Raw genomic sequence first — 72,089 nt, 5'->3', positions numbered from 1 at the left:
TCCTTTTGTTGCTTGTCTAAAAGCCACTAAATAAAAGATGAAAATAAATTGAATAAACAAATAAAATGTTATACCAACTTCTTTTCTTACCCATCTATGTGCAGAATCTACTATCTCAAATTATATCTTAGAAATTTTTGTAGTTTCTTTACTCTTCACATATATATCTATAGTAGTATACCTCAAGCTATCCCTTATAGATCTTATACATTTTTCCATTGCAAGAGTTACTTATTTTTATATGTCACTCAGAGTTTTATCCATTCTTCTAGAAATGTATTATTCCTGTGCACTTGAGCATCATAAGAAAATAAATTCTACTCTTGGTAATAGTAGCCTGGTCATTGAGTCACAAAATGTTATTATTTCGACAATTTTTCAATAGTGATTAGGTTCTGTGAGGGTGAAATTTGAAGATATATGAAGCATATACTATTTTTCTTCCCCTCAAATTACTTTTCCCTTGTCAGAGAAGTGACCAGTGAAGTGTACTACTGGTACAGAGTCCATGTATATACAACTTGCATTTAAACATTGGTCAGAAAGGCATACTGTAAAATATTGCTTTGATTTAAACTTTATTTGAATGTTCTAGCCTCTACAACAAATTTTTTAGCCCACCCTCTCTTGGTAGGATCTATGAACTGCTCATTTGAGGGCTGGACTGACACTTTTCAAAGAGCTGAGTAGGCTGTTGAGTTCTACAAATAAGAGTATGATAGGAAAAATTCAGATTATCAAGTTCAATAATTTGATTTTAAACATTTAAGTGAGATATTTACTTTTTTTCAATCATGTTTCACCAAAAGAAAGTATAAATCCTTATTTGTCTTAGAATAAATGATCAGTAATTGAAGATTATCTTCTTTTGGTCTAATAAAATACCTTTTTCAGAATTCATACACTAACACCCGGAGCTAGGATTTTAAAAATTTTTTTTGAATAAATAATACCACAAATTTAAAGTATAATTTAATTCTACTTTAAATACATGCATAACAGTCACTTACATGTTGTATTTTCAGGTTATTCCTTTCTTTGAGTCTTGGTTTACCCTTCAACAAACACTTGTTAAGTGATTAATATTAGTTAGAGAATTCTCTGTGAAATTGTGATATGAGGAAAACTTGCTTATTAAGAAATTTAACATTTTCGTTTATAAGTTGAACTTTAATAGAACAACATGGATTCTATTAATGACTGTGTGTATGTGTGTGAGAGACAGAATGAGAGAGGGGAAAGGAAGAGGGAAAGAAAGAGAAAGGTTGATAAGGATACAAGAAAACACTGTATAAGAAAGAGCTAAAAGAGTGTAAAAGACAAACTTGGCCTACTTATTTTCCCAAACTCTGCCTGGAGGTAGACTTTTCCCACTAACCCCTGCAATCTATTTACTAAAAGCCCAGTGTCCCTGACTCACCTCTGTGAGTCAGAGAAGCCTGTCATTATCCCACATGTGGGAGATGGTACGTTGACAATTTGCCCATCTAGATTCTCATTCCCTGGGAGTTTTCCTCAGAGCTATGTCACAGGGTAAATGATCTGGTGAAAATCTGTCCTCATTTGTTTATAGAAAGAACTCATTTAATTGTTGAAATAAATACTTAGTATTTCCACTCTAGCTCTGGACACCTCCTGCTTCCACTAGGATTAGGATCCTTTGGGACCAGAAGGGCTTTCACTATCCCCTAAAAAGAGGCTACAATGATCTAAAACAGCTCTGGGACCAACCTCATACAGAGATACCTCAGACTCTGTTCTTATGTGCTTCTCCCCTTACACAAACACTAACCAGTTTTTATTTGAAGTCAAAATCGGAAAGGTAATACCACTAAAAATTCTGTTTTAAAATTCAACTTTTAATTTTTGCTTCCTCCTGTCACATAGTAGGCAACTATTAAATAATTTTTGATAAATATAAAAATCTAGCCAGGCATTAGGAAACATAGCAGAAAGCAGAGGAGAAAGATGTACCGTTTAGTATGAGAATAAATAGCACTATAGCATATATATAAATTGCATCTCAAAAGCCTCCTAAAATCATATCTGGCTTTTCTTGTAATATAATAATCAGTATCCCTAAATGTTGAGACTTTTACTCTTTTTTAAAAAATGGTATGAATATAACTATGCTTTAGGGGTATTATTTTAAAAGATAAAGAGAATATATTAAAAATTATTTGATCTAAGCTCAGGCATGGTAGTATATGCCTGTGTTCCCAGCTCCTCAGGAGGCAGAGAGAGGAGGATCTGAAGGCTCCAACTTAGAGAGATCCTATCCAAAAATGTGCCAGAAAAATCCTGTAATCCTACTAGCATAAGAAAGTTAGGTCAGAAAGTCATCATCCAAGATAAACTTTGGAAAAATGTTGAACTCTATGTGAAAAATAAACCAAAGCAAATAATGATGGGAGCTAAGTTTCTATTGATAAAACACTTAACAAGACTTACTAGGTAGGTGTAAAGCTAAATAGAATCTTACGTATTACCAAAAAGTTTTCTGGTCAAATAGTTAAAAAAAAAACACCTTTTTTATAGCATATGTTATTCTCTAAAAGAAAAAAAAGTCAAAAATAAATTTTTAGGGGATAAGATAATGAATCATTAAACAAGTATTTTTTATTTCCACAGCCTTTTCCTCTGTGCTTTCCCAAGTTTCAGAAGTCATAAAATTCTGCATCTAAGGATGAGTACAAGGTTTTGCATACATCTCTCTTAGTTATACAACTTGACTTCCACAAAGTTATGTCATACTGCTGACATAGCTTAAGCTAAAATCCTTCTTAATAGAACTTTTGAAAGAACTAACAATTACATGAAAAAATTTGCTTGCTCTGAGAGCATTTTGGCCACAAGAGTAAACTACATTGCCCTTTTAACATCACTGTTTGTACTTATTGTACTAATCTGGCAGTGAAGATCCCTAATGTGAGAGGGGAGGACAAGAGAATTGAGAAAGGATCCAAATATGGCTTCATCATGAATCTCAACTTTAAAGTATCAACTTCATTTCTAATGGCTTTTTTGAGACATAGATGAACTGTGGTTTGATGTGCCACTTTGGAATCTAAGTTCCAGTTCAGATGGCTGACTGAATCAATTCTTCATGAAGTGTATTAATGAGGTATCATTTCCCTGGACACAGCCTGTGTTTTTCCAATTTACCTTATTATGTGCTATGGAAGTAACATTGATGAAGGTTTTAAATATTTACTGAGAAGGATTTGATTTTACACTAATAATAAATCTTGGAAAATAAAAACAGAGATATTAGTGAATTTGACAGCTCAGTTGATGAGATTTTTTAATTGATGCTTCATAATAAGACAAATAAATAGCTCATTTAGGATGAATACTTTACATATCACCTGCTTTTATTAAAACTAAATAATAGTGCAGCTAAACAATATTAAGTACAAAATATTCTCTGGGCCGGGAATGTGGCTTAGTGATAAAGTGATTGCCTAGCATGCATGAGGCCCTGGGTTCGAGTCTTAAGTACCACATACACAGAAAAATCTGGAAGTGATGCTGTGGCTCAAGTGGTGGAACACTAGTCTTGAACAAAAAGAAACTCAGGGACAGTGCTCAGGCACTGAGTTCCAGCCTTAAGACTTGAAAAAAATGTTTTCCCATTTGAAATAGAGGTGGTTGTTAATATTTCTTCAAATATATAACTAAAAGATGTCCATCTCATTAGTATTGGCTTGGCCAATAGTTCGGGGAATAATTGATTATAGAGTCAAGAATTTCTAATGGTCCCTAGATTCTTCAATTTATCTTCTATTTCATATATTATTTATTTTACTTACTCAGAGTAGAATTTTTTGTGTAATTTTTTAGTCAGACATGACTGAAAAACAGTCATTTTTAAAGCACTAATGTGGGATGGAAGGCCAAAAGTGATAATATTCATCTTCCCATTAATAGGGACATATGTGCTTTATTGTGATATATGAGATACACAGTCATCTGAAGGATGCAAATAACTAGTTGTGACAGCAGAGGCTCCAGAGTATGTTAGAGAGTAGAGAAAGTGAGCTACAGAAAACACATTGGGAATTCTGACACTAACAATATAGAGACATCATCCTTTTATGACAGCACACACAGAGAAGACTGGGGAATATATTATAATGATGAAAATAGATTTAACTTCATTTTAGCCTTGAAAATTACTTTTGAACTTTGAGTATGAGACAATTTTAAAGCTGTTTAAGCATTAAATTTAAATTAATGCTGAAATACAGAAAATTTTAATGTATGAACTGCACAGTAATAACAAGTGGTTTTCATTCAAAGGAATATATTTGTATCTTATGTTGCTTTTACAATATATAGTTCAGACCTAGGTCAAGGCTTTACTCTTTGTTACTTTCTTCTAGGTATGATTGAGGAGACTTTTTATTATTTTATCTATTTAATCACCCTCAGATCTCAGAATAATCTGGTTATCAGAGTTCCAGGTATATTATAGATTAGGAAAAATTATGATTAAAATTCTTAGCTAGAAATGAAGCCTTCACATGAATGATTTATCTCCCTTCCTGAGGCTCAAAACAAAAAATTTCAGCTCAGCTGTGTATACAAGAATATTTTAATATGAAAAATTACAAATTCTACAGAAGTCTAAAGGTAAAAAGTCCATTAGTCAGTGTCATCAAATATCAATTGTTGACCAGTCTATTTTTTCTCTGTGCTTGTGCTATTTACTTTTCTTGTCACTGTGACAAAATACCTGACATAAACAACTTAAGAGGGCAAAGATTTATTTTTGCTCATGATTTCACAGAGCTCAGTCCATGATGGAAGGGAGGGCATGGTATAGCAGAGCAGCCAAAAACATGATAGCCAGGAAGCAAAGTAAAAGGAAATTCAAGAAGAGGTTCCCAAAGGACACACCTTCCCATTTGCTATTTCCTGTAAGTAAGCTAAACTTCCTACCTTTGATAACTTCCCCAAAATAAGGAATTAATCTATTCACTAGGCCAGAGCCTCATTAGCAGTTGTCTTACTTTTTTAAGTCAAATCAAAGTCTTCCTGTCTTTATAATCAATTTCAGTATATAGAGATTGCTAAACTATGATACCTGCAAGTATTAAAGTCATGGACAGCATCATTTTCACAAATCCCAAAAATGACAATAATGACTTAATACCCAGAAATATCCAGTCAGTTCACATTTTCTTTTCTTATAAATATCCTTTTGTTTTCTTAAATATTATTTGTCCAAATAATGATCCAAAGTATTTTGGATTCAAGATAATGATCAAAATTTGTTTGAAAGGGAAAAAGGTCTCCTTTTAAGGAATTAACTTAAGAGAACACCATTTGTCATTATTTTAATGCAATTATTTGTTGTTGCATCCAAAGCATTTACATGATAGGATTTCTACTGTTTTGAGTGTGTTGGTTTACAGCTTTTTCAGGTTTCATCATTTATGATTCTTTGAGTCCTGTATTTCCTGTCAATTGGAAAAGAAATTTATAGGATTAGCCAGATCTCGCTTTTATTATTTTGGTAAATCTTTGTAGGAGATGCTGATTAATTCCCTGGAGTTATAGCCATGTGATTGTATTATTGTGGAGACAATAATGATCAATACTGAGATAAATTAATTTATTCAAGTATGCCTAATTCTTCATTTATAAGCTAAAACATTGTCCTCATCAAGTATTTCCTTGCCCTGAGTTACAGTTCACAAAGTAATGGCAAGAAATATGTTTCTTTTATTTATCTAGTTAAATACCAAAAGATAAATGAAACACAAAAGATATATATATATATATATATATATATATATATATATATATATATTTATATATTTTTGGGTCTGGTCGTGGGGCCTGAACTCTGGGCCTGGGCACTGTCCCTCAGCTCTTCAGCTCAAGGCTAGCGCTCTACCACTTGAGCCACAGTGCCACTTCTGTTTGTTTTTTCCTTTTGCTTATGTGGTGCAGGGGAATTGAACCCAGGGCTTCATGCATGGGAGGCAAGTGCTCTACCACTGAGCCACCTTCCCAGCCCCACAAAAGATATATTAATATCATCCAAAAACGATAGATTAGATGTTCTACTTCTTTTATTTATTTAATTTTTTTCATTGAGATTCTGTTCTTCCTTGAATTCATGGGTTTTATTCAACTTAACTTTCTGAGTATTTGGAAACATCACATCAGTCTTTGATAGTTTTCCAAGCTTTCTGTAATAACAAAATGTAGCAGGAATATCTTGTTCATTGATTGTTCTGGATCTGAAATAAGCCAATTCTCCAAGGAAACAGTCTTCCTATGTTTATTCAAACTTGCATTCTTTCTACTTCACCTTTCATTAAAACATATTTTTAAACAAATTACTGGATTCTTCTATCATTTCAAATATTTCTATTCTTGTTTTTACATTTCTGAGTTTCTCAGTTCTGTCCTGTGCCTTTAACTCACTTCTACCATTGTCTAAATATTTTTTACTGGTATTTTATTTTATTTTATTTTTATTTTTTGGGTCCAGTCGTGGGGCCTGAACTCTGGGCCTGGGCGCTGTCCCTTAGCTCTTCAGCTCAAGGCTAGCACTCTACTACTTGAGCCACAGCCACTTCCGGCTTTTTTCTTTTTGCTTATGTGGTGCTGAGGAATCGAACCCAGGGCCTCAGGCATGCAAGGCAAGCGCTCTACCACTGAGCCACTTTCCCAGCCCCTTTACTGGTATTTTAAATACCAGTAAAAGATAAAAGACTTTTGGTGTGTTCAGGAATTGTTGGTATCTTCTCTTTTTAGTTCCTCCTCTCTTCCCATTCACTTTCTATGTGATTTGACAGTAATATTTTTCTTTCGCTGATCTTATCCTCTTTTTTTTTTTTTTTTTTGGTTGGTCTTGAGGCTTGGGCACTGTCCCTGCACTTTTCAGCTCAAGGAGAGCGCTCTACCGCTTGAGCCACAGCGCCACCTTCGGTTTTCTACTTTCCTTCCCGGTCTGGCTTTGAATCGTGATCCTCAGCTATCAGCCTCCTGAGTAGCTAGGATTACAGGCATGAGCCACCGGTTCCCGGCTATCATCTAGCTCCCCTTTTAGAATAGAAGGTAAATTTTTCTAAATATTTTTCTAGTATTCCTCTCTTCTATTATTTTCATGATGGGATAATATAGCTTTAAAATTATGAAATATACCTATATTTCCCTCTCTTTTACATTTATTGGATCCTATGATTTTGTTTCCCTATCCTGATTATATATTGGGTTTGTGAAAGGGAGGTTTAGGTTCATAAGTATCAAGGTTTCACCGATTGTAGACTACATTAGCAACTACAGACAGTCTTGTATGGATTGTGTTTACTTGCTATGCATAAGCTTCCACTTTGCTTGGAACAAGCAAATCAAAAACTTCTGCTGAATTGACTCCTTAATTGAGACCAGGAATTAACTGAAAAGTGGAAAAAAAAAAACAACAACAGGCAACCCACCCACCATTTTGCATCTGGTCCTTTGATCTGAGCCATTCACTCCTGTAGATGTCTAGCAACCCAGGAAGGATGGACAGAGGACAAAGACTTCTTTCTAAACATCAATGACTTCTATGAAACAAAGCCCTACTTAAGCAATTCTGAGACAAAGAGCTATTGGACCACCTTGACTGCCACCTGTGACCACCAGAAAACACCTGTGTTTGAAGTTGTTCAATGATTATGCATATCTCCCCTGAGAAACATTCTTCCAACTGTTTAAGCCAATGTCTATTCAGGGAAAATGGGATGAAATATTGTCTCTTTCCATGGTGTGCCTGCACTGTATAATGAATCTTGTTTTTCTGTCTTTCATCATCTCTTTATTGGATATGCTGGGCAAAAAGTTACACATGACCAATGGAACAGAGAGTTTAGGCCTGGAACCTAAAAACTCCGGTAACTTGTAAATGCCCTCAGTGCACTCTAGATGGCAATCAGGATTCCCTGGCTCTGGTTCAATTTAATTTCTTCTCCGAACTTTCTGGTAAGCCATCTACATGTTTTGCTGGGTTGGTAGTTCCTCCTATAGGTTGCTGTTCAGAGCCTTATTGTTGTTAATGTCTGTGCATTTCTTTTTGTTGTCCTAGATTAATTTTTTAGGGAAAGAAAGTCTATTTTGTGGGGTAGGGTAGATGTAGGAGGTTCAGAAAAAGAAAAAATATTTTTCTCAACCATTTTCCCAGAATGTTCTGCTGCTCATATTTAAAATGGTATAATAAGAATTGTTGTTATAACATCATTTCATTTAATCTCTATGTGTGTGTGTGTGTGTGTGTGTGTGTGTGTGTGTGTGTGTGTGTGTGTGTGTGTGTGTGTCATGCTCCTGAAAATTGAATCCAGGGCCTGGGCACTCCTGGAGCTTTCTTTTGGTTCAAGACTAGTGCTCTACATCTTGAGTCACAGCTCCAAATTTGACTTTTTAGTGGTGAATTGGAAAACATAGTCTTGTGGACTTTTCTGCTCAGGATGGCTTCAAACTGTGCTCCTTCAGATCTCAGCTTCTTGAATAGCTAGAATTACAGGTGTGAGCCACTGGCGCTCAGCCAATCTGTCCCTTTTTTTTAGCAAACTGCCACAGCCCCACTTGAGTATAATCACAGGATGGAGAAATGTCTAGTTTAGGTGAGTTTTTGATACTACCTTTCTCATGGGGAGAATTTCGAAACAAGTACATATATATTTATAAAATACTTATATTTTTATACCTATATCTTTCAAGTCTTGTGATAGATAGATAGATAGATAGATAGATAGATAGATAGAAAGATAGATAGATAGATAGATAGATAGAGGCTGTGTCTTTTCATATTTTTAGAAAATGTAAGATACAGAAAAAAGTCATATGAGATGAATGTTATAAAATTGAAGGTAGTTATTAACTGCAGTGTTATAAAATATTCCCAAACTTGATTGTCTAAGGCAACAATCACTTTACTTCAGAGTTAGTACTTTGGGCTAGAGTGAGCTGGCTTGGTTGCTTTCACAAGAGGTCACTTATGAGGCTGAAAGCATCTATCTAGTCAATTAGGGCTGGGAATTCCCATATATCTGGCCCTTGGGACTGAAATTGATTACTGTAGGTGTTTGCACTTAGCTGGTTCAGGCTTCTTCATGATGTTAGAGCTGAATAAGGATCAGCCTTGATGCTTAAGCCACAGCAGTTGACCAGCCATTGAGCCAAAAACAGTCACATAACCAAAACTAGGTTGATCTGAGAGGAAACTATACAGAGGTTAGGGTATAAGGAGACATAATTTATTTCTGGCCAATATTCTAACAATCTGCTGAAATAATTCTACAAAGAAATATACCTGCTGGGCAGCTGACGAAAAATAGAAGCATAGAGGAGGGTTGACATGGGGACAAGAAGCAATAAACAAGGACTACCAAATACTGTTGCTTCTGATGGTTTTGGCAAAGCTACTGTAAGTAAAGTGGTTATGCAACTACGTTCTGACACTCTAGAAAAGTATATAACTGAGCTTAGAGATATTCTTCTTCTTCCATCTTTTTTTCTTTATATGTTCTGTTGACTCACCCTGTGTATACTTGACAAAATTTTTCTCCATAGGAAATACTTTGTAAAATCCCTTCATCCTAGCAATATGAAATCTAATGTACCCAGTATAAATAAGGAGTATGAAGAATCACATTTAGTCAAAGTTTAATTAATAACCTCTCTCTTCCAAAAGTAGATTCCTACTGATCCCTAAAGGGTTATTATTTTCTTCAATAACAAGAGCCACCCAAAGCCATTTCATGCCAGTGAAATGTGTGCATAGCGGTCCATGGCTGACTGACCTTAGGTTCTTCTTCACATTATCCTGGGTGAATGAGATGGATGGAAAGGCCCTGGTAGTTTGGCCCACCAATACTGTTTCTGATGGAGGTTAACCATGCTGGCAGCTTTAAAGCTTGCACAGCAAATTGCTGACATCTGGAGTTTCCTATCATGTTTACCAGATATTCCAATGTCATTTCAGTGTTTACACAGTACAAAAAATACTGATAGTAAAATTAGAAATGTATTTCTAATCCAAAATAGTATTATGCAAAATGCTTTAAATGAACAATCTCATTAACTTTCAGAGTTAAAAAGCTCTTTGTTTAAAAAGCTTTTGGTTGTTTTAGCAAGAGTGGTCACTGGTAACATCAATGTTATTTTGTTAATTTCATGATTAGGAAAAAGTTCATTTCTTTGTTTCACATTGCTTCCTTTTGTTAATATGCTAGAAATGTTACAGTATTATATTTCTGAATTTGAACAATTATTATAGTTCTACCATCTTAACACACATCTATTATAGTACTCTTCTTATCTGCAATGTCACTTTTCACGTTTGTAATTGCTTACAGTCTTGTGGTCTGAAAATATTAAACAGAAAAGTCTTACTTTAAAAAAATTTATCTTGCACTCATTATCTTGCCCACGTAATTGTAACCTCTCTGTATGATATTTTAAAAAATTCATATGTTTTAAATTGTACACTCTTGTGACCAGTGTGATGTAAGTTTACACAATCCTGTTCCATCCTATTCAGGATATGTCGCCTCTGCACAGCTGTATCCACACTTTATGCACTATCCCATATTACATTTTATTAGTCTTCTTGATAACAGATCAATGGCCATAATATTGTAGTGCATATGGTCAACTAGTCCTTACATCAGAGCCTAATTATGCTACCAGGCCTGCATAATCACTTCACTTAATCTCACCAAATAGATATTGTAACAGCTTACTTCATTACCACCAGAAGAAGAATGTGTACAGTACAATAAGATACTTTGAAAGAGAGAAAACCACATTTGTATTGTAACAGTAGTTGTATCTTCTTATTATTAGTATTTTTTTACTAAACCCAATTTATGCTTTAAACTGCATTATAGGTATATTTGTATAACAGAAAAATACATGTAGGGTTTAGTAGTATCTAGTGGTTTTAGATATTCACAGGCTCTTAAAATATGTGCCTTGTGGATAAGGAGGCCTCTGTACTGCTATAGCTGCAATTTGGGATAAAGAATACCAAAACTAAAAAGTCAACCTGCTAAAGATTTCAGCATAAAGTGATAGCATTTATGTAATTAACCCATAAATAATGAATATTGTTTATCAGCTGTTTGATAAGAACTTGGACAAATTTTTTTAAAGAATATATTATTCAGTCATATTAGTTATTTAGGGATTGTATATTCCTTAGTAACTATGGATTTTCTTCATCTTGAACAGGGAAAACTTTCTATATTTTTTCTTTTCTATTTTCAATTTTGTCTTATTAAAGATTTATGAAACTCATATTATGCAATATAAGGCAAAGAATGAATGCAGGAATCGTGAGAAGATACTATTTTATAATATTCACAAAAGAAAATATTCTGATTCCCATTGCCTTCCCACTTCCACTTTATGCAACAATTGAAAATTCTGACATCTCTGCATCCACTAATTGGATGAAGCACTGCATTGGTGTTCTCAGGAAGCATTGATGGTCACTCCAGAAACTGTGGTAAAAGCTTTTGCAGTCAATTCACAGAAAGAAAAACAAAGACACTAGATATAATATGCTTACTCTATTTTTCTTAATTGGCATTTATTCCCTGTAAGGGGTTGATTTCTGCTTTGACAGGGAGTAATCTCACTCTATATCCTCCCAATCATAAAACTAGGGTTAAAGCACCTTAGCTTTTCATCATTCTGGGAAAACATATGAAATATAAAGTTCCTTTATAATTAATTGCCTCTGTTTAGAAAGCCTGAAGCCCATTAGTTTAGCTAGTTAATGCACAATGTTAATGAGGATATTTTGCTTCCTTTCTTACCCCAGCATGAATCTCAGTCCATAGTGTGCACTGCTTCACACATTATAACCAGGTGAAAAGGTGTAAGTTCATCACCATTGTGCTAGAAAAAAATATATAAAATATATAATAAATTATATAAAAATACATATTTTACTTATATTTATAGCTATATAATTTGTACAGTATGTATATAAAATATTAATAATATATAATTAATATAATATTTATGCAATATAATTATGTTTATGTATTTATATAAATATAAATTACATAATTTATATAATATATTAATATTTGGATCTATAGTTATATGTATTTATATTTCTATATTTTCTCTCTTCAGCTTTGACATTGATTAGAGACGCTCTGGGAAAGGACCTCTTCCTTTTGTAGAAATAGAATAAAATTCAAATTTTACATTTTCCATTTCAACTACCAGAAAATTAATTTCATTCTGAATATTACCAATTTTATTGGTCTTCTAATGACAGAAAGTGTTTTAAAATAAGGAATTGCCAGGTGACAGTGGTTCATGCCTGTAATCCTAGCTACTCAAGACAAGAGGAAGAGATCTGAAGATGTGATTTGGGCAACAAATCTAGAGACTCTTACTTCCAATTAACCCGCAAAAAGCTGGAAAAAGAACTGTACCTCGAACATCAGCCTTGAGCAATAAAGCTAATAACATCCACAGCCTAAGTTCAAGCTCCAGTACTGGAAAAATAAAAATAAAATAATAGAAGAGTAAGAAATAAATAATAAAATATAATAAAAATGATAAAATAATAAAAATTAAAAAGAATAAAAATAAAAGTCTTTTGTTCTAGTGCTGAAACAGAACCCAAACTCTTGTTTGCACTGCTCCTTGCACCTACACATCTCCAGATCTACCACAGAGTTTCTCCTCCAACCAAGAGATTTATTTATTTGTTTGTTTGTTTGTTTGTTTGTTTGTTTGGTAGCCATGGGGCTTGAACTCAGGGCCTGGTCATTGTCCTTGTGCTCTTTTACTCAAGGATAGCCCAGCACTCTGCCATTTTGAGCCACAGGGCCACTTCCAGTTTTTTTTTTTTGTTGTTGTTGTGAAAATACTGTACGGAGGGGTTGCAATTACATGGGCAAGATGATGAGTACATTTCTTATCAAGCATTGTTGCCTCCTCCTTTGTTTTCTAGTGGTTAATTGAAGAGTCTCAAGGGACATTTCAGCTTAGACTGGCTTTGAACCGTGTTCCTGAGATCTCAGCTTCCTGAGTAGGTAGGATTGTAGATGTGAAACACTGGTGTCCGGCACAAGACAAAAGATTTTTAAGACAATGTTTCAGAAAAATTCTAGAACCAAGATTGGGTCTCAATTTTGGGAAATTGCTATATTCCTCTGAGGTCCCAAGATCAGCTACTTCAAATTTTATGATAAGATATTAAACTTTTCTTTCTGTTCAATCTATTGTAGAAACAATTATTACTTTTTGGTGCCAAAAATTACTACATGGTGGCTATTTGCTGAAGACGCCCTTTGTTTGAAGTCTAGACACTTCGCTCCTGTGATACAAACTTCTGTTTCAGAAATCTGCACACAGATTTACTCTAAATGAATATAACTACTCAACTGTATGTAACAATTTACTTTAAAGTATGTTAAAAACACTTTTGGAATAATTCTCAATGGCTTCAATTTCTGATTGATGTCTCTAGTACTGACCAAAAACCCTGAATATAAAATAATTTATATTACCAACCTCAGCATCTTAGTGATTTCCTAAAGTATTTCTTCAAAAAAGAAGCTTATCCTTTGTTGGAGAAAATTTCAGTTCATGAAATAAATCTCATTAAAACGAGGTCTGCTTCTAATGCCTATTGAATAATGTAGATCAGTATCATTTCTTATTTGTTTCTACAGACCATACAGGACATATGATATGAGAGGGAGACTTAGGAAGGTTCTCAACTCAGTGGCCTTCTGTTATGTTGCTGTGTTACTTTGAGGAATTTTAATACTCTCTTTTAAGCAATTATATTAAAAATATGTTGCCATTCTCCTATTAATTATTAAATAACTAAAGCTGTACTTGGTTTATGTTCTTACTCTGATTTTTACTTCTTGCTCTATCTGAATTCTGGTGCTGCAGCGTCTATTAGTTAGAACTAATCCTGATTGCAATATTGATCATTTAATCACTAAAATATTCATATTAACATTAGCAATGACTAATATTTTTTATTCTTATTCTTTTAGAATTTTAACAAAGGATCACAGTGTATTTGGTAGGAAGGGTAGGGTGAAAAGAAACAGCAGAAGAAGCATGTTTTTAAGAAGATCTAGTATAGTTTAATCACATGAAGGAAAATTTACCCAAATATTGTTAGGAAAGTAAAACACAGAAGCAAATAAATTACTCAGTCATAATATTCCTTAGTAATGTAGAATTTACAGGAATACCTCCTCACTAATAAAAAATGAGTTATTTTTCCTAAAGCAAAATGATTTATTATAAGTTTAGGGCCTTCTTTAAAATTCTAGCATTTCTGTGTCCCTATTAAGAACCCCACATAAAGAATGAGACAATTTTAAAGATCAAAGTAGGAGTGGATTCCAGCTTTGTTTCTGTTGTGTCTTGAGCTAGATATTTAGTGAACAAGAATGAATACACCTTTGTTTACAGAATCTTTTTTTGTTTACAGAATCTTTTAACATGCATTAGGTAATTTGTAGTTGCAATTTCTAATTTATAGAACTGCATATTGAGAAAAGAGAGAAAACAAATGCTCATTGAGTATCTTTTTACGCACTGTTAAATTATTATTTGAATCAACTTTCTTGTATGTTTTAGTATTTTCTTCTTGTTCTCTTTACTTGTGCCTGCTTTCCCATCTGACATGTCCATGGTCTCAAAAGTAATTACTTCTTGAAGAAAGTTTTCATGGATGCTAAGTGCTACGTAATGGAAGCCATAAGCAAAGAGTCTGCTAGCATTTAGAGTGGTATAATACATATGCCAGGTTGAATCAAGTGGGAGAGAAGGTTAATCATTATTTTAAATTGTCAGTGTTGCTGGAGGTGGATTAATATGCTTTTTGAATCCCTTATGTGCTGTAAAGCTCCTTGATCACAATCACTATGTTCATGGTTTAGATTTTGAATTAAAAGTGTCTCCTGTGGTCAGCTAGGCCAGCTCCCTTAATCTCTCTGGCCATATTAGATGATTGATTTTTTCATTTCAATACATAATCTATTTTAAAGACAGTGTTGACTAATCCAGACTCTAGTATGGGCACCCAGAAAATGAAAGAATCCTTTTTCTTTTGATTATTCCTTACTCTTTTCACTGTGAATATGGTACTCCCCTACATGATGTCGAAATAGTAAGAAGGATGTTTTTGTATGCTCAGGGAGCATACAGTACTCTCAATCTTGCTCACTGGCAGAGCAAGCTTTAACCAGATACCAAAGAACAAAATGTGAAATTGGCATCAGCACACTCACTGCACAGGAAATCTCTATTTGAATTTGACAACCACAACAGTGTACAATTTAAAGTTCTTGTCATCTGGTTTTCTTTGGAAATGAAAGCTTTGAGAGGCTTGTTTGGAAGTCTGGACTTAGATGGTGCATCTTGACAAGATTTATTGAGAGTATCATCAATCAGCAAATATTGGCCAAAGTGTGCTATGATACAGGTGCCATGAAGTAAAACCAGAGACATCGCAGATAGTGGTCCTGGCTCATTCACTGTATTTTCAATGAGAGCTTTATCATAGTTAAATAAGTGAAACCAGAGCTCATATAAAAGAAAGGCATTATTTTGAGTTTGTGGCATAGTTCCGATGGATGATCCCTCTCTTTTCAAATTATTTTGTTTTGAATAGTAATTTTTCCATGGAACATAATTTTCTTTACTAAATAGATGGTTATGATAATTCTACTCTCTTCTGAATTCTAGTAAGGAAACTAGCATGTGGGGCACGGTTAGACTCTACAGGTAAGAAATGAATAAGACTGAAAATGAATATCGAATTCAGAAAACCCAATTCTGAATAGCTTAAATAAAAATAGAGAGTACTTAAAAAATCAGTTTCAAAAGTTTGAACTTAGTTCAATAAGGAATGGAGAACTCATGTAAGTTTTCTAATAAGTGGGTAATTTGTTTTAAATAGCATGACTAGCAGTTGTCTAATACATACAAGTAAAATCATGAAGTCTACTGGGAACATTAATGAGTGGGATACTGTCTTTGGTGTTTTGAGAGCATACTAGAAGATTTTTATAGAAGATAACTTGAGTTGTGACTTAAAAATAAGGTCCACAAAATAATTAAATTAGAAGGCACTGGTTTTTCTTTAGCCCATACATGCTGAGCACCTACTGTGTGACATGTACTTTGTTCAAGTGTTGTGGATGCCAGGACAAATAAAGCCTAGAGAAATGCTAATGACTGGGAGAGTTACATAAATGCTCCTTTATAATCCAATATGGATGTCATTTAATATATGATAAAAAATTTATACTACAAAACAGAACAGGAAGCAAAGACCTCTGCTGCTTAGGTATATGGATCAGAGATCATCAATAAGGAAGAATTCTTTGAGTTATAATTTGGATGTAAGCAAGAATTTTTCAGTGGAAGGGCAGCATTCTATATAGAAAAGATGTCCTGGGATTAAGAAAAAAATACAGCAAAAGATTGCAAAGACTTTTTCTTTATTTTCACTATAGTGTGAAGTTCATGTCACTGAATGGTGAAAAACAAGGTATAAAAAAAGCTTGAAGGAAAGGGTAAGATATTATATACTTCCTATAAAATAAATGTTTATTTTTTAACAAAATGGTTTACTTACAAATATTTTAAAGTAGAGACTGATGAGTCAGGTATAAAAGAATACTGAACATAAGTTAGTCTTTAATCAATGGTTTATTAGTTTCTTTTTTTTTTTTTTGTCGGTCGTGGGGCTTGAACTCTGGGCCTGGGCGTTGTCCCTCAGCTCTTCAACTCAAGGCAAGCGCTCTACCACTTGAGCTATAGCGCCACTGGTTTATTAGTTTCTGTATTTCATATTCTTAGTTAGATTACATTAAATTATTTAACATGATTCTCTAAGTAAGGCCATCCATTGAAAATTTGTGGTTTTTTATTTAATTTTAGGATGTTGTGACATAAACTTTTCTACGTAAAATGCAAAATCCAGTTATTGTGAAGTTTGGGTCCCTGTAGTGTCAGCACAAATTCAGTCCTTGATGTGATTGGCCTAATATAGTAAAGTGTTTCATAATTTTGAGAACTAGAATATTTGTTCTCTTATGGTCATTATTCTTGTAGATAGATCATGGATTAATTCTAGTACCTTTGCATAAAATCATTTAAGTAGTTTTTTTTAACTATCACAGATTGGATTGAACAGATACTCAGAGATACTCAAGTTGTGTATATTGAAAGAGGTAGGTTATTATAGGATTCAGTTACATTTAGAAACCACAATCACACAATAGTCTGTGATTTATAAGGACTATGGATAACCATAGAGAACTGGGAGAAGATTATTCATAATTCAGATCCATCAGGTGGATAAAACTTTGTAAGTTCAGAATATGATTCAGAGTTAGTATTGGAGTTATTTTATTCATCTTATCATTTATTCCTGTATTTATTGATTCTTTTGTTTATTCACCAAAGAAAATAGTTTCTGAAAGTGCAATTTGTCCCAGGCTGGGTACAAATTATGATGATGTGGAAATCTCTTTCTTAAACTTCTTAGAATATTAGAAATTGAAAGCCTTTGGTTTTCTAAATATCTATCTCTATTGTCTTTATACTTTTCAAAGTTCTTTAACTATTAAACTCATAGTTTGTGAATTCAGATCATGTAAGTTCCAGAATAAGAATGGATCCCTGAACCTTTTACAACTTCCATTCTAAAAAAATTCCCTTGTTATGTTTCTGTAAAACCTAACAAGCTCCATTACATATGACACTTACAGCTATCTTCTATGTTTTTGTTTTTCTGTAGTAGACAGTGAACTTATTTTTTTTAGTTTTCTTACCACTGTATGTTTATGGGCTACCAGCTGTGTTATAAGTACTGTGTTATAAGTACTGTTATAAGAAAGTAAGATATAGATCTCTGTGAAGAGACTGACAATAAGATTAACTAACAGTAGATATAATCATCAGAAAGACTTCAGAGATTTTCATATTTCCTTATTATCCAATGTGGACAAATATACAACTGGCAGTGTATATAATATAGACAGATGGATAGTGGAAGTGAACTTTGAACATAATCTTCATTGCTTGTTTGGTTTTTTATTTGACAGATATTTTTGGTGTTCATACGACATGCAGGCAGAGATTTCCAGTAGACAGCAATATAAAAGACTCAATAAAGCATAAAAGATTTGAGATTTAAGTTGTGATTTTTTATTTAAGTGGTCCCCTATAAAGGGCAGGCAAAAGTTTACAAGAAACACTCTTGGGGGTGGAGAAAAACAGATTAAGGTATATTTGAATGAGAAGATTTTTTAAGTTTAATTTTTTGATAGAGAAAATTAGCTCAACATCTAATGTTGTAGAAAGTTGATATACACCAAACACTATTATTAAATTAGTCAAAGAGCTGGGGGATGGTGGCTTACGCCTGTAATCCTAGCTACCCAGGATGCTGAGACATAAAGATCATAGTTCAAAACCGGTCCAGGCAGAAAACTCTGAATTATCTCTAATAAACTATTCAGAAAAATCCAGAAGTGTAATCTAATAGCAGATAGTATCACTTACAGAGTCTGTGGTCAGGAAATATGATAGGTATTTTTCCCCCTGGTTGTGGGGCCTGAACTCTGGGCCTGGGTACTGTCCCTCAGCAATTCAGCTCAAGGCTCATGTTCTACTATTTGAGCCACAATGCCACTTCCCACTTTTTCTGCTTATGTGGTGCTGAGGAATCAAACCCAGGGGCTCATGCATACAAGGCAAGCACTCTACTACTGAGCCACCTTCCCAGTCACAATAAGTACTTTTCTACATTGCTCATCTTTCATAGCAAATAAACAAGTGTTCTTTAAGTTGGGCCAGTGACAAATGAGCAAATGATGTACCCATTATTACTGAGCTGTGTTCATTGAGAACTAGTGCCCCTCACTCATAGCTCTTGTTCCCTAATTCCAGATACACTAGAAGCTATTTTCTCCAAATAGCCTGGCTCCAAAGTGGATCAAGACAATTTGATTTGTAAGGAATTTTATGTAGTAGTGAAATAACTTATAATTATTTTCTATGCTGAATAAATACTCTTTTCTGAGGAGTACTTGAAGAGAATGAGTGGTAAAACAGAAAAGAGAGGGATGAAGAGATAGAAAAAGATTGAGAAGATAAAATATTGGGAAAAACATAACTAAATATCATACACATAAATTAGAGAGAGTAAAAGAAAGTAAGAGATGAGAAGACTGTCCATATAAAATATGAAGAGTTAAAAGGCATTTAGAGAAATAAATGGGGGAAAAGAATAATCAGAAAATTATGTGAGTAAAAGCAGAAATAAAAAATCCATAATATATATATATAAAGATAATTTTAATTTTTATCCAAATAAATATAAATGTGTTTAGTTTTCTCTATAAAATTGGGAAACATATTTAACAGCTAATTTTATCAACAGAATAGAACCATTTCAGTAGAGATGTGAGAGTAAGGATGTGGTAATGATACAATATGAAGTAAACGAACTTTTTAAAAAATGTTGCTTAAAAGTGTAAAAAGGATTTTAATAGAATATATAAAATGTCATTTTATATATTTTAACATATAAAATGTTGAAGATAGAGGAAGATGGCGGCAGAGCAGCTGGAGCTAACAGAGCTCTCACAAAGAAACCATCAGTGTAGAGAGTCACACCAACTGTGTCATCATAGTACAGCGAGTTTGGCCAGAGAGGGAAAATTCAGACAGCTTGTTTAAAGAGACAGATTCGAGCACTTGCCAGTGGAGGTGATGGTGGTGGTGGTAGTGGCGGCAGCTGACGCTGCTGCCATATCAACAGACAGAGACTAGGACAAAGACACCAGAGATGGAATGAGAGTGGCTTCTACTCACTCCCAGCACGAATTCACAAGTAGTGGAAATTTTCATCCTGATGATCACAGAAGGATGAAACCACAGATGACCCAAAAACCAAGGGAAAGGTGTGAGTATCCCACAAGACATTCTCATTCCTTTTCACAGAACAGTGTTTGGAAGGTAACCCCTCCCCCACCACCAGAGAAAAACACCGTCTTTGATGCTGGCAAAGACCAAGACCGGGCCAGAGCAGCTAGCACATAACTCAGGCCTTAGAAGCAGACACTGATGACCCATTTTTGAATGGTCAAAGGAACCTGACCAGTGGGGCTCAGCTCCACCCAAGGGAAAGTTGCCTTCCTAAGCAGAGGAACCTCTGTCCAGGGCAGGGTGACTTTCTTCACTGTTTTCTTCACTGCTGCAGGGGCGGAGGTGGGGGGGGCTATCTTTGGCTCTGTTTACCCAGTGAAGAAAGTCCCCCGCTCCCCCTCCCTCCAGCACAAGTAGCTCTCCGAGCTGCAGAAGCTTAAAAGAAAAAAAAAAAAACAATTCAAATCTAGATATGGCATAAACCCTGAGAGTGGCTCCAGTGTCTCAGGAGCTAGTGGCTCAGGAAAAAGGTACTGAATGCTGACAGGCCACCCCCACTCATATTCAAGCTCCATCACAGAAACTCCAAGCTAGTGGAGGCAGACATCTTCCTCTTGTTTAACACACACAGCAGATTGCCTTTCCACTGAACTAGTCTGGAGGAGGGTCATAAAGTCCCCATGCATGTAAGGCAGAGCTTTATTCTGCCTGCTCAAACTGATTTAAGAAACCAACTAAGCCACAGGAAAATCAAACACCACAAGCAAATCAGAGACTCCACCAAGAGACTGGATATGGACACGGGGAAGGCCTAAGATCCTCAAATAAATCAAAGAATTCTTTCTTCTGCTTAATTAAAAAAAATCTGACTTTTTCATTTTTTTCCCTTTATTTTCCCTTAATTTTTTTTCCTTTTCCCTTTTGCACCTTTTTCTTTTTTTGCTCTGCTTAATTGCCACTCTGTTCATCCCCAGATACATAACCATCATTGATTATTAGACCTTATCCTTCATTGTGTGCAAAATAATTCAGATATTAATTACTTAATTTGCAATTGCTCAGCCTTAGTTCCTTTCTTTGTAGTATTATTTCTTTATACTTAAATAATTTTTTGTTTTTCATTTAAAAATTTTTTATTTATTTTTCCCTTTTCTTTTTGTTAGTTCTCCTTTCTTTCTCTCTTTTTTCTCTCTCTGAATTAAGGTCTTGTTCCTTTCTCTCCCTACATTGCTCTAATATCATTTTCTCCCCACAATTCTCCCTATGCCTATTAATTTCTGGTCCTCTGACTCCTTCTTTGATTTTCTTAGTGCATTGATCCCTGATTGTTTGTTGGTAAACTAGATTGTGTCTGTACTCATTTTGACTGTGTAAAAAATCTGTGCAACTATAGGGCTCTGGGGTGATGCTTGCCTTAAAATAGTGTTCTAGCTCAGGATTGGTTTTGCTTTCATACCCAAATGTGCAGAACAAGCCATAGAAACACAAGGAAAATGGTAAGTCAAGCAACCTTATCTCCTGCTCATGATAAACAAATAACAGCATAGTTAATGACTACTCCAGAGGAGAATCCTCAAAATGTTCTACAAACATGCTGAGTGAAACATGCTGAGTGAAAAGATTGAAAGCCTGCAAATGACTCTGTATGACCATGATAGGGCAATGCATGAGTGTGATGATGCTAAGATTAATAGAGAAATTGTGTGAGAGTGATGATACTAATAAAAAAATTTTGTGGGAATGATGAGAATAATCAAAGATTAATAGAGGGATTCATGGAATTCACAAACACAAAACTGAGGGAATCCACAGAGGCCTTAAAGCTGTTGGGGAGAAAAGATCAATCTTCTATAAAGGAAAACCAATAGGAATAACTACAGATCTCTCAACAGAAAGCATGAAAGTAATAAAGCCTGGAATAATGTATGCCATACCCTAAACACAAACAACTACCAACCAAGAATACTGTACCCAACTAAACTCTCTTTTATAACGAAGGGACAAATAAAAATCTTCTGCAGGAAAGAAAAATAAAAACAACATATCTCCACCTAATCAGCCCTACAAAACATACTTAAAGATGTCCTACACATAGAACACTAACAAATGCATGATAAAGACCAAGAAACTGCCCTCAAACAGATAATCAGATAGTCATTAGTAAGAACCCAGTAGGCACAGCCCCTAAGAAGGTGGATAACATGTGTAGGAACTACCAAACAATTCTCAATCCTAATTCTCAATATTAAAGGACTTAACTCTCCAATTAAGTGGCATAAATTGTCTAGTTGGATGAAAAAAGCAAGATTCTTCCGTCTGTGCCTTCAAGAGACACACCTTGCCTAATATATATATATATATATATATATATATATATATATATATATATATATATATATATATATATATTCTGAAAGTAAAAGGCTGGAACAAAATCAACCAAGCAAATGCCCCCCATAAACAGGAGGGAGTTGCAATCCTAAGATGAGATAAAATAGACTTCAAATTAAATTTAGCAAGAAGAGATAAAGAAGGACATTACATCCTAATAAAGGGATCTCTCCTACAGGAAGATACAACAATTCAAAATATGTATTCAGCAAATACTGAAGCACCAAAATTTATCCAAGAACCACTACTTTCCCTAAAATCACACATAGATCTAAAGACATTAATTATTGAGGACTTTAACACACCACTCTCTCACTGGATAGATCAACACAGCAAAAAAATCAACAGAGAAATTGCATAGGCCAACTAGACTTAACAGACATCTAGAAGATATTTCACCCAGAAGCATGAGAGCACATTTTCTTCTCAGAGGCAAATGGAACATTTCCCAAAATAGTTAGGTCACAAACCAAATCTGTCCAAATTCAGAATCACTGAAATTATGTCCTGCATTCTCTCAGACCACAAGGGAATAAAATTACAACACAACACCAAAAGCCATCAAAGGAAATCCTGTAACACATAGAGGTGGAACAACACACTGTTGAACCACAAGTGGGTCATGGAAGAAATTAGAAAGGAAATTCAAATGTTCATGATATTTAACAAAAATGAACATACAAATTACCAGCTTTTCTGGGACAAAGCAAAAGCAGTACTGAGAGGCAAATTTATAGCTCTGAGTTCCTACAGTAACAAATTTAACAATTTAATGGTGTATCTGAAGCTTCTTGAAAACAATAAACCAAACCCCAATCCAATAGATGGAAACAAACAATTAAAGTTAAATCAGAATTAAATGAATTAGAGTCCAATAAAACCATAGAAAGAAACAACAAAACAAAGACTTGGTCTTCAAATCTTATCAGAAAAAAAATAGAACAAATTCAAATAAACTCAGGGATGATAATGGAAACATCAGCACAGACAAGAGTCAGAACATGAATCTGGAAGAAATGGACAAATTTCTAGCAAATATTGACATGCTGAAAGTAAACCAAGATGAGTAAAACCAACTTATCAGACCTATATCAAGCATCAAAATAGAAACAATAATAAGAGATCCATCCAAGAAAAGCCTAGGACCAGATAGGTTCACAGCTGAATTCTACAAGGTTTTAAAAGCAGAACTCACAGCAATACTCCTCCAACTCTTCAATGAAATTGAAAGTGAAAGTTCACTACCAAACTCTTTCTATGATAACCCTCATCCCAAAACCAGGCAGGTACTCATGAAAGAAAGAACTACAGATCCATTTCTTTGATGACCATCAATGAAAAACTTCTCAACAAAATTCTGGCCAATTGACTTCAACAATTCTTAAAATAATCATACACTCTGATCAAACAGTATTCATTTCAGGAATGCAAAGCTGGACCAATATATGCAAATCAATGTAATTCATTACATCAACAAGAACAAGGATAAGAACCATATGATTATGTCTCTAAACTCAGAAAAAGCATTTAACAAGGTCAAAAACCCCTTTATGATGAAAGCTCTGGAGAAATTAGGAATCCATGGAACATTCCTCATTATAATATTGGTGTGTATGATCCTTATATGTCAGTCTGCAGCAGAAAAAAACCCAAATGGATCAAGAACCTCAAGGTAAAAGCTGACAACCTAAAAACATTATAGGGAGGAATAGGAGAAACTCTAGTGCTCCTTAGCATAGGCTGATTTTTTTCTTTTTGTTTTCTTTTTCTTTTTTGTCAGTCTTGGGGCTTGAACTCTGGGCGTTGGTGCTGTCCCTCAGCTCTTCAGCTTCCTCAGCCTAGTGCCCTACTACTTGATCAACAGCACTACTTCCAGTTTTCTGGTATTTTATTAGAGATAAGAGTCTGACAGACTTTCCTGCCAGGGCTGGCTTTGAACGGTGATCCTCAGATTTCAGCCTCTTGAGTAGCTAGGATTACAGGCAGGAGCCACTGGTGCCTGGCTTGAAGTTTTCTTAATAAAGACCCAGAAAAACAACAAATCAAAGAAAGGTTGGACAAATGGGATCACATTAAACTGCAGAGCTTCTGCATGGCCAAGGGCATAGCTAGCAAGATCAATAGAAAGCCCATGGATTGAGAGAAGATATTCTCTAGCCATATAACAGACAAGGGTCTCATATCTAAAATATACTTAAACTCAAAAAATTAAAACTCCCAAAACCAAATAGTTAAAGAAACAACTGCCCATTAATAAGTGGGCTGAAGAGAGACTTCTCTGAAGAGGAAATAAGAATGGCCAATAAACACATGAAGAAATGCTCAACTTCTCTGAACATAAAAGAAATGTAAATCAAAACAACGTTGAGATTCCCCCTCACCCCAGATGGAATGGCTATAATTGAGAAATCCAATAATAACAGATGCTGGAGGGATGTGGTCAAACGGGAACCCTACTGCATTGTTGGTGGGAGTGTAAACTTGTTCAACCACTCTGGAAAGCAGTGTGGAGATTCCTCAAAAGACTACACATAGAGCTCCCCTATGACCCAGCAATTCCACTTTTCGGCATTTTCCCAAATGTCCACAAATCCACATTAAAGCTACCAGCCCATATAAGTTTATCACAGAAATATTTACCATAACTAAGAGAAGGAACCAACCGAGATGCCCCTCAGTAGATGAGTGGGCCAAGAATATGTGATATATATATATATATATATATATATATATATATATATATATATATATGTATATATGAATTCTATGCTTCCATCAGAAAGTATAATGCTGTCTCATTTGTAAGGAAATGGAAAGACTTGGAAGAAATCACAGTAAGTGAAGTCAGCCAGACTCAAAAAATATAGGTCCCATAATTTCCCTTTTTTGCAATAGCTAGTGTACATGTAGGATAATCTTATCACATAAGCAGAAAAGCTGAAAAGCTATGTACATATGATGATGTAAGATGATGCTAAGTGAAATGTACTCCAATATATGGACACAAGAGGTCTTTCTTTCTTTGTTGTTGTTGTTTTAAAAGTACTATGTGATTTCTTTTTGTTTCTTTTGTCTGTCCTTCCCCCTATGGTATTTTTCCTGTTGTCACTGTATGTGATTTTGTTACGCTGCATTTAATATACACATTTATCTAATTAGGGGAGGGGGATAAGAAAATGCTGAAACAAGGACACAGGATGATCCATTACAACGATGATACTCACAATATACTATGTTGGAAATGACCTTTACAACTTTAGGGGAGGGTTGGGGGTAGTGGGGAAGGAAAGGAATAGTGGGGAAAAAACAAAGGAGGGGGTAACAATGTTTGACAAGAAATGTACTCATTATTTTACTCATGTAAACCCTCTGTACAGCATCTTTACAATAAAATTTTAAACAAAAGAAAAAGAAAGAATAAAAAAAAGTTAAATTAAGTTAATTTGGACAATTTGTAGATCAAGTGAAATTGATAGTGATAATCTGAAAACCTTAAGAATTATTATGAGCAGAATTGATAATTAAGGTCAAATGAGGGTTGGGACCTAATTAGACAGACTGAAAGAAATTGTTTATGTCTGAAGAAAAAGATAGTTATTTCTGGACACACATACTCTAATCCCAGCACATGAGAGGCTGATTTGGGAGCATCTCAAGTCAGTGTCACCATCTGCTACATAGGCAGATTTTATCATAAAATATAGAGGAGACTTTTAAAGACCTCTTTTTTCATGCACATAGAAGAAAGGTCATGAGTGATTACAGTGATTATGGCACCTTGATCTCAGATTTCTAGCCTCTGTCTTTATGACAAATGGTTTACTTGTTCAGTCTATGATATTTTGTCCAGGTAATTCATGGCCATTAAACACATAGAGGAGAAATAAAAGACTAAAAGTTAGAGACAATATATTGAACGAAAATGTACCAATACTTGTGGTATTTGCAGGTTAAGACATTTTGTCAGAGAATTGCACAAATGAGGCAATGGTTCTATGGCCTTGTAAACCTGACCTGATTAAGTAGATGTAATGTATAGGAGAAATATGGTAGAATTTTCTCTCACTGACATAGTACCATTACTCGTAACCACTAAAAAGTACATCACAATGTAGTCTTCAAAACAGCCATAAGGGAGGATTGAAACATGTTCTTAGCACTAATTAGGTGGCTATAGGTAAATATAGAGATTTCAAAGTCTATCTAAACATCACATTTGCTCATATAACCATACATTTTGTGTGTGTGTGTGTGTGTGTGTGTGTGTGTGTGTGTGTGTGTGTGTGTGTGTGTTCATGCGTGCACACAAATGTTCACTGTCTTAAGTAGATTTCAGGTTCCTCATTTAGTGTTTACTTCTGAGACAGTTTTGAAAAATATGTTAAAATAAATAATTTCAACTATTTAATGTCATCCTAAAATTTTGCACTCATAGTTTTGATTTTTTTACTTTCCATTAAAATTGAAAGTGTGAGGTGAAAACTTGGTTAATTCCTATGCCTGTCCATAGCCATATTTATACTTGTACTTCAATATACTTTGCCTGAAATAGTCTCACAATTAAATGAAGACTTTTTTAAATTTTATTTTATACCATGAAGATTTTTGTTTCTCACATTCCTGAGGTCATTACCAAGTGAGGGAATAATCTGAAATACGTTACCCATAACTTTCCCAATGTTAGATTTACTTTAGAATAAACTCAACATTTTAGGAAACTTTATAGAGTTATCCTGCATCTAGAGACTTCATCAGATCCTCACATTTTCAACCATACTTTATTCTAGAGAAAGGTACATTAAAAAAAAAAATCCTTCTCTCAAAAGCAAGGCTTCTTTTCTTTTTGAGTATTTTTTCTACTTGCCGGTTTGATGCCCGAAGGCTGACCCACCGAAGGTCCCCATTATGAACATCTGTATTCTACTAGGTGGTTTGTGCTTTCATTTCATACTTAACAGACGTGCCTTACTGCTTTCATGTAGCTTCTTCTTTTTCATTCCTGTTCTAAGATCGCCCTGCTTTGCTCCTTTGCTTTCTCCCGAAGGCTCCCTTCACCATTTCTTGTGGCCCCGTTAGTACACACGGCAGTGCTGAAGGCTTAGTCGAAAGGTGAGGGATGCTCGTGATGGATGTGTCCTTCAGAGAATTTCTTTCCAAGTAAATACTTCTTTCCTTTTGGAAAGTAGTCCTTCTTTTCTCTTCAGATCTTAAAAAAAAAAAAAAAAAAAGAAAAAGAAAAAGAAAAGAAATTCCATGAGGCCTGTCATTTAAACCTGCTCCTGGGACAGATTAAAACTATGAAAGCACCAGGAAGAAAATTTGAAACACAGGGTAATGTGAAGAAAGACACAAAGCAAGGGGCAGGAAAACTCCAAGGGGGGTTAAACAGTCAGTAAAACACCGATGATTGCTTCGTTCTTAGCATATCTTTTGATTTCAAAATTCAAACTGTATCTCTCACCTAATAATGCATTTTGAAAAGAAATTGAACGTACTTGTTCTGGCTAAGCCAGGCTGACGTGGGAGTAGGTGCCACTACAGTTTCATTGTGATTTCAACTACATTGCTAAGGGAAGTCAGACAGAAAAAAGTAGTACTCTGTGTGTAATAAGAAAACATATTATTGGATTCCAATAAAAATTTTGCAAGTTATAAGAGAAGATTTTTAAAAGATTATTCCTATTTTAGGGTTTTCCACATATTATATGACCTTGAATGATCTACAAAATAGAAAAATTAAATAGAATATGAAAAATATTACCTATTAAGAAAAAGTAATTGTTGAGGTTTCGTTTTGTCTTTGATACGGATTGAAACACAATGATTTGTGACATGGTGTGGAAAAAGCCTATGTGTTAGAAATTGAAATTTTTTGAGTTTAATTTTTGGTTTGGGTATCAGAAATGTCATCTGAGTCTCAGTTTATTCATTTGAGAAATGAGGAAAGTCATCAGAGAATTTATGTGCAATGTATGGAAAATGATATAAAGGACTTGTGATATAGTATTCACAGCTAATAAGACACTTGTTCTTTTATATATTTGGGAAATATTGTCTGGGATCTGTGATAGAGTTGAGATAAATTCAACCAGAAATTAAATTGAGAATTGCTGGAAAGTGTTTCTCTATTACATGCAAAAGTGCTTTCCTAAGCAGAGTAAGTATGGACTAACTAGAGAGTTTAATTTTCTGTAAAAATTTAATTATAAAGAAAGATAGGGATAAAATCTCTTTTTCCTGAATTTTCAATTAGTTATTTCATCATTAACAATTCAAAATTTGTGTAACTAATTTGAGTTTTATTTATGGTTTAAGCAATATTGAAAAGCAACAGGAATAATACAACACTGTGAAAATCATTGTGAAGTAGGGCAGTGATTGTTTATCTTGATGTTTTGAGCACTGAAAAGAATCATATATTTTAAACTGAAGAAGCTAATGTATAAGTAATTACAAATATGTGAATAAATATGAGAAATATATTATTTGTGTGACATAAAGTGTGAAAAAAGTAACTTTTTACACAATGAAGTTAAAATTAACCTAAGACTATTTCTGATGTGCAAAAGATTTTCACAAAGAAAAAAGGAATCTTAATGAGTGTCACACTTAAACATTTATGATAAAAATAACTACCAACTGATACAAGCAAAAAAGCCAAAAGACCAATTAGCAGCACTGAAAACATAAATGATCTACCCTGTAATGATCTAGTCTGTTTCTTAGAATAGCACAAAATGAATCAATTTTAATGGCAAAATGAAATACTCACCAACTGAAATCATACAAATTTTAAACATATAAAGGAAAGACAACATAATATATAGAAAATGGTTTGTGGGTAAAAATGAAACAATATACATACAACTATGAAGACATACAAGAAAGAATACTTGGCTTGACATGCTAAATTAGACAAATAACGTTTATAGCATATTTGTTCAAAAATGAGGCAGAATACATTGCATGACTAACAGAAACTACCTCTTCTGCAGTCATTCTAATTTATAATATATATTATGCTGGGTTTTGTGCACAATTGGGCTATCAGTAGATGTTTATAGGGACAAGTTCCTAAAAACAAATTCTATGCTAAACAACTTATCCCTTTTAAAGGAGTTTGGTCCAAATCCCAGGAAAGAATGACATTTAGCATGACTAGAGCAGTATAGGCATTAATTATTCATTGAGATATTGACCTAAAGGACCTAGAAAAGTGTAGTCAAGAATACTTCTATCCCAAAGACTAAAATTCTGTTTTGAATATTATTATTGTCTTGCTGGTTACATGAGTAGAGGGAAAGACAGTCAGTCAGAGAGTAAGCAAGCTATTTACCTCTTATACTACATATGAGTTGGATTTAAAACCTCATTAACTTTCTACTTTTCCTAGAAATCTTTAGAAATTTCAAAAGGCAGGCATATATGACCTTAGCTATATAATTTAAACAAATTCAGTTGCCTCAATCTAAATACTTTCTTTCCAAGGATGGGCGCATCAGCCCAAGACATCAGTTGGTACGTGACTGGACAGACATAAACTGTGCAAATTCTTCTTGGTGATTGTCCGTGGTCAGAATATTATACATATCCAAATTGTCCTTGACAGAGAAATGATTCACCACCCCTGCGAGACTGGCAAGAATGGGATCAATGAGAAGACGTGAATTTACAACTAAAAATGAAGAAGTCAATATAGTTATGTAATTTCTACTTGCCACTCTGTAGCAAAATTTATGAAGGTTTTTGTTCTTATCTTGTTTTCAAGTCATCCATTCTTATTCAAGATTTAAAAATATATTATTTTTATCTGTAGAGCTGAGTTTAATTGACAAAAATAGAAATTCTTGAATATTTTATTCAAAACATGTTTATCTATTTCATATCAAATATTATTTTTTGCCTGGAATGATCTCCAATGATCTGTTGCTTCTGCATATCTTGCAAGCTGACATTCAGATTTGGTGATTGATTCTCTCTTTTAAGAATATTTGCATAGTAAAGCAGTTGGTTAGACAGTTTTTCCTTCCAGATCAAAAAAAAAAAGGTTTACTATCTAATAAAAATAATATTTTCCTCCAGGGTAAAGGGTAGGTTTGCTATGAATTTTTATATAAGATTTGAGTTTTTATTTTTAGAATTTCTCATCTGATACAAAAAAAATCACTCTAGTATCTATTTTGTCTTACTATTACAAAATTACTATGGCTGTACATTTTAGAAATAAAAGAAATTTATCTTGGATCAGACACATATATATATATCTCCTCCTGGAACGTCCCATGGTGATGATGGGAATACATAAAGTGACAAGGCGTTCACATGTATTTCTGTTTCTCTTCTGGACTCTTGCTCTTCTTATAAAGTCACCATGTTCAGAAATGGTGGATGGGTGCCACTATGATGTTCTTGTTTAATAATGATCACATCCTAAAGTCTCTACATGTAAATGTTACAGTCAAATTGTTTCTACCTTTTTAATACCTTAGGGTTATATTTTAGAACTTGAAGTCTTGGGGGAAAAATTGAGTTCAAGTCTTGACACTCATGTATCTGGGCTTCAATACATAGTTTATCTGGTGTTAGAAGGTCAGAGACAGTTGACAGGAATCTGATCATTTGCACTTTGCAGAAGAGAAGAGAAAGGGAGAAAGATATTTTTTAAAGTAATAATGTCGGATAATTTAAAAAATCACTATGGCCAATAAATAATAGAGCCAGTGAAATTGTAGAATCATAAACAGGATGAACAAAAAAATCTTCCAAGAAGAAGCACATCATATTTAAGTTGCATAATATTAACAATAAAGAGGAAACTGTGAAAGAAACCAGGGATAAAAATTTTACGGGGTGGCTCAGTGGTAGAGCGCTTGCCTTGCATGCCTGAGGCCCTTGGTTCGATTCCTCAGCACCACATAAGCAAAAAGAAAAAAGCCGGAAGTGGCGCTATGGCTCAAGTGGTAGAGCACTAGCCTTGAGCTGAAGAGCTGAGGGACAGCGCCCAGGCCCATAGTTCAGTCCCCATGACCGGACCCCCCCCCAAAAAAAATCTTACTTATTGACTGAGCTCATTACATTGGCCTCTTATTTAGAAATCCTGTGAGTAAAAATGATTGGAGAGCCATATTTAAAATGTAGAAATAAGTGTTGAAACCAGCAATCTGAAATTGTATATGTAGATAAAAAACTTGAGAATAAAGACTTCCTGAAAAAACACAAAGAAATTTGAGGAAATATGTGATTGCTAACCCTCTTTTACAAGAAATATAAAATGGTCTTTAGAATGATAAAGGTTAAAAGCTCAGATCTATAAAAAGAAAGAAAAAGTAAAAGAGATAGAACCCTTGAGGTCATGTTGTTAGTTTGAAATTGATTGTGATGTAAGTATTAACACGAAGGAAATCAACAAATGTTACCAACCAAAACCTAAGGGCTACAATCTTTCCTCTCTCCTCAATAGTTTGTTAGGTATTTACTAATACCCAGATGAATAAAGGATTTATTTCTGCTTTGTTTTGTTTTTCAGGTGGTTAGTCTTCAGAGAAAATTTGTGTAAGTCAATAATTTTATTTTTTAATCTGCTATTACCAGTCATGTTAGTGGAAATATTTCTTCAAATAAAAGCATCAGATACATTGACATAGTACATGGTAATCACTCATGAGAGATACATTCAATGACCCCAAGTCATGCCCCAAACTATGGATACAAGCTATGAATGCTGTATATTTTTCTCTATGTACTGACATGATAATGTTTAATTTGCAAATTTTACATGGTGAAAGATTAGCAATAAAATATAGCAATTAGTAGGGCAATTGTAAATGTGGTCTTTTTCCAAAGATATTTGAGCTTTTTTGGTAAGTGTGAGTTGTTCACTGTGTATAGAATACCTGTTTTAAAATATGCTCTATACTGATTCTATGTACCACCAGGGTTAATCCATTGTAAGTTTACTCTTAAACTATACCTGAATCTATGTAACCATCTTATTCTTGCAGTAGAAGGCTCAGTATCACTTGTTACAGGGAAATTTCTGCTTATAGTCTTTGGTTCACATAGGTTCAGTGCTCTCTGCACATTATGTTGTGGTCAATCAGAACATGTCTCTGTTTTCTACCCACAAATTTAGTGTCTTTTCCATCTTAATACCAATCACTAACATACCGTGGCAGTAAAATTAGCACTTTGAGTGAAAGAGCAAAGCTTGTACAGATTCCTTTTTTCATTCTCATAATTTTATAGGCAAATGATTTATTTTTTACCATGGAATTTAGTAAACTTAGCATCCAATTTGTTTTCTTTCCTTATTAAATTGAGAGCTTTAATATTTAAAATTAAGTCAAGTACTTTATGTTTTCCCTTTGGTATATTAGAATTGGCAGTAGCATTTTTCTTATGCTTTGGGGTAACTAGGAGTGTGTTTATACTTGCTGCTCCTCCCTAAGCTTTACATCGCTTGTATTTCACTCCCTTCAAGCCAATATTAATTTCTCACTGAGGCCTCTATGACTAGTTTATTGACATGATAATCTCACTCCTCTACTTTATGTGATTGACTTGAAATAGGAGATTTTCTAATGCAGATAAAATGTTGGTGAATATTTACCATTTTTCTCTTATAATTCAATTTTTCCCTTTGAATAGAGCCACTCTTATTTCCATTTCTGAGAAATCATAAAAGGCAGGCATCCTAATAACTATCAACTTAATTGTATATCTAATGAGATACCTGGAGACCTTGAACTTCAGAAACAATGCTAAGATATGACTACATGAGAAATGAGCTGTGTTTTGTTTCTTCTCTGGGACTTTGATCCATTATCCATTAAAATGCACTTGAATTATACTTATAATAAGTGATCAGCCATTTGATTTATATAACTGTTCTAATAATCTCATTAAAATGATATTTGCATTTACCTCTCATAGGTAAAACTAGAAGGTGAAACTTATTTAGCATTTTAACCAAGTTTACGCAGTTGGTAAGAAACTCATGAAAAGCCCATATACTAAATTAGAGCAATGTGTACCTTTCTTTGAGAAAAACGGGAAGTGTTTACTAATGATATCAGAGTATTATTTCTTTAGTGAGTAATAACACATTGATATGCAATTTACAGGAGAAAAACAAAATTCACAATCTTATGTTCACCAATTTAGGACTAGTGTTCCAGGGATCTGTATATTGTCAACAATCTATTTATTAATGGCATGACCTACAAATGTTAGCCACTTGACAGGTGAAAATACAGCGCCTGATCCAGTGTTAATGTAATAAATTTAAATGCTACTGAACATTACTTTGGTAACTGCAAACCAAAGGTCTACAGTAATTTGCATGGAATGTATAAGTAAGGGTTTTGACTTACATGTTGTCACAAGCATAAATTCAGTTTACTCTTTCTAAAAGGCAGGACCTGCCTATGAACATTAAAGATGACTTGTATGACCATGTTAATCTTTCCACCTCATATTTCAATTTTTATGGGAACTTTATTACTAAATAATATATCTCCAAGCTCTCCTTTTGTAGCTCTGCTGCCCATTACATGCCTAAAGTACACTCTGTCATTACTTATAGCAGTTTTATGCCTCATATACTGCACAGCCATGATGACTGTCTTCCTAATAAATTCTTCATCACTTTCAATACAATCATCTGCATTGCAGCTTCATTAATATCCTTTCATTCAAAGATCTAGATAGGCAGCATCTCGCCGAATAAAAGGCTTGAAAAAATTAATTAGGGCAGAGGAATCTGTTCCTGGGCTTTAGTCAGTGTCACGCAATAATATGCAATTACTTATATAATGCTGGTGGTTATTGAATAACAGATTCATTAGGAATATCCTTACTATGGAGGAATAAATGGAGAGTATTCATGACATGATTTTCATAGCCATAATAAAAAGCAGTACTCAATCAGGTTTGGATTTAACAATGTTACCTTGCTGTATGTTGGTTTCTGAGACTCAGAAGCATGCACTTTTAGGTGATGCAAAAGATTCTTTCATTGTACTCTTGCCTTTCAATTTAAAATATTCTTACTGGTAGCTCTGTCCACCATAATTATTGAAGGTAAAATAGTCCTACATCAGTTCTGATACCCTGATTTATTGCAGTTTTGTTGCAAGGTGAGAAAATACAAAAAGTCACATTTTGAGAGGTCAAATTTTGGAGTGTTTATTGGAGCTCTAGTGGTTTGCAGGCAGCCAGTTGCCTGCAAATGCACTTCATAGTTAGGAAACAGGCCAAAGCAGAAAGAAAGAACAGAAAACAATATCAACAACGCAATTCAGCTCCAATGGAGAGCTGATGTGGGAAGTCATGGTGATCGGAGAACTACCAGGGGACAGGAGATAGGACAGGAAAATGGAGAGAAGTGGCATGGCATAATGGCTCCTGTACTGGTCCGTGACTAAATAGGGTCAGGTCAGGAGCAGTGTCACAGGAAGCTCCCAGTCCCAGGCACTGGAATGACAAATTCAGTAACTTCTCAGGCAAGTGCCTGCTCCTCCCTTGACAGACAGTCATGCCCATCGCCTGGAAGATGGGGGCTTCACCTTCTCCCACCATGAAGACAAGATCCCAGACCTTACCATCTACCATGTGGCCAAGATGGCAGAAGCCAAATCTCTTCTCCTTATTTCAGTTTGAGGTTGAATTTCTTAGCATCAAATTTTGTTTGACAGCCAATTCTCTCTCTCTCTCTCTCTCTCTCTCTCTCTCTCTCTCTCTCTCTCTCTCTCTCTCTCTCTCTCTCTCTCTCTCTCTCTCTCTCTCTCTGTGTGATTGAGTTTTCCAGATTACTTACTATAAGCTAGAAAATGAATAGTGTGAAATTATTGACATTGAGAGTTGGGAAGGATGAGTATAGTTGGCTCTAAATTAGACAATATTTTGAAGGAAAAAAATTCCACAGGAAAACAAATTGAAGTGTGGTGCATTGGTGGGAAAGAAGATGTGATAACATTTGAGAGACAACCCCAAACATCAATAATGAAGGGAAACTATTATTTTTATTCATTGGAATCTATGTATTTTATAGACCCAGATTGAGCTGAATGTCTGTTTGAGAGGAGACTTGGTAAGGAAAAGACCATATACATTTTGTAAGGCTTACGCATGACTTACATTCAAATATTAGCCAATTACTTGTGATGCCATAATTTTAAGAAGTAAACGTCACACAAGCAGTCAATTTGGTCCGGCGCCGGTGGCTCACGCCTGTAATCCTAGCTACTCAGGAGGCTGAGATCTGAGGATCGAGGTTCAAAGCCAGCCCGGGAAGGAAAATCTGTGAAACTCTTATCTCCAATAAACCACTAGGAAACCGGAAGTGGTGCTGTGGCTCAATTGGTGGAGCGCTCACCTTGAGCTGAATCATGCAAAACAGAGCCCAAGCCCAGAGTTCAAGCCCCACGACCGACAAAAAAAATAAATAAATAAAAGATAAATAAAAAAGCAGTCAATTTGATAAGTGAATTTTGACATATTTACAAACTAGGGTAAACAACAGCAATGAAAATGAAAAAATACATCTGCAGAAAAAAATATGGATCATAAACAGGAGCTTGACCCAAAATATATAGAGACAGAGACAGACAGACAGACCCAGAAATGCTGTAAGATTATATTTATGTTGGGTTCAAAACCAGACACAACCAGTTCTTCAATCCTTTTGCCCCAATGCTGCTCCCAGAGACTATTGCCTTGAGTTGAGCACCTAATTCCCTGTTGTTGTAGAATGTCACTTAAATAGAACTATATAATACACAGCTTTTTTTGTATCTGCCTTCTTTCACCTACAGTTAACATTTCTGAATGGTATCTGTACTGTAGACTAAATCAACACATTGGATCTATTCATTTACTAAGTTATCTCTTTGGTGAGATTATCTTTGTATCCAAGTGCCAAGATATATTTACCTGTTGATAGATGCTTGTTGTTTTTTTATCCAAACTCTCCCAACTTTTCTCTTTTAAAATATTTCTTCATTCTTGTTTCCCTGTGATATTATAACTTCTTATGTGTCAGATCATTTGATTTTATTCCAGAGTCCCTGGGTCCTCAACCTTATTCACTGTTCCCCTTATTCTTCATCTTTTTTAATTGAACTATGTTCACACTTTTCGTAAGTCCACCAATAGGATTTTTCACTTCGGAATTAAAAAAAAAACAACAACAAAAACCCAAGGGATTTTATGTAACATTTTAAAATTGTTTTTTACTTTCCTAACTCAATATTTATTCATGTTGGTCCATCTTTCCTAGCAGTGCCTTTACCAATAGTCTTTTTAAACCTAATCATTATTATTGCTAATTATACTTAATTGTCTTCTATTTTTTTTAAAAATAGAGTAACAAGTATATAACATTCAGTAATAATTATTTTACTACCCCTAGATAATAATTCTAACATTTAACTCATTACAGTCTTCCTTTGTTGGTTACTTCATGTCTAGGTAGTGGTTCATTTTTTTTCCATTGTTTTTTCCTTTTGGGAATGTATTTCTTATTTTAATTGGTGAGGAGACATTATATGTATAATCATTGTGAAAACAAATAAGTTTTATTTATTACAAGAAGTATGCAAGAACCTTCTTTCAGGCCTTTGGTAGGTGTTTTATTTTCGTATCTATTTGTAACTGAGTTTGATTTCCTTTTATTTATTATTTATTTTATTTATTTATTTATTATTCCTTTTATTCCTGTTATTGTTACTTAGCAACCAAATGCTTCAAATTCCTCAGTTCCTTCACTGACCACACACACACACACACACACACACACACACACACACACACACACACACACACACACACACACACACACACACACACACACACACACACACACACACACACACACACACACACACACACGGGTGCTTTAGGGTTTCTCTGTGTTTTTCTCTCTATCTTTTGTCTTTGGAAATACCCTAAGGCTGTTTGTTGAAACAAGGGTCAACCCTCCCTTCCTCCTGGTTGGCAGCTACTATTTGTTACTTAGTCCTGAAATCTGGTTCTGTTGGGGAGATTCCTCTACAGTCCCATCAAAACTTTTACTTTCTACAAGTACGATTCTTTTCTGTTTGAGATGTTTTGGGTTTCCTAAATTGAAAGATGCCTACTCTGTCATTTCTTCATAATTTTTTCAGCCACTATCTTTTTTTAAATTTAGCTCAACCCTCCTTCACCATTCCCTTCTTAGGAATTCCAGATATTCCTATTATGTTCTCTATATCTTTTTTTTTTTTTTTGTCGGTCGTGGGGCTTGAACTCTGGGCCTGAGCGCTGTCCCTCAGCTCTTCAGCTCAAGGCGAGCGCTCTACCACTTGAGCTACAGCGCCACTTCCGGTTTTTTTCTGATGGTTTTATTGGAGATAGGAGTCTCACGGTCTCTCCTGCCCGGGCTGGCTTTGAACCGCGATCCTCAGATCTCAGCCTCCTGAGTAGCTAGGATTACAGGCGTGAGCCACCAGCGCCCGGCGTTCTCTATATCTTTAACTCCTCTATTTTCCCCCTCATTTTGTAGTATCTAATTTTGCTACACTTTAATTATGCCTCCAGTTTAATAAATTCCTCTTCTACTTTTAACCAATCAAAATTCTACCTTTTAAAAGTTATATTTTGGCTGGGGATGTGGTTTAGTGATAGAGTGCTTGCCTAGCATGCATGAAGCCCTGTGTTCGATTGCTTAGTACCACATAAGCAGAAAAAGCTAGAAGTGGAGTTGTGGGTCAAGTTAAAATGATAGCCTTGAGCAGAAGAAGCTCAGAGACAGTGCCCAGGTCCCAAGTTCAAGCACTAAGACTGGCAAAATATAAACAAATAAATCTATAAGAATACATTGTTATTTTTCAATTTTTAAGACCTTTATTTATTAATACTGTTGTAAGGTAAGTCCAGCCATGAGAAACAGAGAAGCCGCATTTTGAGAAATAGATTCAGGAGTCTTTATTAGAAAGTCTGCATCTATATTCCCTCAACTACATTTAACATTGTCAGAAAACTGAGCCATGAGAGCAGGAGAGGAAAGAAAAAAATAGCAACAAACCAGAACAACCCCAATGGAGAGCTGAAGTGGGATGCTGTGGGATCTGAGGAGAGACAGGAGACCACGAGGCATGGCATCCTGGTGCCTGAGCTGGTCTGGGACTAATAGTGTTAAGTGTAGGGGGCAGGGTCACAGGAAACTCCTTAAACTCTCAAGTGTAAGGAACCGGAATGATAGGTCCAGTAATCTATCACCAAGTCCTGGCCTCTGCCTCTAGGAATTCAAGCATTCCCATCACCTTGGAGGTGGGACTTCACCTTCCCTCCACCATGAAGACATGATGACACCAGTTAAACCTAATTTCTTATGTACCACATGGCCAAGATGGCACCAGCTAGACCTAGCATCCCCACTTCATCATCACTAAATAAATTGGTCTACTTTGTACCAGATACTACTAGGCACTTGAGATACTTAAGATCTTTGCCTATGTGTCACATAATGGGACAAGACAAGGCATGCAATAAATAGAGATTAACTAAATCCATTGGAGGAGTGAAGAATTATATTAAAAAATGAGCAAAGCAGAAGGTATTTAGGATACTGAAAATGCTTTAGTCAGAAGTGGGCTGTCATGGGGCTGGGAAGGTGGCTCAGTGGCAGAGCGCTTGCCTTGCATGCATGAGGCCCTGGGTTCTATTCCTCAGCACCACATAAGCAAAAAGAAAAAAGCCGGAAGTGGCTCAAGTGGTAGAGCGCTAGCCTTGAGCTGAAGAGCTGAGGGACATCGCCCAAGCCCATTCAGGCCCCACGACCGGATCCAAAAAAAAAAGAAGTGGGCTGTCATTAAGAAGATTGTATTTGCAAAAAGTCCTGATACAGTATGAGAAATTGAAATAGACAGAACAGGTCTGGCCACTGCCATCTTGGCCACATGGTGGATGGTAGGGTCTTCTTGGTGGGATGTGAAGCCCCGCTTCTCCCAGGTGATGTGCTTGCCTGAATCTCTGGAAGCAGTGGCAGGCACTTGGCTAAAACTTTACAAACCTGTCAGTCTGGTGCCTAGGACTGGGAGCTTCCTGTGACCCTGCCCTTGCCCAGACCCTGTTTAGGCACAGACCAGCTCATGCTCCATTATACCATGCCATGTGTCTCTGTCTTCCTGTCCGCTGGCTGTTCTATGGTAACCATGGTGTCCCACTTCAGCTATCCATTGGAGCTAAATTAATTTGTTGGTATTATGTTTATTCTTTCTTTCTTCTCTGGCCTTTTTCCTAACTGTATTAAGTGTATTTTAGGGCTGCAGGACTTTGTAACAATTGGCTGCCTGCAGACCAGTACAGCTCCAATAAAGACTCCAAGATTTGACCTCTCAAAATGTGCCTTCTCCATTTTTCCCACCTCAACAACAAACTAAAGTTGAGAATATCTGAGAAGAATTATCTAAATACAAGTGAAAGTAAATGTGAAGTTACTAAATTAGAGTCAAAGAAAACAAAAAGGTCAGTATGATTTATATTTGTACATCAACACACTCTGGTAAAGATTTATTTTTACAGCTCACAAGTGATCCAGAAAGTTATTTACACAGAATAAATTTAATTTGTTAGCTTAAGATGTCTTAAATCACACGAGTAGTGTGTCATCTTGCTTTTTTATAAAGCCTCTGCTTCTCTGAGGGTTGTGACTTTATGGAGTCTCTATTCTGGCCATACTTTCAATAGAGACAAGCTGAAGTCTCCTAGTTATGTTCCTTTTCCAAATCAAGCCCCATGGATTTCAGGAGTGAACAGTCAGCCCAGGAAACAGAGGAGAACTCCAGTTTCCATTCCCTCTTAATTTTTGCCCCAAGAACTTCTTTGTTTTTATACCAGTTCAACAATCACATTTAAAGTATGTTTATTTTATTTTATTTTTGCTGTCAAGATGATGTCTTTGAAAAATTTTCATCTTTAATGTTGGAAGAAACAATGCATGAAGGTATTTTACAAACTAAAGGGAGAAAAAAATATAAATACACTTAAACTTAATAACTAAGCTAAAAATCTAAAATTATTGGAGATACAATGAGATGACTCTACCAGTGTCTTATTTATAAAATGCTTATGTGAATATTAAAATATTAAATTAATATTAAATATTAAAATATAATGATAATTGATAACATGAGAAACAAAGCATAAGTATAAAATGTTAATAAAACAATATAATTTTAAGTTCAGAAAAGGAATATTATTTGAGTTATGTAGTATTTTAAAATAATTTTTTCTATCAAAATACTTTTTTACATTTTCTTTAAATTTGCCATTGAAAAATACTTGTATTACACTTAGAGTACCTGAGTTTAACTGTTTGCTCTATTCTACTGTGTTACAGTTAGAATATGCTTAAACTCAGAAATCTCACAAGGAAAATAATTATGGTATCAACCTCATAATTAGGGAGAATAAGAAAATGAAAGAAGTCAGACAATTACATTGAGTAATAAATGCTTAATAAACATTAGATGATGTTTACTTATTAATCTATTTTTAAAACAATGTATTTAATATTGGCAGTAAACTTGGGGCTTTACACTGTTGTGTGTGTGAAGGTAGACACTCTGTGTCTAACCTCAAACAGAAGTAAATAGTCAGCTGGTTTTCCACTGTATCTCCCAATTAACACAGGTCTGTTGGTGGGTCCCTATTATTTGTGACAGTGGCAGGCAACTTGATTGGGAATCTTCAGTGGTAGTGATATGTTTTCTCTCTCTTTTTTTTTTTTTTTTTGTGGCTTGTGGGGCTTGAACTCTGGGTCTGGGCGCTGTCCCTCAGCTCTTCAGCTCAAGGCTATTGCTCTACCACTTGAGCCACAGCGCCATTTCCTATGTTTTCTCTTAAAATCTTGAGAATACTAAAAGGGTTGCACATGTTATCAAATTATATTTTCTATACTTCTAGTGTTCTGTTGAGATCTTGTTTTCTTCTCAGGAACAAAGCATAGAATAATTGACATTTTCAGCTTTTTCTTGTGCTGAAACATTTACTTACACAAAGAATGTCAAACAGTCTTCAACAAAATATTGGAAAGCCAATCAGTATAGTGACTTATGGTTGAACTAATTTAGCTACTTTATGGGCAGTGTGTTGTTAATTCCTCCCTCATTACTGTTAGGTCCACTGGAGAAAGATGGCCCCTTCTCTTGTTTTCTTTCTGTTCCAGGCAGCACATATTTCTCCCCTTTGTTTTCCATAAAGGACCCCAAGTTGCAGGCCCTCCCTAGAAGTCCCTGCCCAGCACCTGGGGAGGGCCGCCAGGCTCTGAGGTCACATCTTCAGCTGCCCAGCTCAAGCCTCCTTCAGACTCTAAGGTGTCTGAGTCAACTTGCTGATTAAGGCCCTGCCCTGTACTTGTTTACAAAAATCTGTTAAGTTTCTGTTTACCTGGTGTTGATTGTTTTCCTGGTGTGACTTAAAAATTCCCACCCCAGCTGCAACAGTCTCCGTATACTCTTCCTTGGAATGTAACCTTCAGGACTGTTTCCTAACACTTCTGTTTTCATGCCATTCTTTCACAGATTCTCTTTTTACCATCTGCAAGCTTGTAAATTTCTAGCATCATCATAGACATTCTGCCTCAAAAAGCGATCCTTTACACCAGTTTGTATTTTTACAGAGTAATAATTCAACCAATGAAGAATATTTTAGAGAAAACAATATTTACAACAAAAAATCCTAAGAAAAACAATGCTTTTTTATTGTGAAAATACTGTACAGAGGGGTTGCAATTACTTGAGCAAGGTAATAAGTACATTTCTTATCAAGCATTGTTGCCTCCTCCTTTGTTTCCCCATGCTATTTTTTTTAAAGTTCATTGTATGGTTTTCTTTCTGGTATTTATTACTAATTTATGTGCTTAGAGTCTCTACCTGTGTTATAAGGTATATTATCCCAGAGGCACATTTTGAAAGATGGAATATTGGAGTCTTTATTACGCAGTTAGCAGGCTGCAGGCAGCCAATTGTTACAAAAGCTTGCAGCCCCAAATACACTTAACATGGTTAGGAAACAGGCTAGAAAGGAAAGAAAGAAAAACAAAACAAAACAGTACCAACAAACCAATTCAACTCTGATGGAGAGCTGAATTAGGATGCCATAATGACTGGAGATGAGTCAGAAGACAGGACACAGGGTATGATCATGGAGAAACATGTATCATGGCATAATTAGTCTGGGTTGGTCCGGGCCTAAATAGGGTCCTAGCTGGGTCATGTCTACACGAAATTCCCATTCCCAGCCACTAGACTGACAGATTCAGTAACCTATCAGCCAAGTGCCCTCCCAAATCCAGGGTTCTAGCCACTTCCATCACCTGGGAGGCAGGTGATGGGCAGGGGCGTTGCTGCCCCCCCCCCATGAAAATAAGATGCCTGACCTACCTGGCTAATATGGTGCCAGCCGGACTTGAACTCCTTACTTCACCTGTTAGACAAATAAATTATTTTTCTCAATATAATTGTTGTTGGAAACTCAAACAGTTGACAAGAAATAAAAACAAACCTTATGAGGATGTAGAACATAATTCAGAACCAGCATAGTATTGAGCCAGTTAAAGAGTAAAATAAACTAAAATTGAAAAAACAAAACAAAACAAAAAACTGGAGCCAGAGATTAATTCAGTGGTAAAATATTTACCAAGCATGAGCAAGGGCATGGGTTGGATACAAAGTACAGCAAGCAAGCAAGCAAGAAAACAAACAAAACAAACACAAAACAAATACTCCACCACCCCAGGGGGAAAATATAATCTACACTTTGATTATAGTTGTAATTGAACATTAATGGTTGGTGTCTATCATGTATCTTTCTGGAAGAATCTCTATTTGAAAACAGAGAATTTGGTAAAGTTTACTCGTTTATAAAAGGTAGTTACTAAACATTCACTTTTGATCCTTTGTAAAGCTTGGAAGTTTCTCTTTAAAAATAATACATGGCTACTGATACTTCTGAACATCTCCACAGTTCTAATTCTTTAATAAAATGTACTAACAAGATTTTCTATCCTTATGGTTTCTAATTCCTTTTTCCTCATCTCCCTCTTCTGCATGAATTAACTTTAGTTTTTTTCTTACTGTGTGAACACAACAGGTTTGAATTAGGTCATTGTGACCTCCAGATCCTTAATCTCTTACACTTTTTTTAAGAGATCACAGATCTCTCAGCAGTATTCAACATCAGTAACTACTTTCTTTTTGCTCAGTTTGAACCTGGGTGTATGAGATTATGCCCAGACCCTCTAGCTGATGAGGGCAGATCTATTCCTCACTTTCTATGGATTCAAATGCTAATCTTTCCTGGAAACACTCTTACAGACACACCCAGAAATAGTGTTTTATGAACTATCTGGGCATCCCTTAGCTCAATAAAGTTCAAACACACACATACACACACACACACACACACACATGCACGCACACACACACACAGAAACACACACACACACACACACACACACATGAAGTGGAGCTGAGGCACAAGTGATAGAGTGCCAGGTTGAGCACAATAGTGCAAGGATAGCGTGCAATCCCTGACTTCAAACTCTGTGACTGACCAAAGACAGAAAGTTCTTTTGCTATGATTTAAAAAAATCAACCTGTATGAAAATTACAAAAATGTAAAAATACAACACTTTTCAAGAAAAATGATTAGGGTAGATTTGTCTTTACTGAATCATTGGAATAACCAGGGATTTAATACATCTGTCTGAATTTAGAATTGTACTATTTTCTTACTCACTTTACTTACTCATGCCCCTCAATTCTCACTTAAGTTACCCCAATAATAAATGAGACCTATCTTCATGTGTTTAGACCCCTTAAATCAGGAATGGGGAATGGTCACCCTGCAGGCTGAATAAAGCACATGGAATCATTTAGTATTTAATGCCCACAGCTGTCTCCCAGTATTGATAATTTTCTATGATCCATAATAATGTTATAAATATCAAAATGACCTTAGGCAGGAAGTAGGAAGAAATAAAATATGTAGTATTATATTTCATAAAACATTCTTAACAGTTTTAAGGAAGATTTTTAGGGAATCTTTTTAAAACTTTAAGAACAGCAGACTGGAGTTCCAGACAAACTGTGACCTTTGCTATCTTTGGAGTCTCATGATTTCACAATAAAGTCAGAATCATGATTCCTTGCCTTTCCCACAAGATTGTTGTACAAATCTCATGCAAATTCTTCATTATTTGCATTGTATTGTTACTTAATAGTAATTTTCCTAATTTTAAAGATGGCTGTTTTATAAGTATAATAGCAAATTGTACATAGTTAGATACATGGAGAGATAGAAATATATCTATCTTTCTGTGTTTGTATTTATCTCCATATATATATATATCTGTCATCTATCCAGCTATCTAGCCATTATCTATCCATATGTATGTGTAGTAATCTCAATTTGATTTTATCTTTAATCCCTAGATTTTGAAAAGCTTGAGGAAAGAGGAGAAATAATCAGATTGTGACAGAACCCATATGGCTAACTCAAGTGGCTAGAAATGGCATCCTTCTTGTTATGTGATTCTTTTGAGATATTTTTCTCTTCTGCCATTTCTTTTGTAAATTCAGATTTTTTTATTTTAAGCAATTATCACAACACTGACATTCTCTATTAATAACATATTATGAGGCGTAAACCACATTAAGAAGAAAATCCACTAGAATTCCTAATTATTACTTCCCTCTTATGTCTGCTTTTTATTATGAGGAAAACAAAGTGAACCCCACAATGTGGCTTGTCTTTAAGGCTGTCCAAAATATTATTCTATTAGGAAAATCACTCTTACAAAGTTTTCTATTTACAAAATTTAAAGATTAATTTTTCCAAATGATTTATCTGGGTAAGGGGCTTTTCAAGCAGGCCATGTTAAGAGAAAATTCTTACTTGCGTGCCTGTGCCTCATGTTTTAATCCTACTGACGATCTTAGGAGGTGGAAATTTGAGGATCATGGTTGAAAGCCAGCTGGAGTAAGAAAGTCCATGTGACCGTTAAATCCAATTAACCAGCACAAAACGAGAAGTGCAGCTGAGGCACAAATGGTAGAGTGACAGGTTTGGGCACAATTGTGCAAAGGTAGCACTAGGCTCTGAGTTCAAACTCTACGACTGTTCAAAAACAGAGAGAAAGTTCTTCTACTATGTTTTCAAAAGAACAAAACATATGAAATTTTCAAAATGTAAAAATACAACATTTTTCAAGATACATGATTAGGGTAGTTTTGTTTTCACTAAATTGGTGAAATAACCAAGAATTCAATACATCTGACTGTCTGAATTTAGAATTTTACTATTTTCTTTTTTTCTTTAAATAACTTGTTTCAGAATTTTCTTGAAATAACTTTTGTGATATTTTCTATTTTTATAGTTCAGTAAATAAGTCCCTAGCTATTGGCCATGAAGAGAACACAATAAACTTAGTAGCAAATTTGAAAAATTGATTCAAAAGACATTAATATTGAAAAACAAATATACTTTTAAAAAAGTAACTTTTATAATTGAATAGAGAACTAATAAAGACCTAAAAACACAACTGATAAAATACATATTCCTTCATTCAAAGATATACAACATTAAGCCATGTGGTAGTGGCTTAGTCCTATAATCCTAGCAACTCAGGAAACTATATCAGGAAGCTGATATCTGAAGATCAAGGTTCAAAGCTAGCATGAACAAGAAATAAGTCAAACTTCTATTTCTAAGTACCAAAAATCCAGAAGGGATGCTGTGGCTAAAGTGGTAGAGTACCAGCCTTCAACAGCCTTCCTGAGTTAAAGACCCAGGACTTGCAATACCCTCATGCACACACACACACACACACACACACACACACACACACACACACACACACACACCTCTATGTGTGTATATATCTAACACATTATAATAATATTTATTTATTTGCTTATAATAGAATATATAATGACATTTGGGGAAACTAAAACTAATTTGAACATAAATGCTTATACTTGAAGGAAAATATTTGTAACTTGTCTGTTACCTTAACTAAGAAATTGTTTACTGAGTTTTCACTGAATTTATTTATTTTATTGATAACTTTTGTCAATTTTCAGCATTCTGTAATTCCTAAAAGTTGTTAGCTTTCTTGCCTAGATGGATTGGATAGCTTGGCATCTTGCTAGCACCTAAGTCAGCAGTTCCCATACTGATGAGATGGATTAAACCATCTCCTTTGAGCTCTAATTGGAGACTGAGGTCCTGGAGTACAATGTTTGCCTATATTGCTCTACCTCTACTGACCTCATCCTCAAGTATTTAAAGAATCTTAAGAAAATCTTATTTATATGGAATTATTCTCTTTAATTCTTTTTAATTATCTGTAAGTAGCTGTACAAGAGTTCAACAAATTTCACTGAATCAGTTTATGAATATAATGCATCTTGACTGACATCCCTCTTTTTATTATTCTTCCCCATCTCTTCCAATACTACCATCTACTCAGTTTTCTTAATTTTGAAGGATATGTATTAATTTTTTGACTATTATCTCCCCTTTCCTGTCATCATTCATCTATCCTCTTTATTTTAACCTCCCCTCCACCTTTCACATATCTACTTTCAAGTATATGAGCTGTAAGGAATTAGACCCTCTGAGTTCTCACCTGAAAATACCATGTTTTGCTTGATACATTTGTGTATACATGCATACAACCCCAAAGGGTTTACATGAACATTAATGAATTAGTTGTAGTTTCTAAATATGTCAGAAAACATTCATGCTTTGTCTCTCTGGGGCCAACTTTATTTACATGATTTTTCCAGGTCTAACCTGGAAAAGGTTAGTCTTTGCAAAGGATGTAATATCATTCTTCCTAATGAATGAATAAATTTTCATTGACTATATAAACCACAATTTTGTGATCCATTAATCGATCTCTAGGGGAACATCTGGGATAGACTTCACTTGTAGGCTCCCAGAGCTGATAACTTTGGGAAAGTAGCAAGGTATAGAACCAATCTACAAAAATCAGTAGCATTTCTGTATGCCAACAATGTGAGAATTGAGACTGAAATCTGGGAATAAAAAGTCTCAAAAATTATAAAATATCTAGCAAGCAACCTATTCAAGGAAGTGAAGACCTCTACAACTGAATTTATAAAATTTTGAGGAAAAAAGTGAAAAAGACGTTAAGAAGTGGAAAGACTTTTCATGTTTCTAGATTGCAGAATTAATGTCATGAAAATGATAATACTGAACCAAACAATCAATAAATTTAATGAGATGCCCATCCAAATCCCCTCAATAATTCTTTGCTTTGATAGAGAAACAATTCAAATTGTTTGTTGTGGTTATATGGAATCACAAAAGGTCCTAAATGACAAAAGCAATCTTGGGCAGACACAGTAGTGCTGGAGATGTAACAATTTCAGACTTCAAACTGTACTACAAAGCTATTGTAATGAAAACAGTTGGTACTGGTACAGAAACAGGCCTGAGGACTCATGGAACAGAATACAAGACCCAGAAATAAAGTTACAGACCCATAGCTATGAAATATTTTATAATGGAGCAAAAACATAAGATGGAAATAAGATAGCTTCTCCAACAAATGGTATTGAGAAAGCTGGATATCAACATGGCAAAACTGAAACTGGATCTCTAAGTGTCACATTGTACTAAATCAGTTAAAGGTGGATCAAAGACCTGAAACAATGAAATTACTACAGGAAGGAGTAGGAGAAACATTAGGAATTCTAGGCACAGTAGGGAACCTTCTGAGTGAAATCCAGGAACTTAGCAAATCAAAGAAAGAATTGATATACTTTGGTTTCTCTTCATATAGTATGCATCTTTCACCTTTTTGAAAGAATTGATATATGACATTGCACCAACTAAGAAGATTCTGTGTGGCAAATGATGTATTTAGCGAGGTAACTAGACAACCTACAGACTCGAAGAAGATTTTTGTAAGGTATATATCAGAAGTTGCCTATCTAGAATATAAAAGAGTTTTAGAAACTAAATCCTCAAGGAATCAACAAGCCAACTAATAAATACTAAATGAGTTAGAGGCTTCTTAAAGGAATTATAAATGGCCAATAGACACATGAAGAAATACTCAACGTATCTGGTCTACAGGAAATGCAAATTAGAATGTCATTGTGATTGTGTCTCACCCCAGTGACACACCTAAAATCTTCATATGGATTTCAAATTTATTATACTAAATTTTATTTGAATTTTGATCCCTATCACCAGTGATTAAGAATGCTTATTTTAGCAGGGTGCTAGTGGCTCATACTTGTAATCCTAGCTACTCAGGAGGCTGAGGATCGTGGTTCAAAGCCAGCTTGGGCAGAAAAGTCTGTGAGACTCTTATCTCCAATTAACCACTAGAAAACCAGAAGTGGTGCTGTGGCTCAAGTGGTAGAGTGCTCACCTTGAGCTGAAAAGCTTAGGGACAGTGTCCAGGCCCAGAGTTCAAGCCCCCTGACCGACCAAAAATAAATAAATAAATAAATAAAAAGAAAGCAAAAAAAAAAGAAAGAAAAAGTATAAAAAATAAAATAAAGATAAAAAAGAATGCTTATTTTTCAATCTATACTAGTGTTAGCTATAGTTACTTTTAGCTATCCAATATAATAATAGAATATAATATCTAATCTTACTTAACAGCTATTTGGCTATTCATATCTTAAATGTTTAAACCAATACAAGCATGTGAACACATTCTTGATTTCAGATAGCACTAAAAAAAATTATTCTCTTTCTCCAAAATAATACATAGTTTTTTTTTCACTATAACTTACATAATGTCTGTGGCAAATTTTTTACTTTCTTTTATAATAATTTCATAGTGATATTGCCTAAATTTAGAACATTTACTTCTTGTAATATCATTCAGTATGCAGTCTTAAAATCCCTACTATTAATAACATATTAAATATTAAATAAAATCAACATCCTTGTGCAGGTCTGTGACCTCACAATGCTGAGGAAATTTTTTAGGAATTAAAATTAATATGAAAAATGAAATTCAATTCTAAGCATTTATTTTATTGTAGCAATTATGAAAGTAGTTTGTTGATTTCTTTTTCGGATAGTTTTTTGCTGTTAGTGTAGAAACATGCTACTTACTTTTTTTTTTTTTGTACAGTTTTAAAATCCCTTAACTTGTGCGTGGAATAACGTGAAGAGAGCCCTGACAACCCTTCGGTACTGAAATCATTTGATTAGAAGTTTCTGTATATGTATAGTTGGTCCCTTTGCTTTGCTGTATTTGTGTGTGTGTGTGTGTGTGTGTGTGTGTGTGTGTGTGTGACAGAGAGAGAGAGAGAGAGAGAGAGAGAGAGAGAGAGAGAGAGAGAGAGAGAGAGAGAGAGAGAGAGAGAGAGAGAGAGAGAGAGAGAGAGAGAGAGAGAGAGAGAGAGAGAGAGAGAGAGAGAGAGAGAGAGAGAGAGAGAATAGCAAATGTGATAGAAGTGTGTGGAGAAAGAAAGTCACACATTCCATGGTTGCCAGAAAGGGAAAAGGACAGGGAAAAAGGGACAGTGTCCCATAGCCTTCTTCAAGATGATGTTCTGAATGAAAAGACCTCTCCTAGGCACCATTAGCTAAAGCTTTCACTATACCAATAGGAGCTTAAAGATCAAACTTCTAGCACATGGGTTTTGGGAGAAGACACTTTAATATCCAAAGATTATCAGTGGATTATGTATGACTGGCTGTAATTCAAAGTCCATATGCCCTTGGGAGCTATGGATAGTTTGACAAGTTGCTTATAGTTTTCTGCTTATACTTTTCATGGTGTTTACAGCAGACATAAAAGGTCATATGAAGATTTTTAGAGATCTTTTCCAGAACTCTGTCCTTTCTATATGAGTTGCTTAGTATTGTCAATTGAACTTGAATCCTAGAAACTCAAAATCTGCCCAAGTTCTCTCATGTTGCCCTGGTCTCCGAAGTACTGTAAAACAGAAAGCATTTGCAAGACACTAAGCATTTATGAGACAGAAAGCATTGAGGCTGGCTCAATGTGTTCTCTTCTTTTAAAAAGCTTCTGTACAAGTTTTACATATTTCATACTTGGGTTTCTTAATTTATTATTTTAAACCTCAGCTACTAAATCACGTCAAGTAGGACATTTCTTTTTCTGAAACCGATATACGCTTTTGAAAGTTTTAGCAAAGATTTTAGTAGTGTAGGGTTAAAATAGGGAGACAGAATAAAGGAGAATAACATCTCTTCCAGTTTGAGAAGGAAATGGGAGTTAACAGCTTCTCTAGTGGATACTTTTTAAAACATTATTCCCAACCTTGACTTCTCCTCTTTACCCTTGCATGTGATAACCACAGAAAATAATAAAATAGTCATATAAATTCACATGTGATAACTAAATTAACTTTCCTTGGGCCTATGTGGTTAGTTAAAATTGTTTGTGCTATGCTTAATTATTTACAAATTACTTTACACATAGTGTAACTGGTAATTAGGTAATTTAAATGTCCATCAAAGTGCCCTTCGTTGCATTCCTTTACAATTTACTGCTAATAGGCTCACACACCAATTATCTCTTGGGGACATAGGTAGCACAGTATAAAAAATTCCAGTAAAGGCTAAGGTGTTAACTTTTAGATAAAACCTGACTATTTTATCTGAACAAGGACAAGGACACAATTTTTAATGAAAGAAATCTTTAATTTTGTGAAAATCTAGAACTTTAAGTAATGTATATTAACTCTTGTCTACGGCATGGAGTTTATAGACACATGGAGAAATAACAACTTGCTCCTTCACTTAGTCTCAGAGTATTGTGAAAGGAAATTAATATGTGACCAAACTAGAAATAGCCATTTTGTTGACTAAATAGTCATATATTTATAATATTTCTTTGGGAATAGATCATATATGATGGAAGAACAAAACATTTTCTCTCTACTAATGTTCTTTAGCTGGGACTATGATGGCTACCTCTCCACATCATGGAAAGTTTCTATACGTAGATAAGGAGATGAAGATCAGTTTCATTTGAGAAGCAGAAAGAAAGGAAGGTGTACCTGTAACTTTCTGAAATATGTCAATTTATTTTATGCCCTAGTTCTATTAACTAACAAATTTCCATTTTATTACAAATAGATCAAGTTACATTTGTAGCAAAAATATTCTGTCTGGTGATTATACTATTAAAATAGAAATACATAAGATATTCATATTTTCACTCTTTGGTCACAAAGTGCTTTACATAAAGCAATATTTCAACAATAGGTGTGTTTGTCTATTTACCCTTGTGTATTTCCAATCAGAAAATTACCTGTATATTCTTAGCCAAGAAATGCAATATACCTGTTGTTTGAAATATAGTCAAATGTAGCATGTTCCTATATTCTTTTTATGTGTTGTCCTTCTATTTGATATTTGGCTTCTGGTAAATAATATTCTATTTTGTTTGAGTTTAGTTTATATATTACATGCAATTAATACTTATTTTTTATAAAGTTCCATCTTTTCATACCTTACAATATTTATATTTTTCTTCTAAGTTATTGCCAATTTGAGATTTTCTCATTAGTATCTTATCTATTGCAATTAAGTAGCAAATAAATCAATTTTTGTAAAAAGTATGAAGATAGGTTATATTTTTTCCTGTGATAAACAAGCTTTGCTTTCATAAATCAAGTCCATACCAACTGCAAATAAATCTGCATTAATTTATTTTCTGATCCAGACACAAATAATTTGTAAAAATCTTCCTGCATCTATTCCAGATAATATAATTTTAACTTTATCAACATCTTGAAAATAATGGTTAATATTGTAGGATAAAAAATATGCCCCCTCCATCATGGTGGGATAGTTTTATCAAAGCCTGTGACAAAGAGTCAGGGTGATAAAATTTTAAAGACTAGGTGTTGGTGGCTCACATCTATAACCCTAGTGACTCAGAGAGACAGAACTCTAAGGGTTATGGTTCAAAGCCAGCTTGGGCAGAAAAGGCCAAGAGATTCCATCTCTAATTAACAAGCAAAAAGCCAATCTGGAGGTGTGGCTCAAATGATAGAATACTAACCTGGAGTAAGCAAGCCAAGAAAATATGAGTTCTTTAGTTTAAACTCTAGTACTGAAAAGGGAAAGAAAGAAATGATGGAAATAAATTAGGTAGTATAGGTTATAATGATTTTGACTAAGAAATATTTTCAAAATCTAGGTATTTATAAGGTATTTAAGGTATTTATAAGGTATCAAGCAAAAGACAATTGTTTAAGAGAAACAATCTATTACCCCCTGAAATATTTACTAATATATAATAAAAGCTTTCCTTTTATTTTGTGCTCATCCTAGAACTTGAACTCAGGGCCTGTGTACATCCCTGACCTTTTTTGCTGAAGGCTGGTACTCTACCACTTGAGCCACAGCTCCACTTCTGGCCTTTTAGTCATTAGTTGGAAGAAAGAATCTTAAGGACTTTCCTGCTTGGCTTTGAACTGTGATCCTCAGATGTCACTCTCCTGAGTAGCTAGGATTACAGGCTTGAGCCATCATTGGCAGGCAGCCTGCATTATTATTTACTACCCTGTGGAGACTTTTCACTTAAAAGTTACGTATACATGTAGAATCAGGAGGAAATGTTGATGTAAATTTCAATTTTGCTTTTCTTCAGTTCATGCAATGTACAGATTGATAAGATAATTTGATTATACTTATACTCTTGGAAATGGAAACTAGCTGTTCAGTTATTTTTTCTTAAATGTTCAATCTTTTTATTAATTTTATATTTTGAAAATTGTTTTATTTTGCATTTTATTTTTCTGACATGTAGACTATTTGAATAATATATCGGCAACTTTATAGCATATACAATATTTTCTCTGGAAAAAAGTGCTTGATTTTTATCCCAGACAATAAGATGACAAAAACAGTTGTACAACTTAAAGTTTATAAGAAAATATATATTTCACATGTTTCCCTTCAGATATCAATTGCACATGCACATTTTATGTAATTTCAGATACATGTGTACTAGAAATTGTCTGGTGTTTGAGGCAATAGCAAGTGGGTTACTGGTCTGGACCACTCTATGCTCTTGTGAACATGAGAATGGAATGAACAGACTTACAGCACATATGTGCATGATTCAGTGGGATGTAAGGAGTCAGTTACTATGTCCAAGAGCAATGTCTAAGAAGAGCACTTGTTAAATGCTAGTTTTAGCATTCTGAAAAGCCATGCTGGATTCTGTTTTTCATGCTTTTTCGCCAAATCTTCAGTATCTTTGACTTTTCATATGGGTAAAGGTGACGTTTTATGGTTTTTGAATGTTTATTTCCTTTTATCAGTAATAGTTTTCCATTTTATTCACCTCCATTAGTTGTATAAAAGGGATTTATAGTCATATTTCCACGATGTATACAATGTATCAAATTCATCCCCTCTTTTACTGTTACTCCTCCTTCTCTCTTGTTGAATGATTTCCACAGGTTTCTTTGTGCTATTTATTCAAATGGATATTCAACTCCATACTTTCTCCTTTCTCCTTCCCTATTTCTGCTGTATCCGTTTCCTAAACAGAACCTTTTTTACATTGTCATTCATTTTCAGGTATACAGATGTTTTAACCTTTTATGATGCCTCAACTCTAACAGTGCATTGATTGTTTGATAAATACAAAAAATGCAGTATGGCTATAGTGATTGACTATTATTTCCAAAACATGTAATCGTTTTTGTCTTAAAATCAAGTGAATATAGATGAATGGTGGATAAGAAATTAAATTTTACTGATATTACAATACATAGGAATTATTTTTGCAATTACCGTACAATTTCGTCGTTTCCCTGATGTTGCTAATCTTAATGATTCTAAGATCTCAGAGTCAGCTTGCCGACTATCCTGTGTCCCTACCTGTTTGCAAAAATCTGCTATTTACTCTATGTTGTGTTGTTTTCACGGTGACTTACAAATTCCCGGCCCAGCGGCAATGGTCTCCTTGCACTCTTTCTTGAAATGTGACTCTCCTTCCCACCCCAATTCCTGCAGTCCACTAACACCTTCATAACAGCTCTTCTCAGAACTGACTCTACCTCCGAATAGTCCACATAATGTGACTCATGTGACTGCTCATGTAGGTGACTGCTCCCTAAAATTTTATTTAAATTCAGCCCACACTTGTCCATGGTTGCTATCTCCATTCCTGCTTGGAGCAGCCGGCCAGGTCAGCCCCCTCCCCCAACAAAGCCTTGAACCTGTATTGGTTGCACGCCTCACATTTCTTTCTTTTTTTTTTTTTTTTTTTAATCGGTCATGGGGCTTGAACTCTGGGCCTGAACTCTGTCCCTCAGCTCTTCAGCTCACAACTAGTGCTCTACCACTTGAGCCACTGCGCCACTTCGGGTTTTCTGAGTGGTTTATTAGGGATAAGAGTCTCATGGACTTTCCTGCTCCGGCTGGCTTTGAACGCAATCCTCAGATCTCAGCCTCCTGAGTAGCTGGGATTACAGGTGTGAAGCCACCAGCGCCTGGCTTTCGCCTCTCACTTTTTACAATGAGTAGTGTTTAATGTTATATCTTTTCTCACTTTTGCCATGTAATTTTATAAGTACTACAGATATTGGCATGGGTCAGAACAAGAGAAGGTCAAGGTTTTTTTGATCATGGCATCATTCACTAGATATGCAATAAGTATTTTCCTATGTCTGTATTGAATACTTTGGGGTATTTATCATTTATGGTGTAAAAGGGTATCTGAGTGCTTACAGATGTAAACAGTGTTGGACTAACCCAGATGTTAATCTGCAGCCATTCCATCAGTGTTTGGTTGATTTCAGGAATTTACTAAATTGGAATTTGAATGTTTTGATACATTTATCTTTAACTACTTCTCTTCAGCCAACATCAGGCTTGTATCTCTGCTTTCTTCAATCCCTCATCCCATTCACACTACATAATGGAGTCCAGTGGATGAGAAGAAAACAGAGACCATGATCTCACAACGTGTTCTGACTGTCTCAATACCTAGTAGTAATGACTGGAAGATATCCTGGATTTCTCCTTTTCATATACCTGTGGAAAGACTGTAGATAGAACAGCATTTGGGATCAGCTTTGTAATTTTATTTCTCCCTAAGGCAAAAAGAGTTGTCTTGATCCTTAGGTTTTAGTGAGTCTAGACATAGAAATGTGTGTGTGTGTGTGTGTGTGTGTGTGTGTGTGTGTGTGTGTGTGTTTTGTGGTTCTCTTGCGCCTCAATCTTCTAAGCCAGATACAGAAAAGACTTTCAGGATATACCAGCTTTAAGTGTGACTTACCCACATTGAATTCATATACACTGAGTCCTTTTATTCATGTCTGATTTAAAATTTCAATCAAGTTCTTTTTCTCTTCAAAATATTTGGTTTATTTTAAAAGTCATTTCTTTTTTTTTTTTTTTTTTTTTCAGGTAAGGGGTAGGTTTATTCAGTAGACCTGCTGAACCAGGCAAGGTTGGCACTCCACGTGGCTGGGAAAGGCCTGGGAATGAGAGAGAGCTGGGAAAGAGAGAGGAAAGAACTAGAAAAGAGCAGAGAGGAACAGAGAGAGCTTAAAAGTCATTTCTATTTAAAAATTATTTTGCTCTTTTTCATAGCTTACACTCCACTTTTAATAATAGTATCTTTTCCATTATTACAGATTTATTGGTTTTTATATGTAAATTTAATCTTTTTCAGTAGTTTACAAAGAGATTCTATATGTTTTTATTATCTTCATCACTGTTACACTTTACTATTTCCTAATAGAATAGTAACTATAAAATTGTGAAATCAGGCTCTTACAAATTAATTAAAATCTTTAAATCAATAATATGATGTGTTGAGTCTGAACATGTAAATTTCAATAAATTTTAAAACTGTATAATAGAAGCAATGTGATTTTAAATTTGAATCCTTTACCTTAAATATTCAATAAATATTAGTAATGGAGGAACTTTAAACAGTTTAATATCTGAATTCAAATCAACTAGATTGCTGCTTAAACTCCTGTTCTGGCATTAGATGGTGAACAAGCCATTTGGCTACTATGAGTCTCAGGCAGTTCAACTCTTCTAAAATGATGATAATAAAATCTCAAGAGATAATTACTGACTTAATTTAATGTGCTCAAAGTGCTTAGCATTCAATTCGCCATGGGTATTTGGAGTTGCATGACTAATGTTCAGTGCTGATAATGACCATGAAGTTGTGATAATGAAGCTGATGTTGACTGAAGTAGAAAGAAATACATTGGTGATGTTGACAAGCTAGTTGCCTTGCTGCTCAGGCTGAAATTAATATTTCTTCCCCCCCACATTTGGAATCAAGAAATGTTATTTATCCAGTAAGGTCCAGTTTCTCTGGGCATATGAGGGCTTTATCCTTGTATCTCGAAATACATGACGAATCTAGAATGGAGTAAAAATATAAAAGATTAATTAGATGTAGAAATTCTAGAATGCCAAGAAGGAGGCAAATGATGAGGAGATGGGTTTGGTACTGATCAGAGTCACCACATGAGTCAATGTAAGTGTGCTGGACACAAAGAGGAAAGCATGAGATTTGTTTTCTAAAATTGTATTTAACCCAAATTTCAATGTTGAATGTATTGTTTCATCACTAAGCATAGTATAATAAATATTGGAAGTAGAAAAATAAAATACAAAGAAATTGTAAGATCTGACTGTCGAGAAAAGATTACATCTATTAACTGATTTAGCCCTATATAATGACATTGAACTTAGTTTTTAATTTCTTTTTTAAAATTATTTAAGTGTTTAGTTGATACATTTTAATAACAATGTATGTCAATTCATTTTGAAATTTCAATGTATTTAATTTTTTAAGTTTTTTTAAAATTTATATTAAATTGTGTTTATATTACAGTAATTATATTAAATGAATACAAATATGATATATTTTTATTCTTAACTTGTTTGTATATATTTCTTATATGGATGAGTTACAAAAACAAAATGAGAAAGGGATTTCAACTACTGGATGAATGTTTAACTTGGTTGATCTTTGTATAAGACAGAACATTTATTTGTAAGGATAATTGTTAAATTTTAAATTAGGTTTTCATTTTCTATCCAATTTGTTATTCAAATATGGGTAGACTATATTAATTTGCTTAAACATATTGTTATGTTCTAACATTAATCTATGCTCTAACATTAAGAAAATCTGGAATTTAAAATGTGCTGGTGGTTCATGACCGTAATCCTAGCTATTCAGGAGGAACATGACAGCTCAAAGCTAGCTTGGCCCCGAAGATCCATGAGACTCTTATCTCTAATTAACTACTCCACCACCTAAAAATGCAGAAGTGGAGTTGGGGCTCAAATGGTAGACGTGATAGTCAAGCAAAACAGTTAAGGAGCAGCATTCAGGCCTTCAGTACAATGCCATGAATTGACACAAAAATAAAATTAACTTAAAGTAAATAAGTAAAAGAACTTGTAAAGCTTAATTTGATTCTTTGTTGCTCTTAAAAAAATTCTCACTGCTGATGGTATGTGGTTAATGTGAAGTAAAGGCAATAGGTTCAATTCTTCATATCATTTATATTGATATGAAGACTTAATTCAATGTACAGCTTTGTATGAGAAAACAAACTCTTTGAATGAAAGCCAATGAGTATGAAGGGAAATGGTGGGTAAATTCTAATCGTAAGGATATCCATTAGAATAGGATATTACATTCACTGGCCAGATTTGAATTTAGACAAATGGGTGTGGAAAGGAAAGATCGATGGAAACCATCAAAACCCATAATTTTGTGTAAATTAAGTACCAACTTTTCCTATACTATTTTTATTGTCTCATGAAAATGAGTCTGTTTTTACTGGAGTAGAAACATTTTTCTTTAATAAAATAACATTTTTAAAGAAGAGAAATTAAGTCAGTGTTTTAGATAAGCAATAATATGTCATAATCTCAGCAATTTGTTAACTGTTATGAGAGCAGCATGTGTGTGTGTGTATGTGTGTGCATCAACATGTGCACATTTGCATGTGTATGACCACAATCTTCATATTAGGGAAGATAGTGTCTACATTTAGCATTAATGTTGAAATTGCTTTTACCTTATTTAGTAGTGAATATTGAAATGACTGAGGGAAATTTAAAATTTTTATTGTACTGTTCTTTGAACTTAAATATTTATTTTATGGAGAAGAAACATAACAAATATCTGCAACTATAATTGTATTGGGCACCTTTAATCAAATTACTGATTAGTAAGATATTGATTATGATTTATCAACAAAAGAAACTCAAGTCACAGTTATTCTTAAGTGTTGATGGTAGGTGTTGGTAAAAGAAAAAGGCCCCTGCTTTCATCTTTAACATATTTTATTCCTAGATACTTGATTAAATTGGTTCATTTTAGAGAATAGATGCAAAATTATACAAAAGTTCCAATGTCCTCTCTCTTTTCTTTTTATTCTTTCAATTTGAGTTCTTATGTATTGAAGTTGATTCTGGAAATGACTGGTTCTGGAAATATTGAAGGAATTTTGAGATTGTTTCCAAATTACCTTAGGAATTGTACAATAATATTTTATTTATTTTTTTATTTTTTAATTTAATTTAATTTTTTATTTTTAGTAATTTTTTTATTGTAAAGGTATTGTACAGAGGGGTTTCAGTTACATGAGTAAGGTAATGAGTACATTTCCTATCGAGCATTGTTACCTCCTCCTTTTTTTTCCCCCTACTATCCATTCCTTCCCCATCTCCCCAACGTCTCCCTCCCCGCCAGAAGTTGTAAAGTTTGTTTTCAACATAGTGTCTTGTACATATCATTGTTACAATGGGTCAACCTGTATCCTCACTTAAGAATTTTGTTATTTGCCTTCCCCTCCCCAAATAGGAAAAATGTATATTCAAGATTCAGGGCACCAGAATCAAATACAGGAGTTATACCATGTGGGAAAAAAAATACAAAAGAAACAACAGCAAGAAAGATAAAATCTCTTGTGTACCTATTTTTGGGGTTCATTTTGCTTAGCATCATCTTATATGGTCATTTGTACATAGATTTTGACCTTTTCTGCTTTGGACAATAATATTTTAGATTCAAACCTTTATTTGTTGGTACAATTAATTATTACAAATGACTTTCTGTATCATATTTCTATCAATGTATGAAATATACTCTATTCTGTGCTCTATCACATATTTTAGCCTCCTTACCCATATTGTAATTGGTATTTAATGGATTTCATTATGTTATCTTCATATGTGGATATATAACATTCTTTGATTATAGTCACTCTCCATTCCTAGCAAACTCTCTTTTTCTCTTCTATTTCTGGCTCCTCACCACCACAGAGTACCCCTTTTAGAGTCATGTCCCATTATTATTAGTAGTAGTATTAGTATTATTACAACTACTACTATTACTATAATTTTAGGTGTAGACTCTTCATGTGAGTTTAATCATACCACATTTGCCTTTTAGAGCTAGATTTTTCTCAGTCCACATGATACTCTGCAGTTTCATCCTTTTCCTGCAAATTAATGACTTTATTTTCTGATTAATTACCAATATTTGTTGAATTTTTCTATATTCCACTATTTAGAATGCTAAGGTGATTATTTTAATTATAAAATAGAATATGTAAAACAATTATGATTTCTTTTTTTTTGAACTTTTGTCTCCTACAAGAATTTATTTTATTTTATTTTTAAATTGTGACTGCAGGCAAAATTATTACTGAGTTTACTTTCCCCATTTTCACATTTTTATCTTTCTAGGTAGGCTGTAATCAAATATGCAGCTCAGGAATTATTAAAAGAAAAACAAAGAACACTGGAAAGAGATCTTTTAGTCATTTCCAGTAAGCTATTATATAGAAAAAATATATAACTAACAGTTTTTGTTAAAGTGTATTGACCATTATGGAACTTCACTCAACTACAGATACTTCAAATAGTATATATAAACAGCATGCAGCTATACTTTAGTCTTGTCATTTTTAATTTCTGTACTTGTGTGTCTATATCTTAGCAAAGTCTCAGCTCACTAGCACACTGAGCTATGTGGAGGATATAATCTGAATCAAAGCACAATTGCAAAAATGTCAAATATGATCAAAAGGAGAAAATCACTACAAACGAGAATTCACCACGGTAACTCTTTACAGTTCCCAACTCAGAGGCCTGGTAGCCTCATCAAAGATACAAGAGATGGAAAGGGCCCATTAGGTCATCAATCCTATCCCCTTAGCAAAGAAAAAAAATGAATTCAAGCAACCCTATCTGCTGGCTTCAAACCAAATTCAAGATAGAAAGACCCTGCTGCTGCTCTTGATACATTATTTCGTGACACTGGATGTCATTTATACAAAAAAAAAAAAACACTGAAATGAATTGTCTGCCCCCAGCATCCTGGAATTGTAGAATAGGCTTTTGAGAGCTGGAAGGTGCCTGGGCCCAGCCTCCTCATTTTGTAGAAAAGTACCCTAAGGACCTGAGAGGTTAAATGACTTGCTCAAATCCACAAAGCCACTAACAGCTAGACTGGAAAACCAAAGATTTTAGAGATAACTAAACTACAAGATCTAGCAAATAAACCCTTGTATGTGGATAATTGAGGGGGACCTTTTAAGCAATCTATTCTGTACATTATATTTAATCCAGTTGAGTTTGACTCATTTTAACAATGACTTAATTTTAAAAAATCTAACTTTGAAGAGGTCATGTTTAGATTTTGCACTTTCAAAAGTTCTATTATTGTGATATTTCATTATGCTATTTTATTAGTGGTTGAATGGAAGGTTAGCAAGCCTGGCAAAAAGTTCAGGCACTTCCGGTGGATTCATGCTCAATTGTTTCAGAAGGTAATAGAACATCAGATGTCTATAATACCTGCTTCACAAAAGATCAGGACCCAAGAAAGCAGCTGCTCTGCAGCTTTGGAAGAGGATGTCTTATGGTAATACAGGCTCAGTACTGTAAGACTTTACAATTTTTAAAATTATTTTTATTATCTTTAACTAGTTGGACAAAGGAATTACTATACAACAAAGCAGCTTTTACGTACAGTGCCTCCTGATTGATATCACCCCTTTCATAATTCTCTCCTAGCCCTCCAAACTCATTCCATCCCTTTAATTTTCTTAGTTTCAGAAGATGTGCATTGAGTATTTTGACTGCATTGCTGTTAAACGAAATTGGCATTTCTAATTTTAATAGAAATTTTCTTGATTTTTGAAGCACTATGCATCTTAAATATAGCAATTTTGCAGAGCAGCACTGGTTAAGAGACATCATCTTGTCATAGACATTTGCATTTTATATTAAAAGCAATGCTAACTGTCTTCATAAATGCTGCTAAAACTCAGATTTTGAGTTCATTAATGGGTTAGTTAGCAGCAATTAACTAACAAAGGAAGAGCTGGATTATAGAATCTTTTAAAGTAATTTACATGGTACACTGTCTACATCTCAAACTGCCACTAGAAAGAATTAGCATTTGAGTCACAGTATTCTATTTTATTTTAGTATTTATTTATTTAGTATTAGTTTTTGTATCCTATTTTTTCCATAAACTTATTTTTTTGTCTTCTAGAAGTTTCTTCTTGATGAACTTGTTTATCCTGTATTCATCATCCCCATTTGACAGACAGAGGCACAGAAACAAAGTAATTTGTTCTACTTATGTAGTCTGGTAATTCCAGCCTGGGTAATATAGCTTCTGAGACCTTGTCCTTAACCCTAACTCTCAAGACAATGATGACTTTCTATCATTCCTCTCAATTTATCTTGATTTATCCCATAAGCCAAGTCCATGATGTATAACAATATTTTCAGGTGAGTCTCCTTGAGACAGTCTATTGTTTAGCCCATTTATTCAAATCACGGGTTTTATACAAATTTGATAATAGTTGCTATAAGAGAATTGAATACAAATCAATACCATATTCCACATTTCATCTTTGAGGGTCATTTTTGGATTAGAATATGAGCATAGTTTATATTCCAGTCAGGACAATAACATCATTGCTTTTTCATAAAGCATTCTTAGCAAGTAGGTTCCATCACCACATCAATATTCCCTGTGGTAATATATCTTAAACATTCATCTATGATACTGCTGACTAGTTTCCTTGACTAAAATTTCCAGAAGTTGTGTGTGTGTGTGTGTGTGTGTGTGTGTATGTGTGTGTGTACTTACTTATGGTTGTCTTTAAATCTTCATTCATGTTTTTCTTCCTCAAACTTTTCAACTCCTGATTTTTCTCAACAAATGTCACTGGAAGACTATGCACAAGAATTAGACAAAAACTACTGGCTTGGTTTATTAGTCTATTTATTCTGTCACATGATTGTTTTACCATGTTGGAAGCACTATTTTGGAGCCAGACATAATCACATTCTGCAGTTCCTCACCTTATTAACTGACAGAGCACTGTTCCTATTAGACAATTGATCCTGGGCAGATGAAGCCATTAAAAACAGTACTAATTAGCTGGAGAGAGGAGACAGCAATGCAGGCTGCCTTACTTCCTTTTATGCTTAGGGAAGTTGATGTTCCAGACAAATAATTGATATGCAGTCTGCCTTAATTGTGGTTGTTAACAGCCAGTATTATAATGACAGGCTGACAATTTCTGTCTAGCCTATTGTATGTTTATTTCAGAATTCAAGAACGACTGAGTAATTTTTTTGATTAACTTGAACTTCATAGAATGCATTTTTTATAATGCTTCTGAATTGAATCAAGACTCACAGCCACTCCTAGTCTGTGATTCATTTGATATGTAGAATCTCCAGATGTGGGATGCCTATCCAAGATAAACACAATGACCAAGTCATATGGTATATGAGCTGACAGCATGAACTAACCGGGGTAAAAATAACATATACACACATATTATGCTCTGTTTAGTAATTTCCAAGCAACCACTTTAAGTATAAATTCTAATTTGACAGTCAATGGTAGTACAATGCTATAGGAAACCATGTAAAAGTAAAGTTTCTTTTATTCATAATGTGCTTGAGTGAATTATAATTTGTCTTGAATTCGAGAAATAATAAATATTTGATAAAAATCTAAATATTCATAATCAGTTTTAATATTGTATGAGCCCTTCAAGACCTACTTCTTTTATTTTCTGATAAAACAATAAGCAAATTTTCTCAATGGATAATTGTTTTTCAGCAAAACTACTGCAGAAGCACATTCAGGTTAAATACTAGCCATATTTTTCAAGTGACTGTTGTCCAAAACAGTCTCCTTTTTATCCTTACCAGAGAAGATGTGCATAGGAGTTGATAAAATTGTTGTCTCATGGGAGGCCTGGACAAAGTGATTTGTCTGAATGTTTAGAGTTGTCAGTAATCAGAAGAGCTGAGTGAATTGACATTTCAGAACCTTAGCAAATCTGTAGCTTTCCCACTGTGTGAAGTTTTTTTTTTTGGGGGGGGGGGATCCAGTTGTGGGGCCTGAACTCTGGGCCTGGGCACTGTCCCTCAGCTCTTCAGCTCAAGGCTAGTGCTCTACCACTTGAGCCACAGTGCCACTTCTGGCTTTTTTCTTTTTGCTTTTGTGGTGCTGAGGAATTGAACCCAGGGCCTCATGCATTGCAAGGCAAGCGCTCTACCACTGAACCACCTTCCCAGCCCCTGTGTGAAGTTTTGAAGTAAAAGGAGTTTAGGGAGTAGTGCAGCTGGCCAGATTACAAACATCCTTTTCTCGGGTCTTGACAAACTAGTAAGCAAGCAAGCAAGCAAACAAACAAACAAAACAACTTTAAAGTCACTCATTAATTATAACATTTTTCTTGTTTTCAGGTGGTCAAAATTTCTCTGCTAAAAAAGTTGTGTGTGTGTGTGTGTGTGTGTGTGTGTGCTTTTGTGTTGCCACTTCCCCACTTGTTATTTTGACTTGATAGTGGTTTCATACATTCATTGCCTGTTGGCTGTTCAAAGCCAAGGTTGGATTCTGCTTAGCATTTTCTATGCTGCAACAGAAACATTGTTTTCTCTACAACCAACTTTGCTTTCTCATCAAATAATTTTCTTTGAATAGCAAAAATATTGGGAATGTGCACTTACAAAACTCTTTTCCAACAAGTCAATGTGAGGTAGGTCATGAGGTAATAACATCACAGTGAACTTTATGTACAATGATGTTGCTAATAGCACTAATAGAAATGTAGATTCATTTCTTATAGTTTGAGATGTATATATTTTTCTTTTCTTTTTGACACGTCATGGGGCTTGAACCCAGGGCCTGAGCACTGTCCCTGAGCCTCTTTGTGCTCAAGGCTAGTGCTTTTTACCACTTGAACTATAGCACCACTTCCAAACTTTTGAGTGGCTAATTGGAGATGAGTCTCATAGGGACTTTTCTACCTTGACTGGCTTTGAACCCTGACCCTCAGATCTCAGTCTCCTAAGTAGCTAGTATTATAGGTGTGAGCCATGGGCACCCTGCAAATATTTGTTTTCTTTTTTAAATGTTATTTTTAAGTACTTGTGAAAAGGATCTACCATTTAACAAAGCAGTTTATAAATATTGTATATCTTTATGGATGACTTCTCTTTCAATGTTCTTCCTTCCTTACATACACCTTTCTTACACGCCCTGTGCTTCACTCTTCTTAATGGTGTAGGGTATATATTGGACTCTTGACTGAATTCTCCTCCTCTTATTTTCTTAATTTGTGTACCCAGGTCCCCTTGACACTACTCCACCCTTTCAAGTACCTGTTTCCTGGTATTTTATTTTGCTGAATTTTGATTTTTGTCTTTCTAAGGAATTACACTATTGGAGTTCCTCCTTGAATCTACCCTATTTCAGTTAATACATTTGCATACACTTGCATACCACCAATGCATTTACTTATAAGTTTCTAAGCTCACTCTACCTACCACATATAAAGAACATAGATCTTTTGTCTCTCTGGGCTTGACTTACAACACTTATCATAAGTTTTCCTGAGTCTCTCCATTTCTTTATAAATGGTATCATATGATTCTTTCATATAGATTAGTAAAATTCCATTGTGTATATATAGCACATTTTCTTGATCCATTTATCCATTGAGGAGCATCTGAGCTAATTCCATACCTTGGCTATGGTGAATAGTGCTGCAATTGAAATCATTGTTGGTGGTTTTACTGTGTTCTAGTTTGTAATCATGAAGTTTATATTTAATAAATATTTTACTGAAGAAGAGTTTTATATTTACAGGAAAATTCAATGATAATATAGAATATGTTCATATACTTAGCATCCAACTTTCTCTATTAACAGCTTACATCATTATGGTATATTTGTTATGACTGAGGAATCAAAATAAATTTGTTATTATGGAAGTTTAGATGTCTTTCACTTTTCCTGAATTTTTACCAAGATGGACTTCAATGAAGGATATGAGTTTATTAGTAATTTAGTTGCATTTAGTAGTTCTTCATCACAGCCTCTTCAGGACTATGACAATTATTTTCTCATATTTTTCTTACTTTTATGACTATGGTAATCTTGACAAATTCTGGTCAGTTATTTTGTAGGGAAGCCCTCAATAAAGACTTGCTGCATGCATTTCCATGGTTAAACCAAGATGTGGATTTGAGGATAGAACATCACAGAGATAAAACGACATATTTGTCCAATCTTCTCATTGTTGCATACAACTAACATGGCTCATCACTGTTGATCACACTGCTGAGCTAGGCTTTGTCAAATTTCTCTAATGCAAAGTTGCCTTCTTCTATTTCAGTCCCATATATCACAAACATGAGTAGGATGTTGTCCTTCAAGAAGTATCTATTTAAAAATATGTAAAATTGAGCTGTGAAGGTGGCTTAGTGGTACAGTGCTTGCCTTGCATGCATGAGGCCCTGGGTTCGATTCTTCAGCACCACATAAGCAGAAAAAGCCAGAAGTGGTGCTATGGCTCAAGTGGTAGACCATTAGCCTTGAGCTAAAGAGCTGAGGGACAGTGTCCAGGCCCAGAGTTCAGGCCCCATGACCGACAAAAAAAAAAAAAAAAGAAAAAAAAAAGAAAAAGAAAATCATAAAATTTTTGTTCCCTTCCTTCCTCTGTCCTTCCTTCCTTTCCTCCTTCTCTACTTCACTTCCTTTCTTCCTCCTCTTCTTCCTCCTTCTTCATACCCCTCTTCATTCTTTCCTATAAATAGGGAATCATTGCTATCTATTTTAAATGTTGAGTTATAAGTCAATATTACTTAGTTAAATTTGTTGCTGTAGTTATTCTTGGTGGATAGTTCCTGTGTCCCTTTATATACTCTTGTGTTAGGAGGCCCCCTACCATGGCCTTGCTTTCTGGATTTACAAGGTGCTCTAAACTTTTCTAGATATTACAAACTCTACTCCTAGAATCAGGCTCTTCTGTGAGTACCCTTGATGACTTTTGTTGTAAAATATCATTAGGATCCATGATCTGAAGATTAAGAGTTGTCATTGCCTCTGATATGTCATCATTTTTCTTTGAAGCCTTCTCCACTAACTGAGCATAGAATTGTAAGTGCATATATTAACCTGTTTATATGCACATATCTGAATGTATTTATTTATGTGACATTTGTATTGTGATAATCTTGAATTCATACTAATTAATCTCTCTAGACATGAGGCAGTCTCATTTTTATATCATTACCATATTATAAACCCTCTACCAAAATTCTTAGCTCATAATATCATATAATAATATAATACATTATGTATTGCATGAAACATAATATTCATATTCTATTTTCTTTCTGTGAAGCTCTCAAATGATGGCCTTTGCAGAAATCTAGCACCTCCTAAGAAAATATTTTCTTTATTTTGAGTTGCCAGCCTCCTTCAATAAGATGCTTATTTTCTTGTGTACATAAAGTTTTAGAAGCACCAGTCATAAATGCTCTATGTCTATTACACCTTGAAAACACAGCCACATGTGTTAAGTTACACATTACAAATTGTTAATTTTTGAATATACTATTTGTTTTTCCCCTACCATCCCACCTTGCCCCACCTCCCCAACTTCTCTAACCCCCCCTCCGAAGTTGTAAAGTTTGTTTTCAACATAGTGTCTTCTACATCTCATTGTTACAATGGTCAACCTGTATCCTCATTTCAACATTTGTTATTTCTCTTCCCCACCCCAAATAAGAAAAATGTATAAACAAGGTGGAGGGCACTGATATCAAATACAGTGAAAACAAGGTTATTACCATGGGGGAAGAGAATACAAGAGAAACAAAAAAAAATCACATAGTACATTATATATACATTAAAAACAACAGCAAGAAAAATAAAACCCCTTGTGTCCCTACCTTGGGGTTCATTTCACTTACCATGATCTTATATGGTCATATATACTTAGCTTTTGGCTTTTTCTGCTTGTCCTAGACATATGCTAGTTATTGCAGATTAGGGAAACCATAGGACCTATGTTTCTTTGGGCTGGGATTACTTCACTTAATATAATTTTTTTCTGTTTCCATTTTCTAGCAAATGGGGTGGTGCCAATCTTTCTGATGGAGGCATAGAATTCATAGATAGATAGATAGATAGATAGCATTTTCTTGATCCATTCATCTACTGAGGGACATCTGGGTTGGATCTCTATCTTTGCTATGGTGAATAATGCTGCGATAAACATAGTTGTGCTGGTAGCTTTAGTATGGCCTTGTTTGTGATTGTTTGGGTAAATGCCCAAAAGTGGGATTGCTGGGTCATAGGGGAGCTCTTTGTTTAGTCTTTTGATGAACCTCCATACTGCTTTCCAAAGAGGTTGAACAAGTTTACACTCCCACCAACAATGCAGTAGGGTTCCCTTTGGGCCACATACCCTCCAGCATCTATTGTTAGATTTCTTGATTAAAGCCTTTCTAGTAAATACTGAGATTTAGTACTGAAAAAATTTTGGTAGTTCCTGTCATGTAATCCACCTTCTTGGGGGCTGTGCCAACTGGGTTTTTTCTATGATTCTTGGATTCTCTGTTTGGGGGCTGTTTCTTAACCTTTATTGTACTCTTGTTGGTTTTCTATGTGTAAGAAATGTTTTGTAGGGGTAGTTTGGTGGAGATATATTGTTTCAATTTTTCTTTGCTGTGGAAGGTTTTTATTTGTCCTTTCATTATGAAGGAAAGTTTAGCTGGGTACAGTATTCTTGGTTGATAGTTGTTTGCCTTTAGGGCGTGGCATACATCATTATAGGCTCTTCTTGCCCTAATTGTCTCTGCTGAGAAATCTGAAGTTATTCTGATTGGTTTCTCTTTATAGGTGATTGATTGTTTCTCCCTGACAGCTTTAAGGATCCTTTCCCTGCTTTCAATTGATGTAAAGAGGATTACAATGTGATGGTGGGATGTCCTGTTCTGGTCTGCTCTATTTGGGGTTCTAAAGTCTTCTTGTATTTGAATAGGCCTATCTTTTTGCATGATTTGGAAGTTCTCTGCTAGGATCCTGTTAAATAAATTTCCTAGACCTTTTTTTCTCTAAGCCCTCCTCTACACCTATTAGCCTTAAGTTTGGCTTTCTGATAGTGTCTTCTAAATGTTAAATAGAGCTATCATAGTTCTTGGATTTGACTTGAATACTTGTCTGTTTTTTTCTCTATAATGTGTAGGTTGTCTTCAATCCCAGAGATTCGATCTTCTGCATGGTCTAACCAACTGTCAAGACTTTCTACTTTTTTAAAATTTCCTTTCTTTCTAATTGTTCAGATTTGATTGCTTCAAATTATTGTTGGAGGTTTGTTTTAGATCTTGTATGGACTTATTTACCTCCTTAATTTGGTTTTCAGTGTTCATTCTCAAATCCTTTAGTTGATTGATTATGGTTCCATTGTACTCCCTTTTCTTCTGTTGAGTTTCATTCAGCATTCCCTTAGTGGCCACCCTGGATTCTTCCAGGTTTCTGTTTGTGGATTCCATGAATGCCTCTATTAATCTTTGTTTATTCTCATCCTGCTCATGCAATTCCTCTATTAATCTTTGATTAGCCTTCTCACACTTGCATAATTCCTGTATTAATCTTTGGTTAGTCTCATCACACTCACACATTTCTTTATCATGCTCCTTTCCCTATCAGACTCACACAGAATCCTTTGCAGGCTTTCAATCTGTTCATTCAGCATGTTTACCAGTAAAGTTTGTAGAGCTTTTTGGGAACTCTCCTCTGGATTATTCATTAACTGCTCTGTTGCCTAATTATCATGAGCAAGAGTTGAGATTCCTAGACTTACCATTTTTCTTGTGTTTCTCCAACTTGTTCTGCCAATTTGGGTATGAAAGCAAAACCAATTTTACTCTAGAACACTATTTTAAGGCAAGCATTGAACAGAACCCTGTAGTTGCACAGCTTGTTTGACATCGTCATAATGAGTACAGATATAATCTATTTCAACAGATACAATCTAGTTCAACAATGAACAACTAGGGACCAATAGACTAAGAAAATCAAAGAAGGAGCCAGCATTCCAGAAATTAATAGGTTCAGGGAAAATTGTGAGGAGAAAATAAGATTAGAAGAATGTTAGGAATGAAAGAGAGAGAGGGACTATAACCAAGACCTAAACTCAGAAGAAAGGGATAGAAGGAAAGGAGAAGAGAGATAAAGAAAAAGGAAAAAGGAAAATTTTAAAAATTAAAAATGAAACACTTATAAATTATATAAGTATAAAGAAATAATACAGTTAAAAGAGTTAAGGCTGAGAGTTTGTGAATTGAGTAATTGATATCTGAATGAAGTATGCACACAATGAAGGATAAGGTCTAAAACTGGAAGACAGGTATATATCTGGGATGAACAGAACAGCAATAAATAAAATGACAAAAAAGGACCAAAAAGGAAAAGAGTATAAAGAGAATAAAAAATGCAAACTGAAACAAAAAACAATAAACAAACCTAAAATAAAAATGAAAAAATAGAAAACAATTCTAAATAAATAAATAGGTAGAAAAAAGCATTCTTCAATTTTTATGGGGAGGGTGTAGAGGGATCTCAGTCTCTTGGTGCAGTCTCTGGTTTGTTGTGGTGTTTGGTTTTCCTTGGCTTGATTGGTTTCTTAAATTGTTTTTTTGGGCAGGCAGAAAAAAGCTCTGTCTTACCAGGGATTTTATGACCCTCCTCCCAGGCTAGTTCAGTGGGAGGGCACTCTTCATTGGGTATCACAGAAGAGGGAGATGGCGGTTTCCTCTAGCTTGGAGTTCCTCTGAGGGAGCTGGGTGGTAGGTTGGGCTGTGGCCTGTCAGCAATCAGTGGCTTTATCCTGATAGGCTAGCTCCTGAGAGACTCAAGCAGCCCAGCCTGGAGCCATTCTCAGGATTTATGTGTATTGAGTTTCCAATTGTTTTTCTTTTTTTTTTTTTATGGAAAATCTTCCCTTTTTATTCTTTTTTTTAAATTTAATTTTATTTTATTTGTGAACATACTGTACAGAGGAGTTACAATTACATGGGCAGGATAATGCAAAATGTCTGTGGGGTACTCATGCTTTCCCTTGGTTTCTGGGCCATCCACAGTCTGCAACTGTCTGTGGTCAGCAGGATGAAGATTACCACTTTTTATCGGTTCCTGCTGGCAGTGAGTAGAATCCACTCTCATACCACCTCTGGCGCCTTTGTCCCAGGCTCGCTCTGTTGTTATGGCTGCCATGGCAGCAGACACTACCACCGCTGCCACATTCACCAATGAGTGCTTGAATCTGTCTCCTTAACCAAGCTGCCTGAATTTTTCCTCTGTGACCAAACTTTGTATTATGATGGCACACTGGGTGTGACTCTCTAGGCTTAGATTGGAACACTAAAACTGGTTTCTACGGGAGAGCTTGTTTAGCCCCCAGCTTCTCCTCCGTCATCTTCCTCTGGACTCCAGAATACCAGTTTATAATATGGCTAAATATGTGTTTAAGAGTTTGCTAAGTTCTCGTGATTGTGACTATTCAATAAAATCATAAAGTATGCATGATAGACAGCCCCAAAGAGGAAATCTCATTCTTAAACCTGAATTCATTTGTCAAAATCATCATTGGTTTAATGTCTCTAACAACCACAGACAAAATTAGTTATTATTTCTTTATTTGTAATGCTTTGAGTTTATTTATTATTTCTTAGCTCATGTATTCACCAAATAGATTTTTAATAGCCAGCAATATGTTAAGCTCTGTGCCATATTGTTACACAAAAGTGAAAGCAAATATGTATAGTCCTTTCCTTCTTCTAAATATTAGTTGATTATTTTGCTGATTTTTCCCTTCATTTAGAAGTAGGCTTAAACTTTCTTTCTCAGTGTGTTAAGATGTAGCCAACATACTGTGTGTTAAATGTGTAGATTTTTTAAATTAATAAACAAAGGAATAAATAAAATTGCATATGTAAAGAGTATTATGGTCTTTTTAGAAGCTGAACATATTTTAAGTGATAACATTGGAAATTAAATATTTTGAAATTTTGTATACTTTGCCATTGATAATCAGAAATTTATTAGAAGAGAATACATAAAAGTTTCATGTAGTGCTGGGCTCTGGTGGCTCATGTCCGTAATCATAGCTAGTCAGGAGGCTAAGATCTGAGGATTGTGGTTCAAAGCCAGCCTGGGCAGAAAATTCCATGAAACTCTTATCTCCAATTAACCACCAGAAAACTGGAAGTGGTGCTGTGGCACAAGTGGTAGAATGCTCTCCTTGAACTGAAGAGCTAAGGGACAATGGCCATGCCCAGAGTTCAATTCCCATGAATGACAAAAAAACTAGTTAAATGTAAGGTATAACAAG

The 72,089-nt window shown here is 34.7% G+C and overlaps 1 long non-coding RNA gene across 1 annotated transcript; it reads right to left on the bottom strand.

The window, feature by feature from the left end:
* Window positions 1-27,302: 27,302 nt before the first annotated feature.
* Window positions 27,303-42,909, bottom strand: LOC138806267 (uncharacterized). Its single transcript, XR_011365757.1, has 3 exons — window positions 42,877-42,909; window positions 42,756-42,798; window positions 27,303-27,538 (listed from the first exon to the last, which is right to left on the bottom strand). It is a non-coding gene; the product is annotated as an uncharacterized lncRNA (long non-coding RNA).
* Window positions 42,910-72,089: the final 29,180 nt, after the last annotated feature.

The sequence above is a fragment of the Dipodomys merriami genome, unplaced genomic scaffold (genome assembly GCF_024711535.1).
Source record: "Dipodomys merriami isolate MVZ:Mamm:240054 unplaced genomic scaffold, mDipMer1.0.p SCAF_4, whole genome shotgun sequence".
NCBI lineage: Eukaryota > Metazoa > Chordata > Mammalia > Rodentia > Heteromyidae > Dipodomys > Dipodomys merriami.
The sequence above is the reverse complement of the archived record's forward strand: the minus strand, read 5'-3'. Positions and strand labels throughout refer to the sequence as shown.